This window comes from Mus caroli, unplaced genomic scaffold, assembly GCF_978045245.1.
Source record: "Mus caroli unplaced genomic scaffold, Mus_caroli_1 scaffold_8, whole genome shotgun sequence".
In the NCBI taxonomy this organism is placed as follows: Eukaryota; Metazoa; Chordata; class Mammalia; order Rodentia; family Muridae; genus Mus; species Mus caroli.
In genome coordinates, this window is record NW_028227263.1 from 103,739,837 (window position 1) to 103,811,498 (window position 71,662).

General features: G+C 43.8%; 3 protein-coding genes across 6 annotated transcripts; 1 reads left to right on the forward strand and 2 right to left on the reverse strand.

Annotated features, from left to right (window-relative positions):
• Nucleotides 1-402: 402 nt before the first annotated feature.
• On the reverse strand, nucleotides 403-12,843 carry LOC110298337 (uncharacterized). 4 transcript variants are annotated; one of them, XM_085841812.1, is made up of 4 exons: nucleotides 12,688-12,843; nucleotides 8,115-8,299; nucleotides 5,953-6,079; nucleotides 403-3,195 (listed from the first exon to the last, which is right to left on the reverse strand). In XM_085841812.1, the coding sequence occupies exons 2-4, from the start codon at nucleotides 8,250-8,252 to the stop codon at nucleotides 1,262-1,264; spliced, it is 2,199 nt and encodes a 732-aa protein (XP_085697938.1). In that variant the 5' UTR covers nucleotides 8,253-8,299; nucleotides 12,688-12,843; the 3' UTR covers nucleotides 403-1,261. The 4 variants fall into 4 exon arrangements, with proteins under 4 accessions (XP_085697938.1, XP_021023176.1, XP_085697939.1 ...); XM_021167517.2 differs by having other exon boundaries at nucleotides 8,115-8,343; XM_085841813.1 differs by having other exon boundaries at nucleotides 8,120-8,364.
• A 4,416-nt stretch (nucleotides 12,844-17,259) lies between these two features.
• Nucleotides 17,260-30,261, reverse strand: LOC110298336 (uncharacterized). The gene is made up of 6 exons (XM_029479556.2): nucleotides 30,076-30,261; nucleotides 28,496-28,589; nucleotides 27,687-27,915; nucleotides 25,120-25,246; nucleotides 24,778-24,876; nucleotides 17,260-20,110 (listed from the first exon to the last, which is right to left on the reverse strand). Exons 3-6 carry the CDS (start codon nucleotides 27,756-27,758, stop codon nucleotides 17,736-17,738), a joined length of 2,673 nt encoding a protein of 890 aa, XP_029335416.1. The 5' UTR covers nucleotides 27,759-27,915; nucleotides 28,496-28,589; nucleotides 30,076-30,261; the 3' UTR covers nucleotides 17,260-17,735.
• Nucleotides 30,262-61,133: 30,872 nt separating this feature from the next.
• Nucleotides 61,134-70,275, forward strand: LOC110299138 (myeloid cell surface antigen CD33). The gene is made up of 6 exons (XM_029479172.2): nucleotides 61,134-61,189; nucleotides 61,265-61,645; nucleotides 61,931-62,209; nucleotides 63,953-64,046; nucleotides 64,326-64,392; nucleotides 65,250-70,275. Exons 1-6 carry the CDS (start codon nucleotides 61,153-61,155, stop codon nucleotides 65,265-65,267), a joined length of 876 nt encoding a protein of 291 aa, XP_029335032.1. The 5' UTR covers nucleotides 61,134-61,152; the 3' UTR covers nucleotides 65,268-70,275.
• Nucleotides 70,276-71,662: the final 1,387 nt, after the last annotated feature.

Here is a 71,662-nt window from a genome sequence, read left to right on the forward strand (position 1 = left end):
AACCTGAGCCTATAGGGGCTCACTGAGACTCAACCACCACCAAGAGAGCATGCATGGGAAGGACCTAGGCATCCTACACATAACAGATATGCAGTTTGGTCTTCATGTGGAACCCCTATCAATAGGAGCAGGAGCTCTCTCTGAATCAGTTGCCTGCCTTTGGGCCCCTTTCCCCTAACTGGACTGCCTTGTCTAGCCTCAATAGAAGATGATGCACCTTGACCTACTGCAACTTGATAGGCCAAGGTGGGTTGATATCCATTGGAGGCCTCCCCTTTTCTAAGGAGAAAAGGAAGGAGGAGGAAAGAGGGAAACAAGGTGAGAAGAAGGGAAAGTTCTGACCAGAATGTAAAGTAAATTAATTCATTAATGAAAATAAAAATATTACTATCCAGCCAGGCATACTAGTGCACATCTTTAATCCAACCCCTTGGGAGGTAGAGGCAGGCAGAATTCTGTGAATTCAAGGCCAGTCTGGTCTATATAGTGAATTCCAGTACAGCCTGAGCTACATAGTGTGACCCTGTTTCATGTTTAAAAAAACAAAACAACAAAAAAACACATTAAACAAATAAACAAAAATCCCAATATTGATGTAGTTTTCAATAAACTTTTCTCTAAAGCCTCAAAACCTTGTAACCTTAACTTTAGAAGGTCTCAAGTAATTAGTCAACATTTCTTCAACATGCAAAGAAACACAGTCCATAAAATATCTCCTACAGTACAGGCATTTGTGCTTCTTCCTACAAGTTGATTAATTCTCAAACATATAATTATATTTATGTTTAAACAAGCAATGCATAGCTTTTTTCTTCTAAACTATGGACTATGGCTTGTATAAAGTTTGTGTATGTATTATGTGTAGACACCTGTAGCATGTTATGTGTTTGCCTGGGTCCAGAAGACAAAGATTTTACCAACTGAGTAGTGTATCTTCTTAGTCTTATTTAGATCTCTGATAAATAAAATTTCATTAAAACCAAGGGGAATATTTTTGACGAGGGAAATGGATGAGGAACTGACTCTACAATAAATTCTTTTACATGATTAGATGAGTGCCTGGTAGGAGTACTTGAGACTATTGAAACATTATTTTGAGGGACTTTCTGCATTCACAATATATGTCTCTTCCCAGTATTGCATGGACAGTGCACCTAGAGTTGATGAACAATGTCTCACAGCTTCAGGAATATGTGTGACCTTGACTATATGCCTTCAGCTGATACATATCAATGACAGATTTCCCATAGGCAGAGAATCACTATAGTTTCTCTGCATTCTGAGTTTGTTCATAGGATGTCACTTGTGAATTCTGCAGGAAACCCTTTTCACCTTTGTTACGGACGAAAGGTTTCCCCCTACTGTGAATTTTACAATGTCTGTAGAAAGAAGACTTATCACTGAAGGCCTTCCCACATTCAGCACACACATATGGTTTCTCGCCTGTGTGGATCCGTTGATGCTCTTTGAGATTGGCTTTTGAAGACATTGCTTTCCCACAGTCACTGCATATGTAAGGCTTCTCTCCAGTGTGAATTCTCTGATGTGTGCTGAGAACTGACCTATCATTGAAAGCCTTTCCACACTCAGAACACACGAAAGGTTTCTCTCCAGTGTGAATTCGATGATGCACCTTCAGGTGAGATGCTCTCCGGAATGACTTCCCACAGTCAGAACATTTGTAAGGCTTCTCCCCAGTATGAGTTTGCTGATGCATTTGTAGGTGAGAGTTTCTTCTGAATGACTTTCCACAATCATCACATTTGTAAGGTCTCTCACCTGTGTGAATGCGATGATGCACGTGTAGGTGCGACTTCACACTGTATGATTTCCCACAGTCATGGCATTTGTAAGGCTTCTCCCCTGTGTGAAATCGACAGTGCTTCTTCAGATCTGAAGCATAAAGAAACAACTTCCCACAGTCACTACATGGGTAACATTTCTCTCCACTGTGAATTCTCTGATGTGTAGTGAGGACTGACTTTTGGCTGAAGGCCATTCCACAGTCAGAACATACAAAAGATCTACGATCAGTGTGAATTTGATGGTGTACCTTCAATTGGGATATTTTCCTGAATGATTCTCCACAGTCAAAGCATTTGTAAGGTCCTTCACTGGTGTGAATTCGATGGTGTGCAAGCAGGTTAGATTTAATACTGAAAGATTTCCCACAGTCAGGGCACTCATAAGGCTTTTCCCCTGTGTGAAATCGACAATGTTTTGTTAGATCTGATGCACAAACAAACATTTTCCCACAGTCACTGCATGTGTATGGCTTTTCGCCAGTGTGAATTCTCTGATGTATGGTGAGGACTGACTTTTGGCTGAAGGCTTTTCCACAGTCAGAACATGCATAAGGTTTCTCACCAGTGTGTGTTCGAAGGTGTACCTTTAGGTGGGATGTATAACTGAATGATTTCCCACACACATGGCATTCATAAGGTTTCTCCTTTGTCTGGATTCCACGGAGCACTTGAAGGCTAGATGTACCCCTCAGTGATTTGGCACAGTCAGGACATTCATAAGGCGTCTCTTCTCTAGGAGTTTCTGAATGAGACGTCAATTTAGACTTGTGAAGAAAGGTTTTCCCACAGGTGTGACAGATAAAAGATGTCTCCATACTATTAGTTATTTGCTGTTGACAGAAAGCTGTCTCACCAGTGAAGACCTTCCCACATCCAGTATATTCAACTGGTTTGTCTTGAAAATTAATTTCATGATCCATAAGTGGTGGGTTAAGAGAAACAATGTTTCCAAACTGACTCTCGTTGTATGGTTTCTCTGTTTGATGAGGAACTGTGCACACACCATTAGAAGAGGCTTGTGTAAAAAACTGATGAGATCCGATAATATCATTAAGCTGCTTTATGGTATTGCTTTGACTGTCACTATTTGCTCTTGGAGGTACATATTGTGTAGAAATGAGGTGGGGTTCCAAAAGAGTAGATTCTTCAGTTTCTTCATAGTCCCAAGCACTGCCTATGTTCAGTATTTTCTGGTTTTGGAAAGCACCAGGACTTATGGGCAGGACCTGGCTTTGCTGATCTGTCTTTGCAGCAGTGTCACCCTCCTGCCAGAGTTTCTCTAAAACGGAGCAATATATGGAGCCATGTTTGGTGACTTCGCTGGCTGCATCACTTAGAAATGAAGCTTTCACAAAAATTTGTTGATGTTGTGTGTCAAGCTGCAATTTACCTGTAGAGAAGAGCAAGAGATGAAGGAACAGGCGGTTGGACAGGATGGAGAAGGAAGCACACAGAACTGAATCTGAACAGTGAGAATTCTAAGCCAGGTAGTAAGCAGTCATGCTCATCATATGGGTGATGATGCTAAGGAACACTACATAGCCCTTGTTATATACCAAACTCCATATACATAGCACTCATGTGTGCTAGGCAACTTTGTGGACACTGGACACATGAACTCAAAATAACCTCCCACACAGCCACATCTACTTTGCTTGTTTTATATATGAGAAATCAGGAGTTACAGCTAGTGGCCAACATCACTAAGCTGATTTCTGGGGAAGATTTGGTTTGGGCAAAGGCAAACAGTTCAACAAATAAGAGACTTATCCATACAAGTGTACTATACAGGAGGGGATCTGCCAAGGCTATACGGCATTGCTGGTGGACAGCTAAGATGTAACGAAGAGACTGCAGAAAAGACGTCAGTAGCTCTGGAGAAATGTATATTCATGTCCTTTTTCTCTCTGTTTTTGGTTAAATTTCTTTTCCTTTATTGTGGTAGTGAGGATCAAAGTAGAGCCTCACTCATGTTAAGCAAGTATTCCACCCTGAGCGATAAACTACACTCTCAAATTGTTATTCTTTGTTTAAAAAAAAAAGAAAACCACATACATGCACACACACACAGGAGGTAGGCTGGAGAGTGGTTCAGTGGCTAAGAACACTTGTTGCAAACCTAGTGCAATGGAAACTCCCTGGAATCTACAAGGGTGACCCTAGGGAAGGCCCCTAGCAACCAGGGATATGAAACCTGAACCGGCTCTTCTCTGTAACCAGGCAAGGCTTCCAGGGGTGGCTTCCACCAACAGAGCCACCAAACCTTCCACCTGAATTTGTCCTGTCTGAAAGATGTGCTGGGGTAAAGGTATGGCAGAATTTGTGGTAGTAGCCAACTAATGGTCCAACTTGAAAGCCAAACCACAAAAGGGAGACCCCAACTGACACTGCCTGGAGGGCCAGGAACCAGAGGCTGGATAGCCCTGAGGCCTAGGATAGAACCTATCTAAACCAAACCAAACCAAACCAACCCAACCAACCAACCAAATAAACAAAAAACAAAACAAAACAACAAAGGCAACAAAATGATGCTTACTGATAATTCTGCTATACTTGTAGACCAGAGTCTCGATGTAGAGACCCACAGCCAAACATTAGGCAAAGCTTGGGGAATTGTGCCGAAGAGAGAGAGGAAGGACTGAAGGAGAAAAGAGGGGTCTAGGACACCACAAGAACACAGCCTACAGAACCAACTAACAGGACTCAGAGACTGAACCAAAAATCTGGAAGCCTGTGTAGGTCTGACCTAGGTCCCCTTCAAATGTTATGGTTGTGTCAGTAGGTGTTCTTGTGTGGCTCCTAACAGTGTGAGCTGGGGCTGTTTCTCACTCTTGCCTGCTTTTAGGACCCTCATCCAGCCTTGATATGAGGGGATGTGCCTAGTCTTACTATAAAACTTGTTATGCCATGCTTGGTTGATATCCCTGGCAGACCTGTTCTTTTCTGGAGTAAAATGGTGGAGTGGATCTGGGGAAGAAGGGTAAGGTAGTTTGAATAGGTTTGGCTCGCATAGATTCACATGTTTGAATGCTTGGCCATAGAGAGTAGCACTATTAGGAAGTACGGCCTTATTGAAGGAGGTGTGGTCTTGTTGGACAAAGTGAGTAACTGTGTAGGTGGGCTTTGAGGTCTCTCTTCTGACTGTGGAATCTAGTCTTTTCCTGGCTGCCTGAGGAAGATGGCCCGTACTTGCTGTCTTCTGATCAAGATGTAGAACTCTTGGCTCCTCCAGCACCATGTCTGCCTGCATATTGTCATGCTTCCTGGCATGATGATCATGGACTAAACCTGAAACTGCAAGCCAGCCCCAAATTAAATGTTGTCCTTTAAAAGAGTTGTAGTCATGATGTCTCTTCCCAGCAATAAAACACAAACTAAGATAAACTGAGGAGGTGGGAGGAGGGGTCGGGGGAGAAGAAAAGGGGGAACTATAGTAGGGATGTAATATAGGAGAGAAGAAGAAATTAAAAAAAAAAAAAAAGACCATTTGTTGCTCTTGCTGATGACTTAGATTTGGTTCCCAGCTTCCACATGGCAGCTAAATTGTAACTACAGTTCAAAGGAATCTGATGCCCTTTTCTGGTCTCCATAGGCACTGCATACACATGGTATATGGACACGAGAAACCTTAATACACATACACCCCACATTTACTATGGATATGTGTGTGTATGTGTGTGTGTTTAAGTATATGCACTCGAATGTGTTATACATACCATGGCATGTATGTAGAAGTCAAAATAAAACTTGGGAAATCGCCAGGCAGCAGTGGCGCATGCCTTTAATCCCAGCACTTGGGAGGCAGAGGCAGGTGGATTTCTGAGTTCGAGGTCAGCCTGGTCTACAAAATGAGTTCAAGGACAGCCAGGGCTACACAGAGAAACCCTGTCTCGAAGCCCCCCACCCCCCAAAAAAAAAACCCAAACCAAAAAAACCAAAAAACTTGGAAAATCTGTCTTACAGCAACTTGAGTCAAACTCATTATTGGCAGCACAAAGCAACACATGAAAATAACCACAAAGGAATGAAACATCAAGACAAAAGAAGGAAAAAAAATTCATAAAAGACTTGATATTCCACCATGTTTGGAAACGAGAAATAAGGTAAGTAGGCCCAGATCTTAGCTCCCCAGGCCAGCCATGCTCACCCACTGACAAGAGGTGGCTGTAGATCTCCAGCATCACGTCCTGGTACAGGCGTCTCTGGGCAGAGTCCAGGTGCTGCCACTCCTCCTGGCTGAAGTCCACAGTCACATCCTCAAAGGACACCAATCTCTGTAATAACATAATCATTGTAAATTAACACTGACAAGCAGAACATGTGTTTTCAGTTACCCTCACCCCTTATATTATGCTTTAAGCTTTCTACAAAACACCTATTTCCCATTGTATTTGGGGACATAGATGGAAAGAATATATAAAAAAATAACTTGCCATCTATTAGATACTATCATCCCATACCAGGAGGCCAGAAAGGGGTCCTTTTTCATTCTCTATCCAAGATTAAACAGCATGACAGTTTATTAAGCCGCATCATTCTTGTCTATAGCCGTGCTGGGTCCCTGGGATTCAACACTATATGGGCTTTTACTCTTAAAGAAACTCAGACTTGCCAAATAGCAAATATAAAGACCCATATGGGGCTATAAAGAATATTTTTAGAAATATATACAAAGCAAGTTGCTGGGAAGAGCAAGTTAGGCACACACCTGGGAATGGCTGTCATGTTAATGAGCGTGCAGCCCCTTAGACGGGAAGTGAGGAGTTTGAACTGGGATGTGGAATAGCATACTCTAGGAGAACTAGGATGGAGGTGGACAGTAGGGAAAGCCATGGTTTTAGGGAGTGGCAGAGAGTTCTGAGTAGGAGGAGACAGTGACAGCCATGTCTACAAACTAGTTGTCATCCCAATCACAAGGAGGTACTGGCGGTAGGTGAAGGGGATGTGGAGTTTTCATCTTTGAGCTACGGACTGTCACTTAAGTAATTAATTGCAGGGACATGAAGATCTTCAAATGTAAAAGGCTGGTCTTATAGCATCCAACGTGTGCCACACAATGTGATGGCAAAAGGATCTGCCTTTAGAAGCACCTAAGACACGAATGCAGCCTTCTGAAGGGCAGTTACTACTATAGCACTTTCCTCTTTGAAAATGGCTGCTAAACTACACAGGAGAAGCACTGCCAAGTCTCCACAAGGTAGGACTTTGGGATGATGACACCTGAAGCCAGTGAGATGACCAGCATGATGTGAACTTGGCAGGATACAACAGTGCAGGCATGTCATCACTGTGAAGCATACTGCAAGAATAAAATAAAATTGGAGTACGATCATTCTCTAGAGCAGAGATCTCCAAAGCAAATACAATGGGAGCCACAAAGTCATCTCAAAATTTCTAGCAGTCATATTAATTATACTCAGATGGAACCAACTTAATAGCATATTTTATTTAGCCTAACATATCTAAATTATTACTTTAAGATACTCCGCTTAAAACTAAAGAGAGGGTTCAGTGAAGAGCACTGGCTTCCAGAGATCTGGGTTCAATTCCCAACACCCACATGGCAGTTCACAACTGGTTATTAATTCCAGTTCCAGGGGATTCGATGCCCTCTTCTGGCCTCTGTGAGAACTGTATGCACACGGTACACGGCTATACAAGCAGGCAAAACATTCTACACATAAAAAAATATATATATATTAAATTAAGATACTCAGCTTTGAGGAGCCAATGTGTATCTATGAGCTGGGTGAGAAAGCCAAAAGACTCAGGGACTTGTCCATGTGTGTGGTAAAGAGAATGCTATGTAGCTGTTACCTTGGCACTGAACCATTCCCTTTTGGAGGAAGGGAGGAGAGGTTCTAGAGGCCAATCTTTCATGTTACATAAATGTGTAAGGGGACACACAGCTGGGGAAGGCTGTCACAGGGACGGGTGATGCAGTTGCACGAGATCCCCGTGCCCCTGAGGGTTGTACTTCACAGTTGTTACGATAATTAATATATACACAAAAAGTCTCTGCTTCACTAAACTAGACTTGGATGCACCTACTTTTTTGTCCTGCCAGTCCTTTGGGCTGAATAGGAACAGGATTCCCCAGGGAGTCATAGATGGGGAGATAAACCTAAATCTAAAAAGCAGCACAATGAACGTCTCATGAAAAGATGAGGAAAGGCTGGGGTTTCAGCCCTCTGCATCTCACTCTTAGCTGGAGAATCAAGGTTGTCTTAGGAAAAGGAGTCCCCATCTTCTGCTTCCAGTGTCTACAATCTAGCGAGGAAAAGTTGAACTTGGAGCATCTCTCCTCACCTCACACAATCCATCCTGCTCCTCTACTCCCAACCGCTGGGGCAGCTGGCAGAAATTCATATCAGTCGGCATGTCCTCTGTGGTTTCTACTCTTGGTCTCTCTCTAATTTTCTCAGGATTCTGAAGATAGGTCAGCATGTGGACGATTCTTGTCGAGTTGTGGGGCAGAGGCCAACTTGGTTATGCTGAGAAAATTGGCGGTATGAAAGGCTTAGCCTCACCCAGAGGTCTGCAAAGATATCAGAAAGCCCTGGAAAGTCAATGACCATATATCACTCACTCAAAATTTATTAGCCCATGAAGAGTTGAAAGTTCTATCTGAAGATCATCCTGTAGACACTGTAGAGCAGACAAAGCCCAGAAATGTCCAACTCTCCCTTCTACCTCTTAACCGTGACAACAGGAAGGTATTAAGCAAGGTGACATAAAACAAGGATGCAGGTATTGGTCACTGGTACTGGGAATTTGATGCAGGATAAGGCTCATCAGCCCCTAGCTTCTGACTGGCAGGTCAAAAGTATGAATCAAAAAAAAAAAATTAGCTAGCTCTTAGCTTATTTTCTGGACAATTTTTTCAGCTGTATGGCAAAGGCTACTATACCTGGTGTTTTAATATGACCTAAGGTCATCAAATGGAAGAGAGAAGATCAGTATATATCTGACTTATACAAAATGACACACTGTCCCAGTTCAAGTTTTTGTTTGTTTCTAGGCACTGTTCAAACTTACTAATGTACCTCACAGCCCATCTCTTCTAACATATCTCTGTAACTCACTCACCACCGCAACCCCCTTCTTGATCAAAAAAGATAAGGTATATACACAAGGACTTCTGGTCTGTAATCCTACCCTTTCCTCCTTTTTTTTTTTTTTTTTTTTTTTTTTTTCCGAGACAGGGTTTCTCTGTGTAGCCCTGGCTGTCCTGGAACTCACTCTGTAGACCAGGCTGGCCTCAAATTCAGAAATCCACCTGCCTCTGCCTCCCAAGTGCTGGGATTAAAGGCGTGCGCCACCAACGCCCGGCTGTTTTTCAAATATATATATATATATATTACACTGTAGCTGTCTTCAGACACTCCAGAAGAGGGCGCCAGATCTCATTACAGATGGTTGTGAGCCACCATGTGGTTGCTGGGATTTGAACTCAGGACCTTAGGAAGAGCAGTCGGTGCTCTTAACCGCTGAGCCATCTCACCTGCCCTCCTTTCCTCCTTCTTATTCTGTCCATTTTATTTTGTTATTCTGTAGCACAGGCTGACAGAGAACTCATTATAAACTCCAGGATGGCCTCGAGGTCATAGTGTCATTGCTCCATTGGCCTATCAAGACAGTGTAAGGATTACAGGTATGACCATCCCTCTGGCCGACTATGCATGTCTTCCTTGTCTATAATGAGTCACCCCTCTACACTGGATGTGGTCACTCAGATCAATGATTTTCAGTGACCTCTAAAGACAATATAGGAGTGCCAGGTTACAAACTACCTCCCAGTGACTGGCACACTGCAGGATCCTGAAATTATGACTGACACAAATTTTATCTAGCGTGTTTAATTTCTTAGTTTCCACATAACCTCAAATAACTCTCAACACAAGGGTCCAAATGACAGAGTCCAGGCTGGAAGCAATATTGATGCTACTTTCCTTTTTTGAGGTAGGGTCACTTGGCCTGAAGTCTATTGTCCTGCCACATCTGCAGCTTCCTGCAAGAAGCCACTACCTGCTGAGCAGCTGAGCTTATCTTCGGGAGGAGATTGAGATCCAGGCAAAGCTATGAGATCCTGGCAAAGTGGGGGGTGGGTTCCCTCCCCCTTTAAACTCAGACTTAAGAATTACTTTGGACCTTGTTAAGAAACTTTGTCTTGGTCTCATTATTCCTCTCTCATCTGTCCTTCCCATCCATCCCCAGCTCTCCTTGCAGGTACCCACTTCTCCGTGCTATAACAACATGAGGAATTATTACTGAAGTGTCACAGCAGTAGGAAGGCTGGGAACCACTGCCTTGGAGGGAAAAGGTGCCAACAAGCCTGACAACATGAGTTTGATACCTGGGACACACATGGTAGAAAGAGAGAATAACTCTTGATAGCTGTCCTCTTGACCTATACATGTCTCTCAATCTCTCTCTTTGTTTCTCTCTCTCTCTCTGTCTCTCTCTCTCTCTCTCTCTCTCACACACACACACACACACACAGAGAGAGAGAGAGACAGACAGACAGACAAACAGGCTCAAAAAGTAAGGCAGGAGTGCTGGTGTGAAAGACGGGATGATGTCCTCTGGCTTCCACGCTCACCTGTACACACACTTCTACCCATAGCCAAATAAACCTGTATATAATGTACACACCCAAACAATAACAACAAATAATGTACACTGGTGGTACCACTAGGTAGGCAGGTTACAACACGGTGAGAAAACCTCCTTTACAGGCCTCACAGGCTCTCCAATGACATTCTTAGTTGGAAACTAATGGGTTATTTAGGCAAAATACATAGATGGATATTGACTAATTGTTGAGGAGACCAAAGTCAACTAAACTTTTGGTTTTTGGAAACTTTGGTTGCAGACCTACAATCCCGACATGCCAGAGGCAGGTGGATCACAGCCACATTTGAGGTCAGACTGGCCTACAAACTGAGTTTCAGGCTAGCCAGGGGTACATAGGAATAGCCTGTCAAAAGATAGGAAGTAAGGAGGGAAGGAGAGAAGGAGGGAGGGAGACAAGAAGAGGGAAGGAAGAAACAGTGGCTAGAGAGATGCTCAGTGGTTAAGAGCAATTGCTGCTCTTGCACATGCCTCAGGCTCAGCACCTATCTGTAAATGTGGCTCACAGCCTCCTGTGACTGATTCCAGAGGAGCAGATGGCCACTAGACACACACTTGGTGTCCCTATATACCATTGGTCAGACACTCATACACATAAAATTTAAAAGATGAAACACACACACACACATACATACACACACACACACACACACACACACACACACACACAAACGGCTGCTTTTACTAAAAAGCATTATGTATGTCTTCAGCACTTCGGCTCTGACTTAAACGCTAACCTACTTCATGCCCAGCCTGGCCTCCATAATGTAGACATCCTCCAGCCTCTGAGTGCAGAGTGCTAAGATTACAGGACAGCTGTGTGCCACCACAACCTGCAGCACTACTTTAGTACATAAAGCTTAATTTCTAAACTTAACCTCAAATCTGTGCACTAGAGACAGACATGGGGCCACTAGGTCACTTTACCAATCTGCCTGTTCAACATAACCACTGTATGGAGTCTCACCCTCTGCTTTTCTTTTTTTCCTTAACATTTTTTTAGGAGGTGGGGAATAATTGGAGAAGGCAGCTCGTCCAACATTAACGAAAAAAAAATTTTTTAAAGATTTATTCTTATTATTCAAACATTTAAAAATGATACGTGTGTGGGTGTTTTGTCTGTCTGTGTGTCTGTGCACCATTAGCTGGGAGGCCAGAAGGGATCACGGATCCCCTGGAACCGTCCCACCAGGCAGTTCCAAGGCACCAAGTGGTGTGGGTGCTGGGAACCCAACACTGCTGACCCACATCTCCACTCTCCTGCCTTTCCTCCTCACTGGTCTCTTCAGTAGGCAGACTGGATGAGACTGGCCCTTGCCTGTTTGGATGCAGGAACCCAGGCTTCTGCCTTACAATCGTTTTACAGCAGCACCTTTCTGCGTAACTGCCAATTACCAATCCTTGCCAAGTTCACAGTTCCCAGGCACAGGTCAAACCTCCGATCAGACCTCACATCAGCAAAGGACTGCAGTATTTATGTAAACTTTCAATTGTAACTGAATTGACTAGTTTTTTCTTAAATCTTTCTTCTGTCTTCAGGTGCATACGGGGAATGGAAATATCCAGACCACCTAAGGGCAGCCCCAAGGCTTATGTCCCCGCTTGGATGACTGTGCCCACATTAAATATACCTAAACACATCTCCTGGCTTCCATGCAGTGCCTTCTATTGCTAATACTGCTTAGGCTGACAGAGATGGAGGGCACTGTGTCTCCAGTTTGGGCCAAACGTAAATAAATTCATTTCCCCGTTTTCTCTTACTCTTTGGAGTTTTTCTCCTCTCGCAGGCCAGTGTTTGACCAGGAGCCAGGGCTCCAGTTATCAGCTACTCAAACCGCCCAGAAAGCGACGCGGTCGCCCTCACAAAGCACCCTACACTGGCCTCAAGCTCCATCACTGCAGGAGCAGCCCCACTCGCCTGACTCCTAAGCCAATCACTGACTGAGCGGATCACAAGCCATCTCAAGGTCCTCACCCTGAAGCTCCCGGATGCTGCAGCGCCCACTCACTGAGTCCTGCCCCGAATGCCCTCACATGGTAATTTTCACGGACGACGGTGGGAAATCCCACAGGACTGCATACTGGGAAGTGACAAAATACAGACGTGGAAAACCCGCAGGAACAGAATGAAAGCAAACCGAACGACCCTCACTTTATCCACCTCATCCCCCCCTGGGGCCGATTCAACCATCACTCAGCACAAACCGGCGCTCAGCAGCACAGCGTCCTCTGCTCCGCAGCCACTCACCTCACATTGCACCTTAGAGAAGCTCTGCACACGGCACGCCAGGGCTGCGAGACTTCCGCCCACAGACACCCACAATTCCATGGGTTCGGATTCCAAACACCCACGCTACCCTGGCAACGACAGAAGAGGCGAACTACTTTAAGATCTGAGCGGATGTGATCACTCTAGGCCACTTCCGATTTGAATAAGGGTTCTCTTAGTTCACTACCACGTAGCCCTGGGTGGCGCGCATGCGCACCACCACCGGCGGAAGTCTATCTTGCCAGTACTTATTATGGCTCATCTGGTGGTTTCTGATTTTTTTTTTTTCTTCCTAGAAAGTGCCATGGCTGAACCCACACTCCAGTGACACAGAGGCAAGCATCAAAGCGCAACAGTTCCATACAGCCAGACAAGAATGTGATAGGTGAAAGTCCAAGGCTGTCTCACATGGTTAGGGGATTTATTAACTTCTTGTATGTGTATATAATTCTAAGACACTGTAACATTACATCTTCCTAAATGTACCTTTTTTTCCTGTATTTTATTTTATTAGATTTATTTTATGTATTTTTGCCTGCATCTTGAGTTTATAGCATCCAGGACAGCTACAAGAGCAACAAGTACCTTTAATCTGTTTCTCTTTTTCTTCAACTTTCTCTTTATTTTCACCAGAATTGAAACAAATTCTTATTTTTGAGATGGCCTCACTATATTGGTCTGACTGGCTTGGAACCGGACATGAAGATCATTCTGGCCTTGGACTCTCAGACATCTCATGGCCTCTGTTTCCCGAGTGCTGGGATTAAAGATGTGTATCACCACACTGGCCTTTTCTAATTTTTCAAAAATTGAAAACTATATGGGGTTATTAGGAAACAGGAGGTAAAGTCATATGGAACATCAACGGTGAGAATCTGAGATAAGCCATCATATACTTCATACTGGGGCATCTCACGGTTCCCAGAGGATAGAAACCTGTTCTTACTTAGAAGTAAACTGTTTTCTAAATTGCATAATAGAAATAATGTAGAACTAGATGGGCAGTGGAAATAATGGTAAATGGGGACACTAGTCAAATGGGAAAAACACCTAGCACTGTAGTGAATAAATTAGTAAACCTAATGTACACTATGAGAATAAAGTATAAAATTGTGTGAGTTATCTCCATATTAAACACATTCTAGCCCTGGACAGTCTAGAACAGTGGTTTCTCAACCTGTGGGTTATGACCCCTTTGACAAATCTCTATCTCCAAAAATATTTACATTATGATTCATAACAGTAGCAAAATTACAGTTATGAAGTAGCAATGAAAAATATTAGAAAGGTTGAGAACCACTGGTCTGGAACTATGTAGACCAGGCTGGCCTTGAAGATACTCTGATCTTCTTGTTTATACCAGGGAAGTTCTAGGATTTCAACAATGTGCAATCATGCCCAGTTCACCCATGGTCTAGAGCTTCCCACTGAGAACAGACTACAGGAATAATGTAGTTTAGGAAACACAGTTTCATCATCAAAGATACACCTCAGGAGTCCCAAACGAGTGGACTCAGCCATCCATCACCACAGAGCAAAATTATAAGTTATATAAAAGCCAGTATTCTGCAAATATCATATCATTATTGTTGTTTATACCCATTTATTGGTATAAACATCCCAGGCACCAACGTGTTCTTCCGGAATTTCTCTGTTTTGTTTTGTTTTGAGACAGGGTTTCTCTGTGTAGCCTTGGCTGTCTTGGAACTCACTTTGTAGACCAGGCTGGCCTCAAACTCAGAAATCCTCCTGCCTCTGCCTTCGAAGTGCTGGGATTAAAGGCATGCGCCACCATGCCCAACCCGGAATTTCTTTCCATAGTTTTCCCTCTTTAGTCAATAAAAAATGCTCATCTATCTTGTCCTGAGCCACTGCTAGTTCATCAGAAAGATGAAGCCTTGACTCATGGAAGTGATGAGCTGATAGAGACAGTCATGTGTGTGTGTGTGTATACATACATACACACACATATATAAATATATATAATCAGAAGTTAGTATCTGTATATGAAAGGGAACTCGTTGTCATTGTCTTCATGAATTACCTCATCTCATATTTTCCAGTTGAATCAAGTTCCTTGTAAATTTCATTTTATGACTCATAAAACCCCACTGCATTTATACTATAGTTTCATTATCCATCCATCTATATTGATGGACATCTGGGCTTACTCCATTTCTTTGCTATTATGAGGAGTAGTGGTAAGCATGGATGTGTCAGTATCTCTGTAGTATGAAAGAGATTAATCCAGAAGAGGTTAGCTACATGATTCAGTAGTTTCAATTTCAGAAACTATCACTAATGTTGAATCATGAGATCTATCATCTCAAAACCAAAACAGTCAAACAAACTAAACACAAGAACAAAACCCCAGACTGATTTCATTGGAGTTGCAACAAACTACATTCCCTCAAACAGTCATCAAAGTCTCCCTTTTCTTCACATCCTCAGATTTGCTGTCCATTGATGACAGCCATTCTGAGCAGGTAAGACGTTAGCTAAGGAGGTTAAATGCTTTAAAAGAATTTGACTGTATGTCTTCTTCAGAGAGTTCTCTGCTCAGTTCCTTATCTCATGTCTTTATTGGCGTGTTTTTCTTTTTTCTTTTTTTAAAGTCTAGGTCTTTTCAAGCAATACGCCATGATTCATAGGGAATGGACTACTGCAGCTCAGGCTTGTTTCTGTCAGTCTCACAAAGTGGATTTCTTTGGGTGGCACAGGCTACTGCTTCAGCTGAACCCAGTTACTGTTTCTTTGGCTTCCTCTTTTCTGATTATTTCCCTTCACCCTTTCCAAGAAGGTTACCACAAGTCTTTTGTTGTTGTCTGGTTTTGTTGTTGTTGTTTTCTGAGACAGGGTCTTTCTTTCTCCCTCTCCCTCTCCCTCTCCCTCTCCCTCTCCCTCTCCCTCTCCCTCTCCCTCTCCCTCTCCCTCTCCCTCTCCCTCCCTCTCTCTCTCTCTCTCCCTCTCCCCCCTCCCCCTCCCTCCCTCCCTCCAGCACAGGTTGTCGGTGCAATGCATGTGTAGATCAGGCTGGCCTTAGAGATCACAGAGTTCTGCTTCTGCCTTCTGAGTGCTGGAGTTAAAAGTATGTACCACCACAACTGGCTCTGGATTATGGTATTTCAACCTCATGGGATACCATGCTACCAACAAAGGTGTGTATTTTAGGGTAGAAAAACAATACACACAGAGATGGGGTTTTAATAAAAGAAAGTAAAGAGATTCTACACAGGAATATGATTTTGAGAATAGTAATATATGTAGCACATATGGTCAAATATATTGTGAAGAGACAGATAGTAAATATTTGTAGCTTGGAGGCCATAACAACTCAGTTGTGCTAGGGTCTCTGTGACTTCAAGACCAGCCTGGTAAGCTGCAGGTCACCCAAGGTTACATATTGAGATCCTGTCTCAAAAAAACAAACAACAAAAACAAAACAAAACACCCCAAAAGACAAAAACAAACAAACAAATAACAACCCCAAAAATCAACCAACCAAAAAAAAAAAAAAAAGACCATAATAGGCACAAGCTGGCTCAATGGTTAATGGCACATGTTCAATTCCTGGGACCTGAATGTTGTTAATAAAGAACAAACTCCCATAAATAGTTCTTTGACTTCCATACATGTGCCATGGCACTCATGCACGCACGCACACACACACGTACAACTTCACTATTTATTGTCTTATATGTCAATGATTCTATAACAAGTGGTTGGGTCTGTTTATGTAGTTCACTACAAATGGAACACATGGAAAACAGGTACAATGAGTTAATATGAAAGAGAAAAGTTATAAGGAATAGTGAATGCTACAGAATTTCACTTATGGGTTTATCTCAAAAGCTACTTGTATATGATGAAAAGATTACTAATTATTGACAGTGCAGTTTCAAGATGGTGTGACTCGGGGATGGACTGTCAACACAAATTAGATTCTTTTTTTTTTTTTTTTTTTTTGGGTTTTTCGAGACAGGGTTTCTCTTTATAGCTCTGGCTGTCCTGGAGCTCACTTTGTAGACCAGGCTGGCCTCGAACTCAGAAATCCGCCTGCCTCTGCCTCGTGAGTGCTGGGATTAAAGGCGTGCGCCACCACGCCCGGCACAAATTAGATTCTTAAAAGAAGAAACTGGTCAGGAAAACCCCACTAGTCTGAGGTAGCACATAAGTAAGTACTGATGTCATATAAACAAAAGTGTGCAACCAGACATACATATTAGTCACATTTTTGACAGAGAACAGTATCTTGTTTCCTTTCTTGCATTATAGAAACATTATTATCCCACAATAAATAGGAATATCGTTGATACGAAAATCCCCCAAATTTTCCTATAGTCTGGTAACAAATGTGTCTTTTGCCATCTTCTATAGAGAAACATTTCTCAGCCCATTGCTTTAGGGTTTCCTCCTTGGATGAAAACCCGAAATCAGATTACAAATGTCTCTCACAAATAATGTGTCTATCAATAAGCAGTGTATATCTAGATATTTTAAAGTACAGAAGAAATAATGTACAATAAACTCCTTTTTTTAAAAAAAAAGATTTATTTCATGTATGTGAGTACACTGTTGCTGCCTTCAGACACACCAGAAGAGGGCATCGGATCTCATTATAGATGGTTGTGAGCCACCATGTGGTTGCAGGGAATTGAACTCAGGACCTCTGGGAGAGCAGCCAGTGCTCTTAAGCCATCTCTCCAGCCCCAATAAATTCTTTTAAAACATTCTCTTCAAGTAATTTAAAGATTATACCTCAGTTAGGAATATGCTTATAGACTATGAGGAAATGTGCTTCACACAAAAACTGAGCCTGAAAAGAACTGTGTCTGGTATGAGCTGCTTGCTATTTATTATAATCTGACATGCTGTTAAAAGCCTTTTAACACTCAGAACACAGTAGTGTCTCTCTCCATTCTAGACCCAGTGCTGCACATCCAGTTGGGATGCTCTCTGCATTTCTATGTAGAGATGATGAGGGCCCTTCAGTGGGTTGTATTATGGAACAATTTCCTATGGCATTGCTAAGGCTTCTTGCAAGTGTGAGTCCGCTGATGGCATTTCAACACAGACTTCTGGAGGAATGCCTTCCCACATTTTTGACAGACAAAAGATCTCCCCCGAGTGTGAGTCATCTGATGCCTAGGTAAAGATGACTTATTGTAGAAGCCCTTCCCACATTCAGGGCACACATAGGGCTTCTCGCCTGTGTGAATTTGCTGATGGGACATCAGTGCTGACTTCTGGATGAAGGTCTTCCCGCATTTTTGACAGACAAAAGGTCTCTCCTTAGTGTGAGTTATCTGATGTCTATGCAAAGATGACCTGCCAAAGAAACCCTTCCCACATTCAGGGCACACGTAGGGTTTCTCGCCAGTGTGAATCCGCTGATGATCTCGAAGTTGGCCCTTTGAAGCCAGGGCCTTCCCACAGTCACTGCATTTGTAAGGCTTTTCCCCAGTGTGTATTCTCTGATGTGTCCGCAGTACTGACTTCTGACTAAAGGCTTTCCCACACTCACTACATATATGGTGTTTTTCTCCAGTATGAATTTTCGTGTGTAGATTGAGGGACGATCGTCGGCTGAAGGCCTTCCCACATTCGGAACATGCATAGGGCGTCTCCCCGGTATGAATGCGGAGATGCTCTTTCAGTTGGGAGGAATTGCTGAATGACTTCACACAGTAGTCGCATTTGTAAGGTCTCTCCCCTGTGTGAATTCGATGATGGACCGTCAGCTGGGATGTGTGACTGAATGATTTCCCGCAGTAATGACACGTATAAGGCTTCTCTCCTGTGTGAGTCTGCTGATGAGATGTCAGCTGTGACCTCTGAAAGAAGGCCTTCCCACATTTATGACAGACGAAAGGTTTATCCCTAGTGTGAGTTATCTGATGTCTTAGGAAACCTGACCTACCATGGAAGCCTTTTCCACATTCGGTACACACATAGGGCTTCTCTCCTGTGTGAATTCGCTCATGCTCTTCCAGTTGGTACTTAGACGCCAAGGCTTTCCCACAGACGCTGCACTTGTGAGGCTTCTCCACCTTGTGAATTCGGCGATGCACATTCAGCGTGAATGAGTACGTAAAGGACTTCCCACAGTCCCGGCACTTGTAGGGCTTCTCCCCCGTGTGAACCCGATGGTGCATCTTCAGTTGGGATGCGTAAGTGAACGACTTCCCACAGTCGCTGCATCTGTGAGAATTCTTGCCCAGGTGAAGTCTCTGGTGAGTGCTGATCTCGGACTTCTGGTTGAACGTTTTCCCACACTCGCTGCATGCGTGGTGTGTTTGTCTGATATGGATCTTCTGGTGAACGGTGAGGCTTGACTTCCTCTTGAAGGCTTTTCCACAGTCACCGCATTCATAAGGTTTCTCCTTCATATGAATCTGGTAGTGCACTTTCAGTCGGGACGTACAGCTGAACAGTTTCCCACAAGCGGTACATTTGTAAGGCTTCTCCCCAGTGTGAATTGTCTCATGAGTGCTGAGAATTGACTTCTGCTTGAAGGCCTTCCCACATACGGGACACACGTAAGGTCTCTCCCCTGTATGTATCCGATAATGTACCTTCAGTTGGGATGTATTATTGAATGATTTGCCACAGTCCCGACACTCATAAGGTTTCTCGCCAGTGTGAATTCGATGGTGGACCTGCAGGTTGGACGTTCGACTAAATGACTTCCCGCAGTCGGGACACTCATAAGGTTTCTCTGGGTGAGTTTCTTGATGGGAGGCAAACTCTGTCTTCTGGAGGAAGGATTCCCCACACTTGTGACAGACAAAAGGTCCTTCCCCAGCCTGAGCTGCCTGGTGTTTACAGAAAGCAGACTCGTCATAGAAGACTTTTCTACATTCCGTGCTTTCATCTAGTTTCTCACGAGAATGAGCTTCTTTCTCTGTCAGTTGTTGTTTTTGGGTGGGGACTTTTCTGCACTGGTTACCTTTGCATGGATTCCATCCTTCACGACGAATTGTACAGTTAGCATTAGAAGAGTCTTGCGTGAGGAGGTGAGCAGATGTAATAATATCATTCAGCTGTTTTGTGACACTGCCTTGTTCTTCACCATTTGCTTCAAGGTTAGGATTCAAACGTTTTGCAAGTAACCTTGGAGCTCCCTTTTGTGTAGAAAAAAGGTTAGATACGAAGGGAGTGGTCTTCCCCGGCTCTTTCCATCCACAGTCTGCTCTCGCTGTTTTCTTGTTAAGGGAAGCACCAGGACTCCAGGGTGGGATCTGGTTTTGCCCATCTCTTTGTGCAGGGTCAGGATCTTGCCACAGTTCTTCTAAAATCGAGCACCACAAGCCATGCCTTGTGACTGCGCTCGCCTTACTAGTTTGGAACGCTGCCTTCTCAGACGCTTTCTGCTGAGGAGTGTAAAACTCTGATTCCACTTCTGGGAGAAGGAAAGAGATGACAAGAATATGCACAGTGAACAGGATGGGTGAGAAATCACAGAGTTAATAAACAACACGAAGAAAAAAAACCTGTGAGGTACTTATGCCAACGAGCAGAGCATGCCTAGATCCCTTATGACACGCCACACATTAGCCGTGGGACACTTAACTACCAGGCAACTTTCTTTATGATGGAAACGAACTCATTTTATCCCACAAACCATCTCATACAGCAATTACAACCGCTTTCCTTGTTTACAGATGAAGAAACAGTAATGTGAATTCTTAGATCAGTGGTAAAGATGGCTGAGATAATCTGTGGGGAAGATTGTCTGGACGAAGGCAATGAATTTGACTCACGTAGGAGACCTAGTGAGGTGAGGGGTAGGGGAAGAAAGTGCTAAGGCTGCTACAAGGTAGCCAAGAGTTGAAAGCAAACAGAGACCAACAGAGCAGAGGACTTCATCAGTTCTAGAGAACAGCATACTCATGCCTTTGGCCCATTTGTTCATCTAGTTGAGGACTCACTGTCACTGTTGTTAGGGATGGAAGTTTACTTAATCTAGAAAAGTATTCTCTATCTCTGAACCATAACCTAAGATCAGTAAATTTTCCTTTTTTTTTTAAACATCAATTTACACATATAGTGGCCTTTCCTTACTTTTCTGATCTCAACTCTATATAAGCAGTTATAAGCATCTGCTGCTTCTGTAGAAGGCTGGAGTTTAGTTTCCAGCACCCACAGCAGGAACCTGTTAACTCCAGCTCCAGAGGATCCAACATCCTCATCTGGCCTCTGTGGAAACCCTGATACATGTGGCATTAATTCACACACACACACACACACACACACACACACACACACACACAGACACAGATAAATATAAATAAGAAAAATCTACAACACTGATCACATATATCTAAGGGATATCTACAGAATATTCCATCCAACAGAAATGGAATACAATCCTCAGCAGCCCATGGAAGTTCCTCAAAAACCAAACAACAGATCGTATGCTAGGTTACAAAACAGATCTGAGCAATACAAAAAAAGCTGGAAAAATGCTCTGCATCTTACAAGACCATAATGAAACAAAACTAAAAGCCAACCAGAAAGGAAACCACAGAAACCGCACAGATACATGGACATAGAACAGTATATTCTGAATTAACAGTGAGTCACAAAGAAATCGGGGAGGAAATAAAAGCATTTCTGGAACAAAATGAAGAGGAATGCCAACTTACCATGATCTTTGGATACAGCTCAGAGAGTTCCAAGAGAAAGGTGGTATCTGAGATAGTTACATTCAAGAAATCAGAGAGAGTTCAACTTAATGATGCAAGTAAAGGTCTCAAAGAAGTAGAAGGAGAAGGAGAAGAGGAGGAAGAGAAGGAGGAGGAGGAGGAGGAGGAAGAGGAAGAGGAGGAAGAAGAAGGCAAAATCTAAAGTAGATGGAAAAAAAAAAGATCTAACAGAATACACAGAAGGAAAAAAAGGAGATTGGGGTTCAAAAGACTGCCCAGTTGTTAAGAGCACTGACTGCTCAGTTCCTAGCACCCACATGGCAGCTCACAACTCACTGAAACACCAGTCCTAGGGGATCAGATGCCCTCTTCTGGCCTCTGTGGGCACTGCACACACATGGTGTATATATGTTTATGCAGGCAAAACACCCAACCATACACACTTAAAAAAAAAAAGTGAGATCGAAAAAATTCCTAGCCCAACTGACAGGAAAAGAAGACTCAAATTAATAAAATTAGAATGGAAAAAGAGAATATTACAACAGATTCCACAGGCATACAACATACTGGGGAGTGAGTACTTAGAAATCTTACATTAAAAAACAAAAAATTAAAAAAAAATTTAAGAGTAAATGATTAAAATTGTTGTCACATATGACCTAGGAAAATTAAAACCCTGCTGGGTGTAGTGGTTTATGCCTTTAATCACAGCACTTGGGAGGCAGAGGCAGGTGGATCTCTGAGTTCAAGGCCAGCCCAGTCTACAGAGTGAGTTCCAGGATAGTTAGAGCTATATAATGAGACCACATCTTGAAAAACAATAACAAAAGAAGACAATAAAACAAAGAAAAAAACCCAAGGAAATTAAGTCAAGAAGATATAAACAAAATCGATTCATAAGAAGCAACAGTAAAGCACCTGCATGCAAAGAAAAGCCCAAGAGAAGATTCACTGGGGGATCTTCCCAAATCTTTCAGGACCCGGCAATGGCAACGGCAACACTCCTTAAACCTTTTCATAAAGGAGAAAGGGGGGAAACATTACAAGACACTGTACGAAGCTAGTGTTGGCATCTAATACCAAAACTGTAAGGACACAACACAACGACAACAACTACAGCAGCAACAACAACCACAACAGAAACTACAGAATAATTCCCTTGATAAAAATGGACACAAAACATCTTAGGAAAAAAATTTCAAAGCACATTCAAGAATTAAGAATATTAAGAAGCATCTTTAACAAATTGTGCTGGGACAACCTGTAAAAAAAATGAAGCTGAATCCCCATCTTTCTCTTTTCTTAAAAATGTTTATTTACTTTGTTTCATGTGTGTGGGTATTTGCTGATAGTGTCTGTGGGGATCAAATCCCCTAGAACTGGAACTGCAGACAGTTGTGAGCTGCCGTATGGGTACTGGGAACCAAACTTGGTGCTGTGGAGAGCAGCAAGTCTCTTAAGCCCCGATAAACAACTTAGACTGAGAATCTTAATACAATAGATAGCATTCTAGAACTGCTACCAAGAGAGAGAAGCAAAGCTTAAAGATACAGGCATGGGGGGGGGGGGGTGTGAGATGGCTCAGTGGTTAAGAGCGCTGACTGCTCTTCCAAAGGTCCTGAGTTCAAATCCCAGCAACCACATGGTGGCTCACAACCATCCGTAACGAAATCTGATGCTCTCTTCTGGAGTGTCTGAAGACAGCTACAGTGTATGTATATATATATATATATATATACATATACATATACATATATATATATATAAGATATGGGCTAGGACTTCTAGAAAATGACTGCAATACCACAGCAAAAAAATTCCATGAACTGATAAGCGGGGTTATATAAAAACCCGTACAGCAAAAGAAACAGTCACCAGAATGAAGAGGCAGCCTATATAATGGGAAAGAACATGTTATAACTATAGATTAATATATAGACTATGCAAAAATTCCCCAATCAATCAATAATCTGTTTAATGGATAATTCTCAAAAGGTATTCAAATGGCCAATACACATTTGAAAACATGTTCAATATTTTTAATCATCAGAGAAACACAGTTTCAAACTTCTCTCATATTCTAGGTCACCCTAGTCAGAATGGCTATTAAGAAAAGAACCAGGGCTAGTGGGATGGCTCAGTGGTTAGGAGCACTGACTGCTCTTCCAGAGGTCCTGAGTTCTATTCCCAGCAACCACACGGGGGCTCACAACCATCTGTAATGGGATCTGATGCCCTCTTCTGGTGTGTGTGAAGACAGCTACAGTGTACTCATGCACAGAAAACAAATTAATAAATCCTTAAAAAAAAAAAAAAAGAAAAACAAATAAGAAACACCCAAAAGGAAAGCTACCCCCCCCACCCCGTGCACTGCTCCAGGGTGTGTCAACTGCTGTAGCCACTAAAGAAGTCCTCAAAGAACTAAAAACAGGACTACCATATGACCCGGCCAGACCGACCTGCCTATATGCCGGAGGGACTCTGTATGAACATAAGCAGACATGTTTGCAGAGCCGTATTTATGCTGCACTGAGACATGGAACCAGATGTCTCTCAAGAGATGAAAGCATTAACAGAATGCAGAACATACACGCAGAACACACACCTCATGGGTTTTTAGTTAGCCATAAAGAAAAAAACCAAGATCCTGACAACTGTAGCGACATGGATGGGACTTGCTATGATGCGAGGGGAATTAAGTGGCACTCGAAGACAGGGTACCGCATTTTTTTTTAGAGGTGGACTCTAGATTTTAATTTCTGCATAGGTATGTCTGCATGTGTTGTATATAAAGAGTCGAAGTAGGAAAAGGTACTTCAAAAAAGGGGATCTTAAAGGAGGAAGAAAAAAGAAAAAGAGTAGTGGAACATATATGACATGCAGGCAGAAAGGAGACAATTTGTAGCAAGGAGAGGGACCAACAAACAGGACGGGGCTGGAGGAGGTCAACAGGGGAAAGGCCAGGAGAGGAAAACTCGTGACAGCTATCACAAGAAAAAGACAACGAAACTAACTTAAAAAAAAATCCAATGAGACTATCACCAGCTATGCTGAAAGCTTTGTATCTCACAAGTGTATCTTCTCCATGCTGACACAGCTGTCAGTCTGTCTATACTTCTGCCACACTGAGACTGAGCCCAAGGCTCTCTGCATGTCAGCCTGCCACTCCACCACTGTGATATGTGTCCTCACTCCTGGTCCGTAGTTACAAAGTATTGTAGGATTGGCTGTAGAGAGGTGGTGTCAGGGCAAGCCTGGTGCCCACAACCCTGGTCCGTACTCATAATGCACTGTAGCATTAGCTGTAAAGAGTTGGGAAGCAGACAAGCTCGGTGGCCACCACTAGGGGAGAGGATGAATGAGGAAGGCTGGTGCCGGCCCTCTAATACCATCCACCTCCATCTAGGGCCTACTCACTCACCTTGACACCAACAAGGATGTGGGAGCTTGGCCTCTCCTGTCCGTGCCTCCTTTCTTTTCTTTATCCTGAAGATGGCCCCAGGGCTAGGAACAAGGTAGCCTGTAGTTGGAAGAATATCTGCTTAGTGTGTAGCTTTAGAGGTCATCCAATAAGCTTTGTACTGGCTGATTGGAAAATTAATATCTTGTACTGGGCACAGAGTAATTAACTCGGAGTGTCAAAAAGTAATTGGGACAAAGCATGGGGGAAAACTACTTTTGATATCCCGCCATGTTCTAGCAAAAGAAGAAGGAAGTATTTTCAACGAAGCCCATCCTGGATCCCCGAGCCAGCCATGCTCACCCACTGCCAAGAGGTGGCTGTAGATCTCCAGCATCACGTCCTGGTACAGGCGTCTCTGGGCGGAGTCCAGGTGTCGCCACTCCTCCTGGCTGAAGTCCACAGTCACATCCTCAAAGGACACCAATCTCTGTAACAGAAAAGGTAACAGTCTATGAGACACAGTCCATTCTGCAGTCTATGAGTGCAGTCCATTCTGAGTTACTCTTCACCGGAGAGGTGGACAGGGCACACAGCACAGCAGCTCAGCGGTTCTTTACTATGACAGATCATTCAGCTTTCCAGAAAATATCTATTCCATATTATATGAATCATATATAATATAAATATATATTACATAATGTGTGCTATAGAAATATTTCAGAAGTCAAGAAAGTTCATAAAAATATCCATCTCTTGTACACTCAGATTTTCATCCCCAAAGCAGCCCGACATGGGTTGTCACGAATACTTCACAAAGGAATAAGCAGTTTGACACTTAAAACTAACATTATTCTAGGCTTCAGAGAAGGCAGCTCAGTGGAGTGGTGAATTATCACGATTTGTTGAGAACTAGGCGAGGGAGGAGCGCTCAAGACTGAAGAGTTTGCACAAAATCGACAGCACTGTATCATTTTAACTTGGGGAGTTCATTTTCATTTTCACTAATTCAGAAAAATCCCACATCAAAATACCTCCAGGATCTTTGGACATAAATAATCCATCCACGAGCCAGAAGACAACTCACTGAAAGATATATTACAAAATTTTTAAAAAAGCTTGAAATTGTCTCTTAAAACAATAACAGGTAGGTGTGGTGCATGCCTTTAATCCCAGTGCTCTGAAGAAAAAGGCAGGTGGACTGCTCTCAGTTCAAGGCTAATCTGGTCTAGGCTGTGAATTCTAGCCAGAGAAGGCTACACAATGAGACTCTGTCTCAAACAAACAAACAAAACAATAACAACTATTAGACAGATTAGAAAGTTAAATAAATATTCTGCCAGTAAAAGGAAAAAACAAAAAAACTTTAATATAGAGAATTAGGGTGAAGGAGATGGCTCGGCAGGTAAGGGTGCTTGGTGTCCTACCTGACCATGACTTTGATCCCCAAGATATACAGAGAGAGAGAGAGAGAGAGGGAGAGAGAGAGAGAGGGAGAGAGAGAGAGAGAACTGGAAGTTGTCCTCTGACTTCCACACAATGCTTGAGTATGCACGTACCATTCCCCTACAATGAATGAAAACAAAATCTAAACAATCAATAATTTAAAAAAATACAGTGGGGAATCAAGTTTGAACAAACGACAGGATTTCCAGAAGAGGGAGTGAAAAGGAAATAAGTTTCTGACCCACACAGCACACAGAGAGTAAGGAAGTGATTTCCAACCTATACACTGACTCTAGCCAAAGGACAGGTGCGGCTACAGAAATATTTCCAGTGCATCTCTACAATGTGTGCATGCATCTGACAAGCTATTTCATATATAAGTAATGACATGTATGGTGTACTGGAAGAATCTTGTCCAGTCGTGGAGCTGTGTGAGAAGTCTGAATGCTTGTGAGCAGACAAGACAAGATCTGTGACCTCAGTTTCTTCAAAAGCTATGGAGTTGTCCTTGGAATGGGTTTTCATGCTCCTTCCAGGTCAAGTGGATAGGAGTGAATTTACTTCCGATTACTCATTACAACTGGCTATTGTTATTTGTTTATGTGTCTCTGGAAAAACATGGTTTTGCTGTGTGTGGCTTGTCTGCCCCATAAACCTTGCCCTTGTGATTAGACACACCTTACACATGTGACTCCCCTTAAACCCTCTGAATATAAATTATCTGATGCTTGGAATAAAGTTGGTCACTGCATGAGACTTTAGTCTGCCTCTGTTATGGTTTATGTATGTTCTGCCCAGGGAGTGGCAGGCACTACTGGAAGGTGTGGCCCTATTAGAGTAGGTGTGTCACTGTGGGTGTGGGCTTTAAGAGCATCATCCTAGCTGCCTAGAAGCCAGTATTCTGCTAGCAGCCTTCAGATGAAGATCTCAGCTCTGCCTGCACCATGCCTGCCTGGGTGCCACCATGTTCCCTCCTTGAGAATAATAGACTGATTCTCTAAACATGTAAGCCAGCCCCAACTAAATGTCCTTATAAGAGTTGCCTTGGTCATGGTGTCTGCTCACAGCAGTAAAACCCTAAGACAGCCTTATTTCTTGGCTCCATTCTCTCAGGTCTCACTGCCTCCAGAGCCGTAAACAGTATGGATCTTAATTTTTGGCACGGCATCCTCAGTCACTCGTCTCTTAAGACTTACCCGCCACGCATCCATGGCAAATGAACTCCTTCAAGAGATTCACAAAACAACAGTGGCTATGAAATGGGACAAGAAGATACAGGATTGGGGATATTGTGGGGAGCACAGGTTTGAGGGCTGCATCTACCTAAGTGCCAGGAGGCAGGTCAATGAGTGACATGACAGACTAGGAGGTGCAGGAGTATTGGCCCCTGTGCTCTGCTCTTAGCCGGAGGAGCCCAGGATCTGCTACTTCCCATATCTGTCCTCCAGTTTTAGAGAACTGGGCCCTCGGCAGCTGCTGCTTACCTCACAGGACCCTTCCTGCTCCTGTGGGTGCAGTCTCTGGGCCTTCTGGGACAATTTCATGTCAGCAGGCATGTTCCCTCTCTTGCCTCTTTGCTGGCAGATGCAATTTTCTCAGGAACTGGAAGCTGGGTGAGTGGCTAGAGGTTCCCAGGAGAGCAGCTGAGCAGAGAGGCCAGCTGTGGTGAGGTAGAAAAATCCCCCAGCCTGGCTGATGTGGCCTGCCTTTGACCTAAAGAGACAGCAGAAAGCCCCAGTGAGGGAATGACCTTGTATCCTCAGCTAACATTTGCCCATGAGTTTCTAAGTGCCCAAGACATGCCCAGTGTAGACATGCTAGAACAGACAATACTCAGAAAAGCCCTGTCTGGTATTGACCAGGGTGATGACAAAGAAAACCCAAACACCATAATCTGGGGTCTGGGAAGATGGCGCAGTGGGTAAGAGAGCTTGCTGCACCAACGTAAGACCCTGAGTTCAAATCCCCAGCTATCTGAAAAAGGCAGGCTTGGCTACAAATGCCTGTAAATCCAGTGCTGTGTGGGACAAAGAGAGGAGGACCTCTGGGCTCACTGGCTATCAGCCTAGCTCCAGGTTCAGTGACAGACCCAACCTCACGGGAATAAGGCTGGAGCAGGACACTCAATAGCTTACTCTGGCCTCAGTGCAGGTGCACTTACAGACTTGACCTATGCCCACACCCACATGCATATACTACATACAACACACATGCTAAAACCCCAAACAACCCCCCTTCCCTGAATTACACGCCAAACACGATAGTTAGGAAGGATTCACTGCAGCTGCTGTACCTTTGACTTGTGAGGAGATGAGGAATTAACCTCGCTGTTGTCACAGTGAGGGCGCAGGTGTGTACCATGGGCACTGGGGATCCGCCCTCAGAACCTGCATAGAAAGACACATGAGAACGAGCAAGCTTTCAGGCTGCTCCTTTTTCTGAGCTTTCTTAAGCTGTTCACACACAGCCCTCCCCAGTCCCCAACTTTTTGAGACATAGCCTCACTGTGTTGCTGTAGCTGGCCTGCAGCTCTCTGAGTGCTGGGACTAAAGGTGTGCGCCATCGTGCCCAGCTCTCACGAGAGCTCTTTTAACCATGCCATCACATTGGTACAACCATTTCTTTCAGAAATGACAACTAAGCTTATGGGCTGTTCCAGAACGCACCCTAAGAGGAAGAGCAGGACCAGTCTCGTTCCTTCCCTACTCTAAACCACACCCAGTGGCCATGATCTCGGGCGGTCTCTGTGTGCCCAGCACCCAGAACCCTTTCTCCTTCTGCCTGCCTTCTGAGAGCAGAGATGTGGTGCAGTGTGGTGTGGTGATGGCCACTCCTGGCTCTCTGTGCCTTTCTAGACATTTTCGTTTTCATCTATGCCCACGTTGACATCCTGTTTCCCTTCCTTAAATTCAATGGCTCAATCCCTTCCCTGCCTTGGAAACCCTGCACATAAACACCAGGCCCTCCACACAAAACATTTCTCCCCTGTCCACAATGTTTTTATGGTAAACAGGACATATTCACTGTTATTCTGGACTTTAAGTAACCTCTGATAAGTGGACTTACCACAGGGTTAATTTAACCACAGGGTTAAAATGGGCATACCTAGTTCCCCAGAATGTTATTACTTTGGTAGCCAAAAAATGTTCACCAGAGATGACAATTTACTAGTTTTCAGAGAATCTTCAATAAACTCAATAGTGATACCCAAGGAACATACATCCTCCAATAAGGACACAGGGTCCTTCTGCTCAAGTGCCAATCACTGACTCTTATTGTGACCATATGGTCTCAGCAGAGGCAGCATTGACCCGCCTCGTGTCCCAGCCCTCACATAAAACGGCCCGGGGATTAGGATTTGCCTTTTAAACGTTTGTTTTGCAGCGATAGCTCCCTACAGGAGACTACATGCTGGGAACGAAAAGGTCGGGTCTTACAAGCCTTGCTGCCTGCACAAAGGCTCAACTTGCAGCATTGATGCCTGTGCCCTCTTCTGTGCATATGCAAATCCCCTGGCTTTTGTTCCATGTGTTCTTAGTATTAGTTCCGCTGGCAGAAGCCACAGGCTGACCGAGAATGGCTGGCTTTCCCAAATTAAGCCCAAACCACAAATAATCTCATTTTCCATTTGTATCTGCCTGTTCTCTTCTCGCAGGCTATTACTAGAAAGCAGCGCGATCGCCCTCAGAGACGCTAGTCCCAGGCTTGCGGTAGCTGGCTGCACTGTCTCTCTCAGCAACCCTGCTCTCCCAACTCCCATAGAATTCCCACCCCAGCTCAACCAGGGCATCCCTCCAGTAGTGGTGTCAGCTGTCACTCAACACAAATCAGCGCTCAACAGCACAGCATCCTCCCTGCGCCCCTGCCGCTCACCTCTCACAACAACGCAGAGAACTCTGCACAGGACGCGCAGTGCCCCTCCCTGCGACTTCCGCCCCCGGGCTCTCAGTGTTAGAATCCAAACTCTCGTGGAGTGCGGGCAACAATAACAGAACCGATCTGCTCGGAGATTTAAGCGGATATGACCCCTCCAGACCACTTCCGTTTACTGCGAATCACTGTTCTTTGCCACCCTTCCACACCCCCTTTTTTTCCCCTTGTGGAGGCTGGCGAAGCGCATGCGCGCTACTATTTGTGACGCTACAACTTGCCAATACTTCACATGGATCTTCCTGTAGTTTCTGTTCCTTTAGGAGCTGTCATGACCACTCCCACAATACAATGATACAGGGACCATCATCACAGTGTGCACATAACCAGGCAAAGCTTGTGGACTGTGACACAGTGAAAGTCCAAGGCTGTCTCATATTTTCAGGGGATTTTACTTCCTACCTATACGTGTATATCAGTTATTTCCAAGAGACCGGGACGCTGCATATTACTAAAAATACCATTTTTTTCTGTATATTCTCAGGGACTTAAAAAATTTCTTTTTTTCCTCTAAACTAAGAAGTAAATAAAAAATAAATTAATAAATAGAAAAAAAAGAAAAAAATTAAGTTTGTTGGGAAATGGGAATTGAAGCCATGTGGAATCTAAAGATGAAGATCTGAAATAAATGTGATACTGAGGCTTTTCATGGAGACCAGAGGTGGGGGGAATCTGTTGTCAATGTCAAGTGTTTTTATTTTAATTCTTCATTATTTATTGTGTGTTTTGCATATATAAGAAATAGTGTAGAGGTAGGTGGAGAGGGAGATAATGATAAATGGAGAGAGATCAGTTGACGACGAAAACGTGCAGTACAGTAGAGGGAATGAATCCATAGGTCAAAGTCGAATATCCGAACAAAATGAACGATTGTGTGCAGTATCTCAGGTTAGCATTCTCTAGTTCTGTGTAGACCAGAGTATAGCATTGAACATGGTATGATCCCCTGCTTCTGCTTTCCAGGGCTGGGAGTGGGGGTGGGGGAATATGCCATCATGCCTAGCTTCACATATGATTTTGATTATCTTGAGAACAAATTATAATAGTGGTGCTCTTATGACCAGGGTTTTGTGTCCAAAGATACAGCTCCGGGGGTCCCAAAAAGTAGTCTCAGCCACCCATCACCACATGCCAAATTATATTAAACCACATAAAAGTTAATGTGCAAATAACAACTTCTGATTATTTCTCTGCTACATCTCAGCATATGATTGATACCCACACCCACGTATTGCCTCCCGGGCACCACCTTGCTGCTCTTCCACATGCTTTCTCCTTATGCTTATGACCTCTCTAGTCAGTAAATGTGGTACAGTGCCCATCTGTCTTGCAGCCTGGGAGTCACAGTAGGTCCACCAGGAAGATGGAGCACTTGCCCTGTGGAGGAGATGAAGCACAAAAGAAGCTGAAACTGTATGCCTCTCCTTCTTTGTGCTCCATGAGACTGACCTAATGGGCAGCTGAGGAAGTCGCCCTGTCCATACCATAAAACCACCCCATGCATCAGGAGGCTGAACCACAGATACCCTGAAAAACATTGTAGGTCAGCCATGGTGGAACACAACCTTAATTCCAGCACTTGGGAGGCAGAGGTAAACAGATTTTTGTGAGTTCCAGACCAGCCTGGTTTATACAGTGAGTTCCAGGCCAGCTAGGGCTACACAGTGAGATGCTATATAAAAAGAAATAGCAGAAATGTATACAAAACAAACTGTCTAGGAGGGTAAATTAGGTACCTGGAAGTAGTTGCTACAGTACTCAGGGTACCGCACCTTAAATTGGACCTGAGACGTTTTAAGCATGAAGTGGAGAACAGAATTTTCCAGAAAAGAGTGGAAGTGAGGGTGGATAAATAAGGAAGTTCATGATAAATTCCTGGAGCTGCATGTGAGAGAGGAGGTCCCGTGATGGTGAGACTATAGATGTCACCCGAATCCCAAAGAAGGAGCTGAGCTGGAAAAGACTGTGAAAGAGCATAAGCAATTATTTATTTATACATAGGGTAGGGTCTTATGTGCCCCTGGTTAGCCTCAAATTTCCTGTGAAGCTGAAGATCAGCTCAAGTTCTGATCCTCCTGCCTCCACCTCCTGAGTGGTTAGATTACAGGAGTATAATGTAGGCAGTGCAGGATATCAAGCCCAGGGTTTCTCTCTGGGCAAGCATTCTGCCAACTGAGCTAAGTCCCAGCGAGGAGCCGAGTGAATGGCCACATAAGCATTTTAAGTACAAGGCTGAGATGATCATAGACATACTTCAAAAGGATTAGCTTTCCTACAGGAATCAAGGTAAGGCTAAGTGAAGATTGGATGGTGGCCAGATCTGCATTGCAGAAGGACTGGAGACAATAAGTGCAGCCTGAATGGAGGTTACAATAGTAACACTTTTCTGCTCACCAATGGTCTCTAAACCAGGAAGATGACACTGTACTGAGATCTTTGTACACTTTATAGTGTACTGAGTAATACGGCTTGGATGTAGTAATAAATTTCAATATCACCAGGGCGAGATGACCTGGTGGGATGCAATAAAGCATGCATGCTATACACACTGAATTGATTATGGAGGAAAAAGGCATCAAACTATAATCTGGCCATGTTTCTAGGCCAGAGCTCTCAAGTGGAAGTTCAAATGGAGCCGCAAATTAATTCAGAGATTCTAGTAGTCACACTGGAATAGAAACAAATGGAATCCATTTAACAGGATTTGATTTTGCCTGAAATGTCCAAATTACTATTTCTAGATGCTCAGCTTTCAATGAGTAGCTATTACATGGAAAAGTTAAAAGATTGAGGACTCTGGGACCAGAGATATGTGTGTGAAAGAATGTCGTGGGGCCCTTTTCTCAGGAAGTATATTCTCTAGTATTATAAAGGAATTATGAGGGGAGCTGAAAGGGCTGCGCCTCAAGGTTATTTAACCAGTAAACAGCGGCTGTGAGGAGACTTTGGTGATACGGGTTCCACGATACGGGTTCCACAGTTGCCCGGCATTTAAGGGGTAGGATGGTTCTGAAAGGCAGCTATTTCAGCTACCCATGCTTCTGGATCTTTAAGTAAGCCCAGTAAACGCCCTGGTTCACTAAGATGGACTTTGGTGCAATCATTTCTTTGGTCTGTACCTGTGAGCCGCCTGCCGCCACACTAACTGGGTTCCTGAGTGGGAGGCAGGAGCTGTATGCGAGAGAACGACGAGAGAAATAATGGAGGCCAAGACATGTTTCTGTTCAAGGCTCCCCAAGTTTACTAAGAGTCTGAGTCAGCATCCGGCAGATCTGCCTACAGGCTGGCAACAGGCACCAAGAATGGATTGGCGGTGGGATGGGCATCCCCCCCTTTATAAGCATAGACTCTTAGTAAACTTGGGGGCCTTGAACAGAAGCATGTCTTGGCCTCCATTATTTCTCTCGTCGTTCTCTCCCATACAGCTCCTGCCTCCCACTCAGGAACCCAGTTAGGGTGGCTGCAGGCGGCTACACTCACATGGCACACATATATACATACAGGCAAGTAAAAATATAAAAAAAATTGAAGAGTTATTTTTGTGTACTTGACAACTACCCCTTTCCACAATTTGCAATCCTGCTCCCAAGTTCTGTAAGTTCTCGATATTTTCTATTGTGAATCCAAATATTTCTCCCTCTCTCCTATTTGGTTTGTTGGTTTTGATTTTGTTCATGGAGAGTAACCCAGGCTGTCTTTGAATCACAGTCCTATTGTTCCATCTTTCTGGTTAGTAGGATCGCAGATAACCACCATGCCTCTGTGACTGAAGTGTATTTATGATAGAAAGTGTTTTTTTTTTTTTCCTGATATATTGTTGGACAATGGAATGAGGGAGTCAGGGAGGCTGGGCTGATGCACTCTCAGGTCTGTGGGTGAACTGAGGTTTGTAGGACAGTATGTAAGTGCTACTTAGAGAAGGCTTAACAGGCAAATTCATCTCCATCTTCATTTCTTCAGGGAAATCAGGGCCCCTGGTTGAGGAGCTGGTTCTGGTGGCCATGGTTGAGGCTGCTATCAAATTTCTACTTCTTGGTATCTGCTTCCTCTCCTTCAGGTGAGCCCTGCTCATAGAACAAAACAGAGGTGAGAGAAAGGCAGAGACTGATCCTAGATCCCCAGTTCTGGGCAGCTTAAGGTTTAGTATCCAGGCAGGAAGTTTGTGGTACTGATAGTTTCTCATCACACTGGAGCTATCAAAAATGTTCCCATTTGAGGAGTAGAGTTCTCTAGAGAAACAGAACACACACACACACACACACACACACACACACACACACACTGGATTTATTAAAGTAGCTTACAGTAGGTTACAGTCTATGGCCTTAGTATTCCAACAATGGCTGTCCTCTGATGAGAAGAGTGCAATGTCTGTTCAGTCCACAAGGCTGGATGTCTTTAGCATGTGCTGAAGACCTAAAGAAGTAGACTCGGATACCAGTAATTGAAGTGAGCAAGAGCAAATGCAGGCAGGCAAAGAACAAGCACTTCTCCCATGTCTTTCATATAGGCTGCCATAAGAAGGCATGGCTCAGATTTAAGATAGATCTCCCCACCTCAAGCGATCATGATTAAAGGTGGGTCTTCCAACCAACCTTAAATAATTCAGTCAAGAAAAACCCTTCACGGGACTGCCCAGCCCCTGGGCTTAATTCCAGATGTAGTCAACATGACAGCTAAGAATAGCCATTGTAGGGAAGAAGGCTGTCTTCCACAGTTGGGTCCTATGGTCTGGGTATCAATCTCTCCCTCAACCATCCTTAGGGCTCATGACCTGGGCTCACCGGAGGTAGCTGCTGCATCCGGTCTCCTACATGCCCACGGTGAATGCTCTGGTCTCACTTGGCATGAGATTCCACAGGAAGAAAGGGGAGAAGCCAGCAACACATGAACATACATGGGTTATTCAGACACTGTCATGGATTCGTCTCTTGGATAGTGATGCGGAAACCCAGCATTTAATGTCCTTCAAGACTCTTCTCTGTGGTGGATCCAGCACGGCCTGGCTTAGCATGGCCACTGATGGTCCACTACTCTCCCTCCTCTAAGCCCACAATCCCTTCCTGAATCAATGGCCCCATTGATGGACTAGCCTGACTCCATCTTAAGGTTGGAAGCCATTTTGTTATAAGGTCAGAATAAATTCATTTCTATTTTCTGCAAAACTCAAGTCTGACCGTGCTTTAACCTATTTCTGGAATTTGACATGCTCCCCACCCTATGGAATGTAACTCACAGTTTAAACATACCCTGAACTCCACTCCGATAAGATAGACTGTTCTGCCAAGGAATCTTGAGACATCTTGAGAGGTTCTGCCAAGATAATCTTATCTGTTGTCTGCTTCTGTAAATTTGCTTGCCAAATTCCTATGTAACCACATTCCTTTAAAAAATCCCCAGTTTGCACCCTTTTCCCTTTAAAAGAAGGCCTGAAAAGTTATCTCACACTGTTCTCTTGAATCCTGCTTTGGAGAGTCAGTCCTTTGCATATGCCTTAGTTAGGGCTTTACTGCTATGAACAGACACCATGGCCAAGGCAACTCTTTTCTTTTCTTTTCTTTTTCTTTCTTTCTTTCTTTCTTTTTTGGTTTTTCGAGACAGGGTTTCTCTGTATAGCCCTGGCTGTCTTGGAACTCACTCTGTAGACCTGGCTGGCCTTGAACTCAGAAATCTGCCTGCCTCTGCCTCCCAAGTGCTGGGATTAAAGGCATGCGCCACCACTGCCCAGCACAAGGCAACTCTTATAAGGACAGCATTTAATTGGGGCTAGCTTACAGATTCAGAGGTTCAATCCAGTATCATCAAGGCAGGAGCATGACAACATCCAGTCAGGCATCATGCAGGAGGAGCTGAGAGTTCTACATCTTCACCTGAAGGCTGCTAGGACAAGACTGGCTTTTAGGAAGTTTGGACGAGGGTCTTAAGACCTATGGCCCAATGACACACTTCCCCCAACAAGGCCACACCTACTCAAACAAGGCCACACCTCCTAATAGTGCCACTCACTGAATCAAGCATATTCAAACCACTCTAACATTGGTCATCCCTGGACCCAGTCTTTCCCTGATCCCTGACTCTCCCTCACCTACAGCCTCTGTTTCCCTAGCATTGCCCCCCAGGATGTACTTGTAGATAAAAATCACGACTCCCTTCCTCCACAGCCTGAGCAATCTGTCCATGGATAGAGACTGAAAAACATGACAGCTTGTTCTGGGGTCCTCTTGATGTCTGTGTTCTGAGCCCTCCCATCTTGCATGATGATCCTCCCACAAGTCTACCCCACCCTCCTGCACAAGAGACTGTGTGCTGTCCCAGCTCCTAAATACTCTTTCTCCTTTTGGGTTTGTCCTCATTCTAACCATCCTCATACTCACCCTGCTCCTCACTCCTTGTGATGCACACGGGGCTGTGCACAAGAGTGACATCACTGTGTGTGGGCCATATTGCTGACTAATACTGAATGACTACTACCAGAGACTAGCATTTTTTTGCAGGGGCAGAGATGCCTCAGTGCATGGCACCCCCATTTCTGTCAGTAAAAATTGTCAATCTAGTGATCATAACTGGCATGAGAAGAATAAATGATTAATTTGCATAAATCAGGGAGTGATGTATGTTCAGAGGGGCAGGTGTCTCTGGGGACAATATCTTAGTGTGAAGGCATAGAATGATGTTTCAGTACCCTCCAAGTCAGGAGTAAGGAGGTCTGGTGCATTTCCCAGAGAAGACTGTTGGGGGTATGAGGGCAGTGCAGTGCCTCAGGGGCAGAAACTGACTGCTTAGCCCAGTGGGTTATATTGGGATCTGTATTTGATACATCATGTCATCCACAGGAAGAGGTGGTAATTTAGAGCAGATAATGTCAAGACGCTGAACAAAAGGTCATCATGGGGAGGCAAGAATGCAGAGTCCCTGCATATTCTCCAGTGGTATTTGTTCTGAGGATGCCTCCTAATGAGTCTCTCATGGTCCCTGACACAGTCACACACAGCAGATGTCTAACACACAGATGTTTCCTCTTGCTGTTTAGCAGGAGATCTGGCGGGTTTCCTAGTGGGGAATGTCCCAGGGGGAGACAGTGCAATGACTCAGGGGCAGAAACTGACTGAGATCATATTTCTTGTGGTGATCACTCTAGAGAGTGGGCAGCTATCCTTCTAGAGAGTCAGGGACTGCTCACCTCTTACCTCTCCAGATGATGGAGGCCACTGACATGCTGGCCTCCTGCCCTGTCACTTCCCCTTACATCTGCAACCCATCTCCCTCTGCTTCTCTCGTAGGGGGACAATTGTAACTGGATGTGAGGACCATTTGTATGATGCAGGATTGTCCCTACTCTACAAGATCCTTTATGTAGTCCCTTGGTACTTGACTGGCAAAAATGAAAACAAAAACAAAAACAAAAACAAAACAAAAACATAAAAATGCTTGTGTTTTATCTTTAACACTGCAGAAACTGGGTGTTGTGTTTGATGTTTGCCATCACAGCACCTAGGAGGAAGATGTAGGATGATCGGGATATTGAAGCCATCTCTAGCTATAAAACTAGTTCAAGGTCAACTTGAACTGAATGCAATCCTGTCCTAAAGAAATCAGGAAACAAAAAGATATAGCCTGTTTTATTTCCTTCTTAAAGTGGTGGCTTCACAACAATTGAACAATAATTGCACTTAAAAATAGTCCAGGAATATGGACAGACATCTCTCCAAAGACAGAACAATGTCAATACACACATGAAAAAACACTCAACATCATTAGCGATTTGAAAGGCAAGTTAGACCCTTGACCTGGAGGCTGGGGGCTCGAGAGCTGAAAGAGTACTTGTCCATCCTGTACAGAGAGAGCCCTGGGCTTTGATCTCCAGTACCACATAAAACCAGCATGCTTGAAATCCCAGTATGTAGTGGTAAGAGGATCAGAAGCTCAAAGTCAGAGCGACTACATAGTGAGTGCAGAGCAGACTGAGAACCATAAACACAAGCATAAATACATAAATAAAATCAGCATCATTATGTTTGACCCAGGAAAGCAGACAAAACGGCCACCATCCTATTAGGTGATGTAAACCAGAGTGAGCAGTACAAATAGGAAATGTTTTTGGTTGTGTGCATAATCTAGAAAAGATACAAGAACTGAAAGTAGAAGAGAGACAAGTAGGGATATTGGGGAAAGGGGCTGGTGGAGTGGAACTGAGGGGTAAGAGAGAGCAGTCAAGGGGTGAATGTGATCAAATCACACTGCACATGCATAGAAATGTCAACGTGACCCCTCAAAATGAACATATGTCATTAATAACTTACAACCACAATCAAATACACCTCATGCCTCTTTCAACAGTAACTATTGAAAACAGGAAGTGGCAGGTGCTGAAGGGGACAGAGGAACTGGAACTCCAAGGCACTTCTGCTGAGAATGTGACAGGATGCAGCTGCTGCAGACAGCTCAGTGGTGGGAATCCAAACAGACACAGACACAAGCTGACCCAGAGGCTGCACCTCTGACTGCATCTTCTCAGGGCTGAGACCAGGGTCTAGAGGGAACTTCCATGGGCCATGGTCACATCAATGTTAGTCACTGCAGCTCACAGCAAGGAGCAACATGGGTATCCACCATAGAGCAGCATATGTCCAAGGCACACATAATAGAACCTTACTTGTCATGGGCCCAACAAGCAGAGATCTGGGCTTCATTGTTAAGTGAAGCCAGCAGTCAAATGGGACAGGAATGGTATGAGTTCACTCGCAGGAGGTGACTGGCAGAGTCATACTTAAGGAAACCAGAAAGTCACTTTTTTTCTTTTTAACATATATTTAAACTAAAAAAAAAAATGCACACATCTAACCCAGATGGAGTCCCAGCATTGAGGGGGAAGTGGACACAAACCCCATCTCTAACAAAGAAGCCATCACTAGTTGATAAGTATTAGCAAAGGAAAATGTAGTTTTATCCAAATGAGTCTCACTGGGGATACAAAACACATTTAAGGACACATCCTATGCCCAGCAGTAGATGGCCAACACAAAATAAACCCAATGACATTTTCGGAATATTTTTTTTGTCTTATAATATGTTGTCTGAGGTTTTTTTTTTTTTTTAACCTGTCTTTTGTTTATGGTTTACAGTGAGTTTTTGTTGGTTTTATGTTAGTATGAATGCTTTATTCTTTTTTATTGGATCTTATTTTATTTTATTAAGATCCAATAAATAATTTTATTTATTATTTATTTTTAAATGCCTGTTTGTTTATTAATGAGAGAAAGGAGGGGGTTGGGATTTGAGTGGGCAGGGAAAATCTGGGAGGAGTTAAGGGAAGAGAAACTGTAATCAGAATAAATGGTATTTAAAAACTCAGTAAAAAAGGAGAATACTTTATGTGTAAGGGTTCTCTTCTCTTCTCTTCTCTTCTCTTCTCTTCTCTTCTCTTCTCTTCTCTTCTCTTCTCTTCTCTTCTCCTCTCCTCTCCTCTCCTCTCCTCTCCTCTCCTCTCCTCTCCTCTCCTCTCCTCTCCTCTTTCCTTTTTTCTTTTTGCCTTATATATGTATGTGTACACCAGAAGATGGAGTTGAGTGCCTGGAACTGAGAATCTTGATGGTTATGAGCCACCATGTGGGGTTCTGGGAACAAAACCCAACTTATTGGGCCCTCTGAGTGGAGATTCTAGGTTTTGTATGTTCAGAAGTTTGTTCAAATGGTTGGCTGGGCATTTGTTAAGAGATGGCCTACTGGTAGGGAGCTGGGGATGCCTGGTATCCCTTGCTTTAGTGTTGGTAAAGGAATTTTTAAGGCTCAGAGAAATTGCAATTCTAGAGAGGGTACATTATGTAAAACCGAATCCTCCACAATAGACAGGCTTTTCACTAATCCTGTAAGATGCAAAATGGTGAGGAGGGAATCAGTCCATGTGAAGAGCGAGCCCCTTTCCTTGTGCCAGATCTCAGCGTTGAACAAGCTATTCAAGTTGGATGAATTAAACACAGTGGGTTTAACTGGGCCCTGGAGGTAGCAGAGGCCAGTTAGCAGCACTAGATTGCCAAAGACCGGGTGATTATAGTTATCATAATAGGCAGCACAGACAAGGCAATGCTCACTATGGCCTAACCCATAATGGTCAGCACAGGCAAAGTGAACTTTATAGTGGCAAGACTTGTATGGTCCTGGTACTGGCTAATCAATCATTGTGGTTCCAAGAATGAAACTGATAAAAGCATACATAAATTTTGTTTGATGCATGAGAAAATTCTCAGATGAAAGAAAGGGTACATTAGCTCATGGCAAAAGGGAATCTCTCACTGTCCACACTTGAAGACCCAGAACTCCTCGAATGAAGGGCAGGCCAGGTTTCCTTGAGGAAGGACCTTGATAAAACTCCTAAAAGCTTTTTGTTAGCCTTTCCCCAGTCCTTCAAATAGATCCCTACTGCTTTTTACAAAGTAACTGTACACTGGAGAAAAGAAATCAGACTTCCCATGGTCTATTGGATTCTGGCTCTGAATTGGCGCTGATTTCAGGAGATCCCCAGAACCATCATGGCCTTCCAGTTAAAATAAGAGCTATGAAGGTCAGGTGGTTGCGTTTTGGCTAGAGTCCTACTTATAGTACACAGGTCCAGTGGGTGCCTGAACTCATCCTGTGGTTATTTCCCTAGTCTCAGAATGTATAACTACGATAGATAAGCCAGGCAGTGGAGGCACACGCTTCTAATCCTAGCACTTGGGAGGCAGAGGCAGGCAGATTTCTGAGTTCAAGGCCAGCCTGGTCTACAGAATGAGTTCCAGGACAGCCAGGACTATATAGAGAAACCCTGTCTCGAAAATATTGGTTCTCTGAACTGTGAAATAATGGCTGTTAAGGTTGAGAACACTGTTTGGTTATAGATTTGCCCCTGGCAAGGAAAATACTGAATCAAAAACAGTATAACATCTCTGGAGGAACTGCAGAAATTGGTGCCACCATCCAGGACTTGAAAGGCACAGAGCTGGTGGTTCTCACCACAACTCCTTTTAATTCACTGTGGTGGTTTGAATAGAAATGGTCCCTATAGGTCCATAGGAAGTGGCACTATGAGGAGGTTTAGCTTGTTGGAGTAGGTGTGGCCGTTTTGCAGGATGTGGCATTACCGTGGAGACAGGCTTTGAGGTCTTGTATGCTCAAGCTAGGCCTACTATGGCAGTCTCCTTCGCTATCTTTGGATCAAGATGTAGACATCTCAGCTTCTTCTCCAGCACCATGTTTGCCTGCATGCTCCCATGTTTCCTACCATGATGATAGTGGACTAAATGTCTGTAAGCCAGCCCTCAATTAAATATTTTCCTTTGTAAGAATTGCCATGATCATAGTGTCTCTTCACAGCAATAGAAACTCAAACTAAGACACTAACCTGTCTGGCCAGTGCAGAAGGCAGGCAGTGACTCCAATTGTGGCTGCTATGACATATGTGATGTTCTTACATCCTGGTACACGATATGCAGCTGTTGATCTAGAAAGTGCCCCTCTCCTCAGTACCTGTTCACAGCAACCATCAGAAGCAAATTGCTTTTACTTGAGAAGCCCAGCAGTATACCTTGCAAGCCTTGTGTCATTACTTAGTTAGAAGGGGCCTTGATCATCTGTCTCTTCCACAAAATATCACATTGGTTCACTATCTTGATGACATTATGCTGAGGCCAAGTGAACAGAAGGTAGCAATCACTTGAAACATTGGTAACATATATGTGCATCAGAGGACGGGAGATAAATCCAACCAAAATTTGAAGCTCTTCTACCTCATTGAAATTGGTGGGGGCATGCAGAGATATCCCTTCTAAGATGGATAAGCTGTTGTATCTGTCTCCTAACACCACCAAGAAAGAATCACAACACTTATTAGGCCTACTTAGGTTCTGGAGGCAGCCCATTTTCACATGGGTTTGTCACTCTGACCCATATACCAAGTGACTTGGAAAGCTGCTAGCTTTGTTGGGACTTGGAGAGGAGAGGGCTATTCCCAGGGTCCAGGCTGCTATGCAGGCTGCTCTACAACTTTGCCCATATGATCCAGCAAACCCAGTGGTACTTGAGGTGTCAGTGTCAGATAAAGGGACTTTGGCAGGCCCCTATAGCAAAGCTCTACTATCCTCTGGAGAAAACTATTCTCCCTTTGAAAGATAGCTCTTGGCTTGCTACTGGGCCTTAGTGGAAACTGAATATTTGACAATGGGCCACTAAATTACCATGCAATCCTCCCATCATGAGCTTCTCATCATGATCTGGGTGTTATCTGATCTGCCAAGTCATAAAGTAGGACATGCACAGCAATTATTATCAATGGAAGTGATATATATATATATATATATATATATATATATATATATATATATATATACACACACACATGATTGAGCCTGAGCAGGTCCTGAAGGCACAAGAAAGTTATATGAAGATGTTGCTCAAATGTCTATGGTTTCTATTCCCTTTTCAATGCCATCTGCTGCCAAGCATGCTCCTGTAGCCTTATGGGGTGTTACCAATGATGGATTGACTAAGGAAGAGAAGCCTGGGACCTGGTTTACTAATGGTTCTGCACATTATGCAGGACCACCCAGAAGTGAACAGCTACTGCATTATAACCCCTTTCTGGGACAAGCCTGAAAGATATTGCTGAAGGAACATCTTTACGGTGGGTAGAACTTCAGGCACTACACATGGTCATATGTTTTGTTTGGAAGGAGAAATGTCCAGGTGTACAATTGTTCACTGATTAATGAGATGTAGCCAATGGATTGGCTGGATGGTCAGGGACTTGGAAAGAGCAGGATTGGAAAATTGATGAGGAAGACATCTGGGGAAGAATTATGTGGACAGACCTCACCAAATGGGCTAAAAAATGAAGATACTGTGTCCCATGTAAATGTTCATCAAAAGGTGACTTCAGCTGAGGAGGAGTTCAGTATTCAAGTAGATAGGATAGCCTGTTTGTGGACAGTCTCTTTCCCCAGCCATTCTTTTCATTGTATAATGGGCCCATGAACAAAATGGCCAAGGTGGCAGAGATGGGGGTTATGCATGGTCTCAACACATGGGCTTCCACTCAGAAACGCTAACCTGGCTACAGCTACTGCTAATTGCCACATCTCCTAACAGAAGAGACCAATGCTGAGCTCCAAATATGGCACCATTCCTGTGGGTGATGGTCCAATGCATTCAGCAGCCAGAGTCCTGCTGGCTGGCTGAATGCACTGGACCATTTCCTCCGTGGAAAGGGCAACACTTTGTCCTTACTGGAGTAGATACGCCCTCTGATTATGGATGCTCCTTTCCTGTATGTAATTCTTCTGCCATGGACTTACAAAATGCCATATCCACTGTCATGATATTCTATACAGTATTACTTCTGACCATGGAACTCCCTTCAAAGCCAGTGTCTGTAGCTGCCTGCTGCCACACTAATGGAATTCCTGAGTGGGAGGCCAGAGCTGTAAAGGAAAAAATGGCGAGAGAAGTAAAGAGACCAAGACAAATTTGCTGATCATGGCCCAAAGTTTACTACAAATCTGTGCTTATATATAGGGAAAGCCCATCTCCCACAGATCCATTCTTGATGCCCTTTGTCAGCCTGTAAGCCATCTGTCTGACAGCACCGATTTGGCAAGAAGGTGTCAATCACTCGGTTGCTTGCTGTCTCTGGAATCTCTCAGCAGGTAGCAGTGTCTCAGAGAAGAACAGCTCTGGTGACAGAACAATAGAACCATCTAGGTGGGAAGGCTCCACCCCAGGTGGTTTCATTCTCAGTGGCAGCAAGGTCTGAGCCAGCTTACTCAGAGCTGGGAGAGGCTACAAGTGTCTAATGGCTCACAGGCAGAAGCTGGCTTAGAGTTTGGAGCTCCCAGAAGAACTGAGATTTAGAGCAGAGGGAGGGCAGTGGCAGATGCTGACAGAGTGTGGTAAGAACCAAAGCTTTTGAGAGAAGCAGAGCTGTGGTTGGATTTTCATGTTAACAGGAAGCCAAGGCTCCGAACAGGCCACAATGGGTCCTGGAAGATTTGTAAGATGAGCATCTCTGTCACTGTCACCAAATGCTTGAGGAAAACGATTCACAAGGAGTAAAGATTTCTTTTGGTTCATGATTTCATAGGTTGCATGGTCATTTGCCACTGCCATGGGGCTGTGGTGACACAGGACACCATGGAATTAACATGTGGTGGAGGCCTGCTCACCCCATGAAAGGTAGGAGAGGTGGAGCAGACACACAGAGAGGAACAAGACAGGGCTCCAAGAGCCATTTCAGGTGCACATGCCCAGTGACCTACCTCACTATTCCACTTCATCCTTCCCCCTACACATTCCATTGCACTCAGATCAACACCAGCTGGGGGTCCATCATTAACATACAAGTCCTAGGGGTCATTAGATCAAAGCTGTGTATACCGAAGGGGAAGAGCTACTTGGCCTCCTGGAGGAGGTGCAGTGGCAGGCACCTGGCAAATCGCATGGGGATGTGCTCTGCATTGGGTGGGAACTCAGATAAACAGGGGTCTATGGGCTTTTGATAGAAAAGAACTGGAGCCCTGTTAAGATGCTTCTTGAGAACCAGGGATGGGGGTGGGGGTGGGGGGTGGGGGAGGTCCCTGTTCCTGCAAGGGGTTGATGAGAAGGGAAAGTGTTAATGCTAAGGGATGTCTGCTGTGTACATGGTGATGTCAGGCAGGCCTGAATACAAGCCTGCAGAGGGAGGAGAGGATCAGATGCAGCTTGTCAATGCCTTGCTGGGAAAAGTGACCCCCACGGGGGCAGGAGCAGTGAGAACAGAAAGCAAGTGAGAAACACAGTTGTTCCTGAGTACCTTAGCAACAACAGATGTTTGCTTATTATTTGTGATAATTTATTTGAGTTGTTCTTGTATATTTTATAAGGCATTTTCGGCTTACAAAAGTAAATGTAAAAACTATTAGAGAGAGAGAGATTTGTCTCAGAGTTTAAAAAGTCACTTAGTGCTCTCGCAGAGTACCTAGGTTTGGGTCCTGGCACCTGCATAGCCTTTCGTAAAGGTTTCCAGGCCCTTTTTTTCAGGGCCTCTCAGGCACCAGGCACACACATGATCAAAGGCACCAGGCACAGTCAGTCAAAGCATAAATTTATTGATACATAGGCAAAATTTTAAAATGAAAAGTTAGCATCCTAGGGTAGAATGTGCTTTTGTGCTTTTCATGGATATTCACCTCTTCCCTCCATCACCATCTTCGTTAAATTACTGACAAATCGAAGTTGGGCTTATTTGTAGTGAACAGTGTGACTCTGAAGCACATGTTCCCTGAGATGCTGAAGCTAAGCGTGTGACAGATGCGACCGCACACCTTCATCCACAAATGCCTTGACACCTGTGACACACACTCCTGTGATCATGTGGAGATTGATTGGTTCCTGGTCTTGCTTGTTGTTCTTTGCTTTGTCATCAGAAAATCTGAAATTTAATCTGAGCAATTTTGAACTATGCAGCTGAAGTGTGGTCACCTCGTGGTGAGGATGATGTCCAGCGCTTAGTTCTGCTCTTAAACGGCCACTTGCAGTTTCACCAATGCTTTGATTGATAGTGCTTTCTGTGAGCTGGGACTTTTCTGATTGCACATACATTGCCACAGTGGGAATTGTGCATAAATTACCACAACGGAGTAACCACCTTTCTATGCCTGGCTTGTGCAATATCCTCCAAATTCATCTGTTTTTGCAAATGGTGAAATTTTCTGCTTTTTAAGTCTCCTCCTATTCCTCCTCCTCCCCTTTCCCTTCTCTTCTCCTCTTTTTTCTCTCCTCCTCCTCCCCTTCTTATTCCTCCCCTTCTCTCCATCCATTTATCTTTTCCAATCCCCCACTGGATATTCAGTTTGGTTCCATTTCTTGGCTTCAGTGGCATGGTGCAGCTGTCTCCTTGAGGCACTGGCTCCATTTCCTTTAGCTATCAGTATTTCTAAGGACAGGTCTGCATTGAGACCATTGCATTTTAATATTTTTGCAGACTCTCCATATGAATTAGCACAATGGCTGTGCTAAATTACGTCTCTACAGTAGTGTGGAAAGATTTTCTTTTTCCCACACCCTTGAAAGACTCATCTTTTTTTAAAAATTAATTTATATTTATTTTATGTATATGGATGCTTTTCCCACATCCAAGCAGTATTCACAGAAGTCAGAAGAAAGCAATATATATGCATATGTATATATATGTGTGTGTGTGTCTATGTATTGCATGTATATGTTTATCAAGAGTGACGCTTGTTTCTTTTAAGATTTTATTTTGGGGTGTGTGTGTGTGTGTGTGACATGAGTGCTGGTGCTCACAAGCCATAAGGTTTCTGATCTCCGGGGGCTGGAGGTATAAGTGGTTGGGAGCTGTCTGACATGGGCTCTGGGAACTGGACTCAGGTGGGTTTTGTTTGTTTGTTTTGTTTTTGTTTTTGTTTTTGTTTTTGCAAGAGTAGCGAGTGCTCTTAACCCCTGAGTCAACTCTCTGGCACCCAGGATTTGATGTGAATGTAGGACTTCAATATGCTAGATATGGGAAGTACCCTTCCACACCTCCAGGCCTATGTAACTTTTATTTTGAGATATAGCCTCATTAAGTTGGCCACTTTGACCTGGAGGATACTCCATAGTCCAAGCTACAGTTTGACCTTGATGATACTCTACAGTCCAGGCAGGCCTGGCATGTGTGATTCTCCTGCTCCAGTTGCTGAAGTTGCTGGGATTAGGAATCTACCAAGGCTATATAAGTTTAGTTTTTAAAATGCAATACTGTTCATCTATTTGGGTTTGTTTCCTGTGGTTTTTATAATACCCCCAAGTGTATTATTTCATAGACCAGTGTCACAGGGGCCGGTGATGCTTCATCAGCACTTTTTACAGCCTTAGGTCCTGCGTTTAGATTTTCATCTACTTTGAGCCACTTTGGTATGTGGTGTTGGTTCCCTGACAGTAGTTATTTTGAAGAAGGAGGATGATGGAAAGAGGAAGTTTAGGAGATGGATGAGGCAGTGCATAGGAACTGAAATGTCTGGTTGCAACACAGGAGGAGAAGTGGCTTCAGCTCTCTTTTTTCACTGTTAGTTAATTTATTTATTCACATTGCATCCCAATTGCTGCTCCCCCCACCTCTCACACAATCCTTCATCCCTTCCCTTCTCTTCTGAGAGGGTGGAGCCCCCCTCCCCATTTCCCTCCTGCCCTGGTACATCAAGAGTCTGCAGGGTTAGGCACATCTTCTCCCACTGAGGCCAGACAAGGCAAGCCCAGTTAGTGGAACGAGATCCACAGACAACAACAGATTTAGGGACAGCACCTGCTCCAGTTGTTTCGGAACTCACATGAAGACTGAGCTGAGCATCTGCTACCTGCTACATATGTGCCAGGGGTGGGGTAAGGTCCAGCCCATGCATGCTTTTTGGTTGGTGATTCAGCCTCCAAGAGTTCCCAAAGGTCCAGGTTAGTTGACTCTGTTAGTCTTCCTCGGAATTTCTATTCACTCCGGGTCCCTCAATCTCTGCTTTCTTATTTCTCTGAGAACTACTTGACAACTCTGTCCCCAAGAACCTCTGATGGCACCTGCCACAGTTAAATATAGTGGTCAACAGACCAGAGAACTCCTAAACCTGATAAACAGCTTCAATGAAGTAGCTGGATATAAAATTAACTCAAACAAGTCAATGGCCTTTCTGTTCACAAAGGATAAACAGGCTGAGAAAGAAATTAGGGAAACAAAACTCTTCTCAATAGTCACAAATAATATAAAATACCTTGGCGTGACTCTAACTAAGGAAGTGAAAGATCTGTATGATAAGAACTTCAAGTCTCTGAAGAAAGAAATTAAAGAAGATCTCAGAAGATGGAAAGATCTCCCATGCTCATGGATTGGCAAGATCAATATAGTAAAAATGGCTATCTTGCCAAAAGCAATCTACAGATTCAATGCAATCCCCATCAAAATTCCAACTCAATTCTTCAAGGAATTAGAAAGGGCAATTGGCAGATTCATCTGGAATAACAAAAAACCTAGGATAGCAAAAACTCTTCTCAAGGATAAAAGAACCTCTGGTGGAATCACCATGCCTGACCTAAAGCTTTACTACAGAGCAATTGTGATAAAAAACTGCATGGTACCAGTATAGCGACAGATAAGTAGACCAATGGAATAGAATTGAAGACCCAGAAATGAACCCACACACCTATGGTCACTTGATCTTCGACAAGGGAGCTAAAACCATCCAGTGGAAAAAAGACAGCATTTTCAACAAATGGTGCTGGCACAACTGGCTGTTATCATGTAGAAGAATGCGAATTGATCCATTTCTATCTCTTTGTACTTAGGTCAAATCTAAGTGGATTAAGGAACTCCACATAAAACCAGAGACACTGAAACTTATAGAGGAGAAAGTAGGGAAAAGCCTCGAAGATATGGGTACAGGGGAAAATTCCTGAATAGAACAGCAATGGCTTGACTGTAAGATCGAGAATCGATAAATGGGACCTCATAAAATTGCAAAGCTTCTGCAAGGCAAAAGACACCATCAATAAGACAAAAAGACCACCAACAGATTGGGAAAGGATCTTTACCTATCCCAAATCGGATAGGGGACTAATATCCAATATATATAAAGAACTCAAGAAGGTGGACTCCAGAAAATCAAATAACCCCATTAAAAATGGGGCTCAGAGCTGAACAATGAATTCTCACCTAAATGGCAGAGAAGCACCTGAAAAAATGTTCAACATCCTTAATCATCAGGGAAATGCAAATCAAAACAACCCTGAGATTCCACCTCACACCAGTCAGAATGGCTAAGATCAAAAATTCAGGTGACAGCAGATGCTGGTGAGGATGTGGAGAAAGAGGAACACTCCTCCATTGTTGGTGGGATTACAAGCTTGTACAACCACTCTGGAAATCAGTCTGGCGGTTCCTCAGAAAATTGGACATAGTACTACCGGAGGATCCAGCAATACCTCTCCTGGGCATATATCCAGAAGATGTCCCAACCGGTAAGGACACATGCTCCACTATGTTCATAGCAGCCTTATTTATAATAGCCAGAAGCTGGAAAGAACCCAGATGTCCCTCAACAGAGGAATGGATACAGAAAATGTGGTACATTTACACAATGGAGTACTACTCAGCTATTAAAAAGAATGAATTTATGAAATTCCTAGGCAAATGGATGGACCTGGAGGGCATCATCCTGAGTGAGGTAACCCAATCACAAAGGAACTCACACAATATGTACTCACTGATAAGTGGATATTAGCCCAGAAACTTAGGATACCCAAGATATAAGATACAATTTGCTAAACGCATGAAACTCAAGAAGAACAAAGACCAAAGTGTGGACACTTAGCCCCTTCTTAGAAATGGGAATAAAACACCCATGGAAGGAGTTACAGAGACAAAATTTGGAGCTGTGATGAAAGGATGGACCATCTAGTGATTGCCATATCCAGGGATCCATCCCATAATCAGCTTCCAAACGTTGACACCACTGCATATACTAGCAAGATTTTGCTGAAAGGACCCAAATATAGCTGTCTCTTGTGAGACGAGGCCGGGGCCTAGCAAACACAGAAGTGGACACTCACAGTCAGCTATTGGATGTATCAGAGGGCCCTCAATGGAGGAGCTAGAGAAAGTATCCAAGGAGCTAAAGGGATCTGCAACCCTATAGGTGGAACAACAATATGAACTAACCAGTACCCCAGAACTCTTGTCTCTAGCTGCATATGTATCAAAAGATGGCCTAGTCGGCCATCACTGGAAAGAGAGGCCCATTGGACTTGCAAACTTTATATGCCCCAGTACAGGGGAACACCAGGGTCAAAAAGGGGGAGTGGGGGGTGGGTGTGGGGGACTTTTGGGATAGCATTGGAAATGTAAATGAGGAAAATACCTAATAAAAAAATTAAAAAAAAAAAAGAAACAGACATTTCTATGTCATGGATCAGGAACAAGGAAACCTGAAATCAGATTCCCTGTGCTTATCTGTGTATCACATGGCTAGTCCTCTAGAGAGTGGATCCCCTCTCTTTCCCACTCCCACCTCTGCCTTTGTGGTCATGAGGCCTCACCTTGAATGTGCGTCCATTTCCCTCCACTTCTTCTTAGGATGCTTGTGATTATTCCAACTGGATAGTGCAGGCTGTCACACTGCACAAGGTCCTTAGTCACATCTGCTTCTGCTAAGACTTTTTTATAGAAGGGAAAAGTAACATTTACAGGTCCCAGGAAGCAGGGCTTGGGTTCTCATGGGTTCTGTGTAGCCAGCTGAACTGCCCTGCATCTATCTGCTCCTGGAGCATCCTGTATCCATCTGCCCCAGGGGCATCCCTATATCCATCAGCTCCTGGAACTTCCCTGTATCCATCTGTCCCTTGAGCATCTCTCTACCCATGTTCCCTACGATATCCATCTTCCCCTGGGGCATTCCTGCATACTCCAGACCGGGCCCCCTTGACCATCTTTGCTCTGCTCTTCATCCCTTACACACTAGTGGACTCCTCATGTGACACACACTTGAGACCAACAGTCTGCTGTTCTGAAAGGGACTGTAAAAGGGTGAGAAGAGACTCACAGGAGAAAATATCTAAGACTAGGTGTCTGTAGCCACAGTAATTGAATGATTCCTAAAAAGCAGACAGCCAGACGACATTCCAGTTTTAATTAAAAAAAAAAAAATAGCTATTCTACATCAAGGAAACAAGTACACATGATAACATGTGAAAGTCAAACAAAAGAAAACAAAATCGAAAATGAAGCCATCTGAATGAGCTACTGCTGTCCAGAGGCTGTTTGTGTTTGGCTCCTGAGTTTCTACAGTGGCATTCTTTAATACATCTGTTTCAGGAGATGGTATAGAAGGCGTTGCCACAATCTAAGTGTGTAGAGGTCAGAGAACAGTTTGCAGGAGGAAGTTCCCTCTTGCCAGCATGTGGGATCTTGAGATTGTACTTGGGTCCTTGGGTTTAGGGGCGGCACCTTTACCTGCTGAGCCATCTTGCTTCTTTAACAATTCCTTACATATTTGTAATATAGTGTAATCATATTATCTCATGATATTCACCTCTATTACCTACCCACTCCTTTCTCCCTGCTCCCTCCGAATCTCAAAGTGCTCCCTGCCTTCCTTCTTGTTATAAGTGGCTGTTCTCTGAGCCTACAAACTTCCATCTAGTGGAGTTCAGCTATACCCCCTTGTGAAACATCGCTGTGGCTGAACCGCATAGAAGGGTAGAATAGGTTCATATCACCTAGCAACACTGCACATTCTCTGGGAGGAGGGCTAGATTATATAGAGTCTGGGGGAGACCAGAGAAAGAGCTCCATGTGCAGCTATGGGGAAGCCCTCACTGGTGTTAGTTATTTATGGCAACTTGAAGGGCAGGCCAACAGGGAAATGACTGTCTGTGTTTTATAGCAGCTAGCTTTCTCTAGCTCAGTGTCATAAATATTAATGATGGCTGCACAGGTGTAGACAGAGACTAGTGATGGCCATACAGGTAAGACATCATAGACCTGTGGCCACACCAACTAACTTCAAAAGTTGAATGAGTTGTCAGTGACTGAAGTACATTTTAGAAGACTCACTCTCACTCCTGCTCCTACAAGGAACCTGTGAGATCCAAGCAGAGATGAACATTGTTTGCTCCAATCTGGAGCTAGGGGAAGACAGTTTGAAGATCATAGACACTGAGACCTGAGGAATAAAATCACAAAGAAAAGACAAGTCTACAGACATCACGCTGGGCTCCTCATCACTCAGAGTCAGGGAAATAAGGTGGAAGAAGCAAGAAAGCTGAGGGAAACCACTGAACAGAGCCACCTATGAAGAGAGTGCAGAGCTGGGTCCTGTGGTCATAAGCCATGTGGGGATCAAGGGAGGGGCTGGCTGTCAGTCTCAGATGCTGCAGGTTCAGGAAGCAAGGGTGGGGGTTGAGAATGGCTCTGGGATTCAACTGAGTGGCTCAAGTGGGTCTAAGAGCATGGAGGGAAGACATCTCTGGTGAGTGATGAAAGTTGAAGTGAGAGGGTATGTGTGTGTGTGTGAGAGAGAGAGAGGGGGGGGTGAGCATGGTAGCTGCTAAAAACACTTTAGGGAAATTTTACAGTTAATCAGAGCAAAAAATAGACCAGTTTCAGGAGGTGGCCCTATTCTGTAATCACGGGCCACATCCTGTAACATTAGGATGCTGCATGCACCTGTCTGTGAAGGGTATCTCATGCCCAATGCAAATGCCACTGTCATGACCTCATGTCTTATGCTACTGGCACTGCCATGTCATCTCTACCGCATGGAAACCCACAAGAACTCATGGGATAAGATGGCATTCTATCTCTTTCTAGCTCACTTGAATGCCCCTCTTTATTTAGCAATCTGTCTTTATCCTTCTAGCACCTGATCCATCTTTGCATTGCTGCCCTCCTGCAGATCCAGTGCCCTGAACACAGTGTTTCAAAGAGATCTACAGGAGAGGGAGTGGTCATGAGCAACAGATGGCTGGCCTTATAAAGGACCCACTGCTCCTCATGGCTTAATTTCCCTGTGTATAGAACAGGCCAAGTATCTTGTGATTGTTTTGTTTAATAGATCTTCCAAGAAGCAAATAAATGCTATCCATAGTGAATAATGGTCTAAGTGATGCTGTGTTGGCTAGTTTTATGTCAACTTTACACAAACAGAAGTCATCAGAAAGGATGAAGTCTCCAATGAGAAAATGCCTCCATAAAACAGTGCAAGCCTTAGGGCGTTTTCTTAACCAGTGGTTGTTAGGGAGGCCCAGCCCAGTGTGAGCAGTGTCACTACTGGTTTGGTGCTCATGGGTTCTCTAAGAAAACAGGCTGAACAATCCATAAGGAGCAAGCCAGTAAACAGCACCATAGCCTTTGCATCAACTCCTGCCTCCAGGATTTTGCCTTATTTGAATTCTTGTCCTGACTTCTTTCAATGATGAACAGAAATTTGGAAGTGTAACCCAAATAAACCCTTTCCTGCTTTGATCATGGTGTTTCATCCCAGCAATAGTAACCCTAACTAAGGTAGATGACATCAGAAATTGTTCACTGATGAGTGAATTCACTTCACAGACCCTGTCTACTGTTACTGGATACCCTACTCCATGTCCCACTGTGACTCTCCTTTTTCCTCTTCTTGCAGGGCCTACAGAAGGATTCTAAGCTACATAGCTCTGCTGAGCCCTCATGCTCTGTTTCCAAGACAGATCAGAGCATATGTTACATGCTCCCCCACCGTAGTGGTCAGAGATCCAGACACACTGAAGAGATGTCAGGAGCATCATTCTCATCTGAACATCTTTGTTCTCTATGAATGCCCATGCTCAGAGATTTCACATCCCCATAGGCAGTGGTTACAGACTGCTGTATGTAAATATCACACTGGGTGGAAATTATTCAACATTGAAGTCAAAGACATAGGGTCAAGTGTGTGCCCTTTCATTTTTCTAACAATGTGACATCAGGAAAGACATTGTTCCCTCTATGTCTTGTTTCCCTCCTCTGTACAGTGAATGTCAAGATTCCTACATCTCAATGATTCAATGCAAGTCAATGGGGACACTGTAGGAATCCTGATGAAGGGAGAGGGTGGGTATGCTGATTCTTCCTACTTGGAGACCTTGGTCCACAGGTTCAGTGCCATCTCCATATATATGGCACCACCCCCACCTGAGCCTCACTCCCTGCTTGAAACCCTATAGAAAACCCCTTCCTGTCCTGACTTGCATCCAGCATCCTCTCTCTTCACTCAGACTTACCTTCTTGCACTCCCACTTTTACTCTATGTGCATTTCCTGATTGCTCTATGCCCTGCTTTAGGTAAAATGACATATAGGAATGAGAGGAGTTTGTACACCTGAGAGCTTGACCACAGGGAAAATACCTCTCCAACCCGCACCCCAAAACAATACTTGAAAACCGTTTCAACTTTTCCATCTAGGTAAGAAATCAAAAGCTCATCTGTTTTTTAACAAGGTCCAGATGGTGAATGTGTCAGGCTTTGAAACCCTCATGGTCAGTGCTGCAGCTACTGCTGAGGTACCTGACCAAGTAACACACTCCCCTTAAACACCCTCCTTCTCACACTCCTTCTCTTCCTCTTTCTCCTATTCTTCCTCTTCTCCCTCCTCTTCCTTCCTCCCTCTCTCATCTTCCCTTCTGGAAGCCTACTTTTTTCCCTACTCAACTTCCCTCCCTCAGTAACGTTTTGCACTTCCAGAATCATGTATTAATATTTCTACAATATTCTGAACCCCAGACTTGATGACAGTCAAGCTATTTTCTAATTACCCAGTCCCACAGATTCATGTAAAAAGTTTTCACCATGACTTTCTAGGTGAAAAGTCTATTTTGTAGTGGGTCAGATGATAAACATTTCATGTTCTGCCCCCACATGGATGCTGTGGCAAATGCCCAACTCTCCTATTTAAACCTAATAGGAGCCATGAACCTTCTATCAGTGAGCACACATGGCTGTGTCCAGTAGAACATTATTTACAAACAGGCACCCCTGGGCTCCAGTATATCAAGCTATGCTCTAGACTATTTTTATATGGTTTCTCCTCCTCTACAGCTATTGAAGCTCCTAAGCCTTCAATCCTGAGACACTATGTCCATGCCCATTATGGGGCATCCCTTCCTGCCCCTGTCTGTGTGTCCATGCCTCTTGCCTTTGAAGGCCCATGGCTCCCCCCCCCCCGGATGTTGGAACTTTATATTATTTGAAATGAGTTCAAAAAGGCAGGAGAAGGAGCTTATGATCTTCCACATGAACAGCAAACAGGCAGTAAAAACAAACAAAAAAGTTGCAGTATAAACAGCTGAAATTCCCATAATAACCTCACCAACTGTGGATTAAAGCACTATACCAACATCAATGATGTGCTCTAAGAAATCAAATGGAAGTTCCCAGGAAAAGCACCTGTTGGTCACACCTTCTCTTTTCTCAGAAGGGACAATGGAATCTGCTTTAGTTTAAGGAATGGGATATTTCATAAGGACAGAGTTGCACCTTGAAACATTGAAGGGCAACTTTAGAGTTCTTATCCAAAGAAGATGGCATTGACTCAGTTTCCCTTCCTTTCAGTCTAACATAACTTTAAACCTTGGCAATGGTGCTAGAGACAGCCAAGGAGAACTTGAGAAAGTGGTGACAAGATGACTAATGTGATAGGAGTGCACAAATTGAGGAATAAGACAGAGACAAACTACCTTCCCCCACCCCTCATCACCACACACACTAAGGAAGGAGCCACAAACACACCCATAACCCATGGTGCAAGGCAGCCTGTGACCTTATGATCTCTGATCTCTAGGTGGAGGAGGAGCCCTATAGTACCAAGTCACCAGATAGGGCTGACATGGTAGAACAGTCTTTTGACTATAGCAGGAATAAATGGCTATAAAATATTGTTCGTGTGTGTGTGTGTGTGTGTGTGTGTGCACGCGCGCATGCACATGTGACTCTCCCCTGATGCCCAGAGTGTACCCTAGCCACACTCTGATATTTGGGACTTAGTTTTTTCTTTGACAGCTTGTATGATGCTTGTGTGAAGCAAAGTCCTCGAAGGAGCAGTAGAGACTCGTACATAGTCAGAGGCTTTGGCAAGCACAATTCCTTTTCTGTAGTTCACTGAATGGGACAAGATAGATTATCTCATCAATGGGTTCACTGATTTACAAGAGGACAAGATTTTGGCACATAAGTGTACAGATTTGATCATTAACCAAGACAATGGTTAGATACCCTGTTGTATTAATTGACTGTGGCTGAGGGGTGACAGACAATTTGACTAAGAGTGACAGACTAACCTGGTGCCTGAGAGGGTCCCATTTGATCAAGTGACTGGTATGATGACAATCTGGCCAGAAACCTGAGGATTAATTAGATGACTAGGTAAGTGAGAGGTGACAACATGACCTGTGACTGGGGAATGTCAAAATAAACATGAGTGACATGTGTACAGGTGATTGACATGGTGACAGATTGGCCAGGTGACTGAGAGGTAACAAGATGAACAGTTAATAAGCTGAACATATGACCCTTGGGGCTAATGATGACCTGGTGGTACACAGTTTCCAGCTAGACATCCTAACTGACTGAACCAACCTTCCTTATTGCCCAAGGATGCCCAATGAGCTATGCCCCTGACTCAGGGAGGAGCCCCACAATAGAGCTGGCCTTGGTGTTGTGAGTTCAAGTAAGCTCTCCCCCTCCCCCAAGGATTTAAGTATGGGAAAGATGGCCTCATCCCCTAGCCTGGGCAGTATGAGAGAGTTAGCCCTGAGGGTATGAAAGTAGGTAAGCTTGCCCCGACCCTCACCTTGCCTAGGCACCACTGTAGAGCTGACCCTGGTGAGGGTGTGGGGGAGAGCTAGCCCTGAGGATGTAATAATGGGTGAGCTTGTTCTGTTCCTTGCCTGGGTAGTGCTGAAGAGATGGCCCAAGTGGCATGGGTGCAGTGTGGGAGAGGTGGCCCTGCTGGTATGAACATGGGAGAGCTGTCAGACTACCACATCAAGGGCTTTGAGTTGGCCCATACCCACATCTCCATCATCTATTAACTGCTGGAGTGTGTGAAGAGGCTGGTCCTCCAGAACCAAGGCTTCAAGATCTCCATGACACAAGGCAACAACAGGATATCTAAGAGGAGTCCCATTGAGGATCTGCTACTAGTATAGTAGAAGCCAGAGGTCTCCTTGAACAGACCAATGACTCACTGAAATGTTTGTTTTCAAGAGAAGCTGTTTGGGCAAGAGAGTATATACTGTATGGCACAATGTGACATACCAGAGCTTCATGGTGATATGTTTTGTCTTCTTTTGGGGGCAGGTTGAGAGGACACAGGGTAGATATGGAAGGATGGGGAGATGAATGAGATTAGGGTGCAGATGTGAAATAAACAATGAATCAATAAAAAGGTTTTTTAATAAGATCCTTGATTGCCTTGGACTTGAGTTTTGTGCCACATGATAAATATGGATCTATTTGCCTTCTACACGCAGACATTCAGTTAGACCAGCACCATTTGTTGATGTTGCTTTCTTTTTTTCCATTATATGGTTTTGGCTTCTTTGTCAAAAATCAAGTGTCCATAGGAGTATAGGTTTCTTTATGGGTCTTTGTGATACCTCCAGAAGTTCTCTTAGTGTTTAGGATTGGTTTTGCTATCCTGGAATATTTTTTTTTCCATATGAAGTTGCTCTTTCAAGGTCTGTGAAAAATGTGTTGTAATTTTGATGGGGATTGCATTGAATCTGTAGATAGCTTTTGGTAAAATGGGCAATCCTACCGATGTTAATCCTACCTATCTATGAGCATGGGGGAATCTTTCCATCTTCTAATATCTTCTTCAATTTCTTTCTTCAGGGACTTGAAGCTCTTATCATACAGGTCTCTCACTTGCTTGGTTAGAGTTATACCAAGATTCTACTTCCTGTAGCCAGGCAGGACGTCCAGTGGAAGGATAAGGACACCAACTCACAAAATATTCAATCCAAAATTTGTCCTGTCTAAAAGAAATGGGGGGACAAGATGGAGCAGACTGAAGGAATTTCCAACCAATAACTGGCCTAACTCAAGACCCATCCTATGGACAAGCACCAATCCATGGCATTACTAACAATAACTCTGTTATACTGGCAGACAGGAGCCTAGCATAATGGTCCTCTGAGAAGCTCTACCCAGCAGCTGACAAACAGATACAGATACCTACAGCAAAACATTCGATGGAAGTCAGAGAACCTTATGGAAGAGTTGAGGGAAGGATTGTAGGCCTTGAAGGGGACAGGAACACCACAGGAAGACCAACAGAGTCAACTAACCTGACCCCTGGGAGCTCTCAGAGATTGAGCCACCATCCAAAGAGCATACATGGGCTGAACCGAGCCCCTTGGCATATATGTAGCAGATGTGTAGCTCAATTTCCATGTGGGTCCCCTAACAACTGGAGCAGAGGCTCTCCCCTAAAGCTGTAGCCTGCCTGTGACATTTTTTTCCTTAACTAAGCTGTCTTGTCTGGCCTCAGTGGGAGAGAATGTGTCTATTCATGCAGAGAGTTTATGCCCCAGGATTGGTGGATATAGGGGTGGGGGTGCACTATCTCAAAGGAAATGGGGAGGGGAAGGAGGAGAGACTCTGTGAGGGGCAGACAGGGAGAGGGCAGCCTTTGGTATGTAAAAATAACAAAAAAGTTCAAAATAGAAAAGAGAAGATAACAATTAGGAGATACAAGCTAGTAAACAGCATTACTCCATGGCTCCTGCATCAGTTCCTGCCCTGACTTCCCTGGATGATGGACTACAAGCTTAAAGATGAACTAAAATATTTCCTCTCCAGGTTGCTTTTGGTCATGATGTTTTATCACAGCCATAGAAACCCTAAGACAAAAATTGATACCAAATCTTTTTTTCTGCTGCCCACTGATACAGATATAGAATTTGTGGCTCCTTTTCCAGTATCCATGCCTACCTGTGGGCTGCTGTGTTTTACTCCACGACAATAGACTAAACTTCTGAACTATATGCCAGCCAAAAGGCTTAATGGACCACACTAGCAGGAGCATGGAAGACAGTGGTGCTGAGGGTGATTTGAACTGTGGAGGTCAGGCTTATATTTGGCAAGGAATGTCGATACTTTTTGCCCTAATCTGAAAACTCTGTCTGATGCTAACTTGAAGAGTTTTAGGTTGATTGCATTGGCAGAAGAGATTTCCAAATAGCCTAGTGTCGACTGTGCCCTTTAGTTATTAGTAGCCAGTTTTATGCAAATCTATAATAAAAAGGAGCAAAATGAAAAAAATGCAAAATATGTAGTTTGAAGCAGAATACACTTTCTGGGATACCAGGAAGTGTAAACAGATTAAAGAAAAGCCTGATACTAAGTGGACTAAAGGGAGTGGTGACCTCAGAGCAAAACCCCACCTAGCCAAGATTCTAACTTATGAAGAAGAATTTTTAAAAAGTGAAAAGTAATTTTTAAAAAAGCTTAGGAGTGGGTGGGTTGTTGTACACCTTTAATCCCAGGACTCAGAAGGCATAAGTTGGCCTGTCTCTGAGTTCAAGGCCAACCAAGCTTGGGCAGTTAAGGAAACCACTGAAAACATAAATCTGGCAAAAAATGTATTTCAATAAGGGCTCCATGTTCCAACACCAGCAAGCAGCAGCCACATTCTTCTTCAAAATATCACAAGAACAGTCTTTAGGCCAGTTAATAATGTTTTTCTCCTCTGAAACCTCTTGAGCAAGGCCATCATAATTTACATTGCTCTCAGTACCACTCTAGTCCCTGCTGCTACCAGTATGGCCCACTAAACCCCACTTAAACTGTTCAACTGCCTTTCTAGTAACATCCTGAAGTCCACATTCCACCAACAAGCAGTATGGTCAGACCTGTCGCACCACTACCTGATTCTTAGTACCAACTTTTGTCCTAGCCAGTGTTCTATTGCTGTGAAGAGACGCCATGACCATGGCAACTCTTATAAAAGAAAGCATTTAATTGGGACGTTCTTACCATTTCAAAGGTTTAGTCCTTTTTTTTTTTTAATCATAGTGTGAAGCATGCAAGTAGACATGGCACTGGAGAAGTATGATGGACTACAAGCTTAAAGATGAACTAAAACATTTCCTTTCCAGGTTGCTTTTGGTCATGATGGTTGAGAGTTCTACATCCAGATCCACAGTCAGTAGGAAGAGAGAGTGACCCTAGGCCTGGCTTGAGCTTTTGAAACCTCAAAGTCCACCTCCAGTGACACAGTTCCTCCAACAAGGCCCTTTTGAAACCTCAAAGTCCACCTCCAGTGACACAGTTCCTCCAACAAGGCCACACCTCCTAATCCCTCTCAACTAGTGCCATCTCCTGATGGCCAAGTATTCAAATATATGAGACTATACAGTGGGGGAGCATTCTTATTCAAACAACCACACTTATGGTATTTTACCACAGAGGCAGAAACCATAAAACAGGGACTATAATCTCTCTGCTTAATGGTGAGCCACAGAAGGAACACAGACAAGGACATCTGCCTCTGAAACCCTTGATATTCTCTCCAGTGTCTTCTGGATGTTTTCTCCACTTGCTGGTCTGTATAACCCGCTCTGTGTGGTCCACACCAGGGACAACTGAGGAACGGGAGTAAGTACATTAGGAAGGTCAAGCTGGGGGGCCACATTTTACAAAGCCAACGGAATTTGGTCCTCCCATTCTATCCACTTATTCCTGAAAACCCACTTGCTATATACACAGGGTAGTCAAAGTTCCAACCAGTTCCTTTATCCCTCCCTAGGGCAGCTAGAGTCTTAGTTCACTCCATATAGAACTTCTTAGTCTTTCCTTTCAGTTTTCCAGCAAAGAGGAGCTTCTCATGATGTGCTTCTGCCACATACTCATTCATTTATTCACTCCTTCATTCATTTATTCATTCCCTCATACTTTGCCCTACAGGATTTCACCCCCTCTCATTTCTTTGTAGGGTCCTTGGATCAGGAGCCAGGATTCCAGCTGGTGGTGCCCAAGTCGGTGACAGTTGAGGAAGGCCTGTGTGTCCATGTGCCCTGAAGTAGCTTGTTCCTTATTCCTCAAGGTTCCTCTGTTAACCCCTTGAACCCTGCCTCTGCCAGACTGACTTTTGAGAACATTCAGAAGCTGTGGGTTTTCAGACAGCATCTAATTTTCTGATGGTGACAGTGGAATGGAAGAAGCCACAAAGAAGAGATGGGAGCCGGAGGTGGGTTCTTCTCAATGAGTGTAGCCCAACATGTGGAAAGTGGAAGTGTTTAATCTTCAAGTTCTGTGGCAGCTCCAATAGCATATGTGTGGAAAGTTCCTTCTCTGTGGTCAGTTACTCTCTGCCTGACTTTATTTCTGGGGTTCCAGTGAGATTTCTTCTCAGTCCTGTGACACCATAGTCTTCGACTTTCACCCATGACAGGAAGCATCAACCACCCAACCTTCCTTCCCTTTTTACTTGTAGGAACTTAGGACCGTCCACTGTGCTATGCTGTGGCCACTGCTGCTGCTCTTGCTGTGTGCAGGTAAGTGTTGCGGGGGTGGGGGTCTTGAATAGGGGCTGGTGGGACAGAACCAAGATACCTCTCATTTCTTTGCAGGCTCCCTGGCTCAGGATTTAGAATTCCAGCTGGTGGCGCCCGAGTCAGTGACAGTTGAGGAGGGCCTATGTGTCCATGTGCCCTGCAGTGTTTTCTACCCCTCCATTAAGCTCACTTTAGGACCTGTCACCGGCTCCTGGCTCCGGAAAGGGGTCAGTCTCCATGAAGACTCTCCAGTGGCCACAAGTGACCCCAGACAACTAGTGCAGAAGGCAACACAGGGCCGATTCCAACTCCTTGGGGACCCACAGAAACATGACTGTTCCCTGCTCATCAGAGATGCACAGAAAAATGACACAGGAATGTACTTCTTCAGAGTGGTCAGAGAACCTTTTGTGAGATATTCTTACAAAAAAAGCCAGCTGTCACTGCATGTGACCTGTAAGCAATGAAGTCACCTGAAGTCATCTTAAGAGGCCACAAGGCCCAGTGTGTGTGTGTGTGTGTGTGTGTGTGTGTGTGTGTGTGTGTGTGTGTGTGTGTGTTGGAAGACTTGTACCTCATCCTTGGTAGATCCCTCACACAGATGCTGGTCTGTGTGAAGGAAGATGATTGCCTTGAGGGAGAGTCTGCTGTTCAGGGAGTTTTTGAGTATCTATAATGGCTTATATCTCTACCTTTCTGTCTTTGTGTCTGTGTGTCTGTCTCTTTCCCTCCTTCCCTCAGCTCTATCACGGACTCCTGACATCATAATCCCGGGGACCCTGGAGGCTGGCTATCCTAGCAATCTCACCTGCTCTGTGCCCTGGGCTTGTGAGCAGGGGACACCCCCTACTTTCTCCTGGATGTCAACTGCCCTCACCTCCTTGAGTTCTAGAACCGCAAACTCCTCAGTGCTGACGTTCACGCCTCAGCCTCAGGACCATGGTACCAAACTCACCTGTCTGGTGACCTTCTCCGGAGCAGGTGTCACTGTGGAAAGGACCATCCAGCTCAATGTTACCCGTGAGTGTTGAGTCAGGAAACAAGGCTCTGAGTTTAAGGCAGGGGGTCCATGGTAGCTGTGTCTTGATGGCCTGACTATTTGCGAGTCCTGGAAACACACAGGCCCCGTCTTTCTGACTATGATGTTTTGACTAGTTATGGGAACTCCTATCTTGCCTTGTCCTCAGCTCAACTCAACACACAAACCTTTTCTCTAAAAGATCTGTACAGAATCCCTAGTTTCATGTCCCACCAAAGCTGTCACAGGTGGGGAGAGTTGTCATGGACTGGGAGAGCAGGGACTCTTGAGCTTAGCCCACAGACCACCTCTCCTCACACCGGAGACACTCCTTGCTACAGAGTCAGTGATCCCCTCCCCATTCACAGCCTACACATTAACACCTGAGCCCACAAACTCCTCAATCCTTTGGACCTTTTCTGGACATGGACCTTTGGCTACTGCTCAAATACAGCTGGGTCCCATATCTGAATCTGACAGTTAATGAGAAACAAGGTCTTAAGGAAAGTGTGGAGAAAGGTGCCTTTCTCATGGATAGGGATGAAGTGGTCAGTCCTCACCTATGCAGTTCAGGGCAAAACCTTTATATCTTGTTTGGGTTTTGGTGCTAGAAACTGATCCTGGGATGAGCCCTAAGCCACACTCCAGCTCTGAGAAGTGCCGTGGAGTTCTGCTGTCAGGGGGACTTAGGAATTGCATGGTTGTTTTTACACCTATAATTTTACTTTACATAAATTCATTCAGTATTAAGTTCATCAGTATATAATCTATACAGTATTAATTTAAGCTCATTAGTAGATTAATCTATACAGTGTTATCATCACTAACAACTGCCATATAATAAGGAGCACACTATGGGACCTTTGCATGTCCCCAGATAGAAACTCTGATCTACGACAGTCACTTCCTGTGCTCCTCTGGCAAACACTGGCCTGCTGTGGTCTATGCGCATTTGCCTCATCTGTACTTTTTACAAAACTGGAACCCATGGAAATGTGTCCTTCTGCATCTGACTTGCTGTTCACCAGCATCCTGTACTCGGGTCTCATCTCTGAGGTACACAACAGTATTGCATTCCTCGAGGACCCAAACTGCACCCCAGTGTTGCATAGACCACACTTGCTCATCAGCCTGCCAGAAGAGACTCTGGAGTCATTTCGGCTCTGCATTATTGGGTACCAGGCTTCAGGAACATGTGTTTGTGTCTGAGAGTATGTCCCCTCTCCTGGGCACACAGTAGAAGGGAGATTACCACCAGGGAGAAGGTAATTCTGCTTTTCATTCTAAATGTGCAAAGGTTTCCACAGTGAATGTTTACCACGCTCTCTAACAGCACACAAAAGCTCCACACACCCCACATTCCCACCAGTGGGGTCACTTCCCTTCCTTAGAAAACACACCCTGTCACTGTGCACAGAAGTGTCCCACTGTGGTTTTCATTTATGAAAGAGACGGTGTTCTGTTCTCGGTGGTCATTTCCCCATATTCTGAGAAGTTCTATCTTGCAATGGTGCTGCTGTTTATGGATTGCTTTGTTCCCTGTGATGTGGGCAGCGAGAGACTGTTCTGTCTGCTGGGGAGTTGACTCATCACACCTATGTCATCAAGGAAGTTTGTTACTCAATGTGTTTTGTTTTTAAACTCTTATGACTGTCAGTCAAGATACCAAATACCCTATCCAAGAGAGGAAGGATTTGGGCCGTGGTTTTCCAGATGAACCCAGCCCAGTGCTTGTGTTTCTGCAGGGAAATCAGGCCAGATGAGAGAGCTGGTCCTGGTGGTTGTGGGGGAGGCAACGGTCAAGCTCCTGATTCTTGGGTTCTGTCTTGCGTTTCTCATGTGAGTACTGCTCCTGGGTTATAATGGAGGCCTGAGGATGACAGGAATGGGGGATGTGAAGGAATCTGCACAGAGAAAATGAAGCAGGGGTGTGTGGGTAGGGGACTGCACATGGGCTAGATGTCTGTGCTCAGCTCTGGTGCATGTAGTGACCGAGTCACTTCAACAATGAAGTGGTATGGCTGGCTATGTTTATCTTGTCTTTGGCCAGAGCATAGTAGAGGGCAGTGTTTTACACAGCTCCTCAAGTGCCCACACTTCAATCCTTGGTTTCCTCAGTGTGATGTTCTGCAGAAGAAAGACAACAAAGCTGTCAGTGCACATGGGCTGTGAAAATCCTATCAAGGTTAGTCACATGGGACCCATGCATTCCACGTCTCTTTCATGCCCTCCACGAGATAGCTGTATTGGGACCTGGCTCAGCTACCCAGAGCTACTCAGAGCTCACCTTCCTGCTGGTACCATCTCTGTGTAGAGCCCAGTGTGGATTTCTCTTGTTCTTTCCACGCCTCCCTCCATGAAACATCACCTAGCCACTCTTCTGCAGGCTTCAGTCCACCTTTACTCACTTCTCCACACTGACCTTTGTTCTCTTTCTCTCCTCCCCTCGTTCTATGGCGTATGCTTTATTCTCCTCTCCTGGTAAACATCATCAGAGGCAGGAAGCGATCACATTCTATAATCACTGCCTATCTCCAACTGCATCTGATGCTGTGACTCCAGGATGTTCCATACACATGTTTGTGACAGGCACCTCATGCCTGTGTTAACAGTACTGCCATGGCACCTCCACCACATGGAGACCCACAGTAGAAAGTGGGCCTTGGGGAAACTGCTGTTCTTTAGTCTCTCGCTGGTTCACCTCCATGGCAGCTATGCTATCAGTCACGTTTTGTTTTCCCAATCTGCCTTCATCTCTTTACCATCTGAGCCAGAGTCTCATGGCTACGGTGCTGCCTTCCTGTGGATCCAGTGCTCAGTGTACATGGTGTGACTCAGGCACATCTGGGGTGGAGTAGAGAGCACGAGATGGGTGAGCTTGGGAAGGACCTCACCCTTACCAGTGAATGACTAGTGATACTTCAGGACCATTTGTGGATCAAGGGCCTTATTATAATGAATGCTCTGCACAGACCCTCTCTATCTCCCTGAACCTACTCCCTGTGCCCTGCCGTGTGACCCTTTTCTTTCCTCTCCACACAGGCTCATCAGCAATCCTGAGAATACAAGACCCTTACAGAAGGACTCACCTTAGGAACAGAGCAGTATCCACACTAAGACTTCCTTGGATTTCATGGGAGGGAAGCCTCAGGAGTACTCAGAGATCTAAATGCACCAAGCTTTGCTCTCCTGTGAAGAACCTGTGTCCTCTATGGCTCCCTGTGGATAATTCCTGGATCCCTCTGATCCAAGAGTGAGTTATGCTGCTGTGTGTGAGTCTTACACTCAGTTGACATCATCTGACTTTGCAATAAGAGACCCGGGACAGAGTCTGTGCTCCTTCATTTATATCCCCAGAAGGTGTTTCCTCTATTTTTGGTTTTTGTACACAGTATAATGGTCCCCTACCGTCTCCTCCTGCCTCACCTCTTTCTCCTTCTCTCTTTCCACATCTCTTATATGGATGAATATACACATGTGTGTGCCAAGGCCCTTGCCCATGAGTAAGTACATGTATGAAGGCTAGAGGTCAAAGTTCAGTGCCTTCCTCTTTTTTTCTCATCATTATCACTTTTCATCATCACTATCATTATAATTATTATTATTCTGACACAGGGTATGGTGGTTGAATAAAAATGGCCCCCATAGGACACAATTAGGAGGTATGGCCTTGTTGGAATAGGTGTGGCCTAGTTGGAGAAAGTGTGTCACTGGGGCTGGGCTTTGGGATTTTAAATGCTCAAGCCAGGCCCAGTGTCACTTTATTTCCTGATGTCTGCCAATCCAGATATAGAACTCTCAGCTACCTATCTATCTAGCACCATGTCTGTCTGCATGTTGCTGTGCTTCCCGCTATGAAGATAAAGGACTAAACCATCTCCAATTAAACGTTTTCCTTTATAAGAGTTGCTGCTGTCACTGTGTATCTACACAGCAATTGAACCCTAACTAAAGCACAAGCTCTCCCTGAACCTGGAGCTTGCTGCTTAGGCAAGACTGGCTGGACAGTGAGCTTCTGGGGTCACCCTCTTCTGACTTCCAATATTTTGATGAGAGTTACAGACTCTCATATGTAGCTTTATGCGAGTGCTTTATTGCTAGGGCTCCTTTCTCTCTTGCTCAGGAACCTCACCTTTCACTGGCCAGGTAAGAGGGAGACTTGGAGTAATAACACTTTTATTGAACCAGGAGAAGAGAGTCACACTAACAATAGAAAAATCTTTTACCCAAGCAAATATGCACAAACACACATACATTTATACACACATTCATACCTGCACATCATTCATTATCTCATAGTTATTTGTTGGGTCTAGCAATCTGTCTCATCAACTTACATACTTACACACACTCAAATAGTTACACACACACACACACACACACAGAGAGAGAGAGAGAGAGAGAGAGAGAGAGAGAGAGAGAGAAACAGGGGTGGGGGGCAAAGGCCTCCATGAGCAGGAGCAGGTTTTATTGAGCTAGTGCAAAAAGAGCTCACTCATTCTGGATGAAAAATAAGCTCCAACCTTTATTGCTCAGAGAAAGGAAAAAACCACTTCTACTCTTTTATTGCTAAATAAGTTAAATTAAATGTCTCATTGTAAGAAAAGCCTGCCTGCTGATTTCTGCTCTCCCTGCAGCTTCTTCTCTTCTTAGTCTCAGCTTTTTCCTCCTCAGCCCCTGTTGTATTCTGCTGCTCCCATATTGCTTCCACTCTGCGCTTCTCTTCTATTTTCTCGCTACGTCTACTTAATTCTGCTCTCTCTGTTGTCTCTTCTTGTCTGCTCAGCTCCTCATCCCTGTAAAGTTTCTAGTTTGCTTCTACTCTCTTTCTCTCCATTCTTCTTCTGCCCTCTACCATCTGCCTTGGTTTCTAATTCTCTTTTTGTATTCTGTGTTCTGTGTACTTAGCGTCATCATTCCTAGTTTTGAACTTTCCCAGGATACATGATCTCATGGCATTCCAGTAATCAAAAGTTCACCACAAATTTAAAAATAAATTTAAGTCATAAATTGAAGAAGAAGTTTACAACAGAGATGTGTACATGTGTCCCATTAAGACTAGTTATCTAGTTAGACACTCATTATCTGTCACTTGTTCTACAGGTTCATGGAGAGTCTAAAACTATATAATTCTTTTTTTTTTAAATGAATGCCCCGGGGTGGCTACATTTTTATTTTTTTTTAAGATTTCCTTATTTATTATGTGAGTACACTGTTACTGTCAGAGACACACCAGAAGAGAGCATCAGATCTCATTACAGATGGTTGTGAAACACCATGTGGTTGCTGGAATTTGAACTCATGACCTTCGGAAGCACAGTCAATGCTCTTAACCGCTGAGCCATTTCTCCAGCCCCCAAACTATATAATTCTTATGTCTAAGTTAACACTGAAGTTTTATATTAATAAACCCAGTCAATATTTTATCTTCTGTCCTTGCACCTACAATAAATCATTTGTTATTTTACAACCTTTAGTTCATTATTATTATTATTATTTGCCTAAGGGACTGTATTCCTAAATAGTAAATCTGTATGCCTGTTTTCCATCTTGTGCAATTAGCTCATGACATGAGAAGAATTTCAGAGTCCCAGTTGCAGCTATCATATTACAGAGGACTCTAATTGCAGTCCTTATTGTAAGGGCTTAATAATTACTAGTATAATCTTTGGAATTATTATAGAATCATTGTTAGAAATGAAGAAATCATCTATTTTTCTGTATAGCTACACTACAAGGCAAGTACTATTTGATAATCTACAGAAAACCTGCCCAATAGGTAGGCTAATGTGCAGAGATTGTTAGATTAACTTAATAATGGCAGGAAAGGTGTATTGATAGCAGGAATCAAATCCTGAGACTTGTCCCTCTGGCCTTGCCTCCAAGGGCTCATCATCTCAGCTCCACAGTAAACCATTTCTAGAAGATCACCTGCTAGCCTTTATCCTCTCCTAGATGGCTCCTGACAAATGTCTCACTCTGAAGCCCAGACCAATGTAGAACTCATGGCAATCCTCCTGCCTCAGTCACCCACATGCTACTATTACAAGTTTGAGTCACCATGCCCACTCCCCTGCCTGGCTTTCTTCATTGTGCTGTTTTTCATTTATTTTTCATTCATATTTCTCAAGATTTATTTTCTTTTCTTTGTGTGTATGAGTGCCTGCATCTAGGCCTGCACACCATGTGCATGAAGTGCCCACAGAGGTCAGAAGAGGGTGTCAGCTTCCCTGGGACTAGATTTACGGACAGTTGTGACCTACCATGTGGGTACTGGAAATCAAACCCGAGTCCTCTAGGAGAGCAGCCAGTGAATTTAGCTACTAAGCTATTTCTCCGGCCTCTCCCTTCATGCTTTTCTTAGCTGCTTTCTCTAATCTTAGGTGCCATTAAATTTGGTTTAAAAAGAAAATACAATCTGTGGAATACTGCTTATTCAGGAATAGAAAGAATAGGAGGGTTTTAAATTGAGATTTTACATTCTTGTCTTACATCATACAGCTAAAAATGCTTCCTAACTCTACAATCATTTAAAACTTACTATTTTTTAAACATTAAAATTAAATGAGAGAGTTTTCTTCTTAACATCCCACATGGCTCACTGGTTAAGAGCATGTGATGTTTTTGTAGAATATCCAAGTTGGTTTCTGTTACCCGCATGAATTGGCCTAAAATACCATGCAAACTCCAGCTTCAGAAGGTCTGACGCCATCTTGTGGTTTCTCCAGGCACTTGGGCTCACACTGCACATGCATGCACATACAAGCACGAATGCACACACACACATACACACACACACACACACACACACACACACATACACACACACTATATATATATATATATATATGTGTATATATATATATACTTTTAAATTTAAAACATGTAGTGTACTTTCCATTTTATTGTATGCTCCTATTAATAACTCGATAAAACAAACTCATTGATTCACAAAATTGGGCATTGGTGCAATTGTTGCTTAGATCTGTTGTGGACTTTCTTTCTGGGGTGGGTATAAGTTTGTGTAGCATCTTCCCAGGAAAAGTCTGTAACGTAATGGCTCTCAGTACTCCGACAGCTCACAACCATCTCTAACTCAATTTTCAAGTGATCTAATGCCCAGTTCTGGACTCCAGAACTGCACCTGCACACATATGACATTCACAGATATTTGAAATAACAATGATAATAAATAGTTTTAAACAGAATATAAAGTTGAGTATGTATTTTTGAGGTTGGTAAAGAATTGTGGTGAAATGTTGGTGAAAATCACATTGAATCTATAGATTGTTTTTGGTAAGGTGTCCATTTTTACTGTGTTAATTTTACTGATCCATGAGTATGGAAGATCTTTCCATCTTCTGATATCTTCTTCACTTTCTTCCTTCAATGACTCGATGTTTTTGAAATACTTGTTTACAGTTACACCAAGATATTTTGAATTATTTGTAAGTATTCTAAAGGATGTTGTTTTTCCCTAATTTCTTTCTTGGCCCATCTATCATTTGTATGTAGGAGAGCTACTGTTTTTGTTTTGTTGTTAATTTTGTATCCAGTCACTTTGCTGAAGGTGTTTAATCACTTAAAATATTCCAGGAGTTTCCTGGAAGAATTTCTGGGACCACTTATGTACATCATCATATCATCAGTGAATAGTGATACTTTGATTTCTTCCTTTCCATTTTATATCCCCTTTATCTCCTCTAGGTGTCTTACTGCTCTAGCTAGAACTTCAAGTACTATATTGAATAGGTATGGGGAGACTGGGCAGTCTTGCCTTTTCCCTGATTTTATTGTAATTGCTTTTAGTTTCTCTCCATCTAGTTTGATGTTGGCTATCAAATTGCTGTGTTTTGCTTTATTATGTTTAGGTATGTGCTCTGTATGCCTGATCTCTCCAAGACTTTTATTATGAAGAGACTTTGTCAAAAGTTTTTTCAGCATCAAATGAGATGATTGTATGGTTATTTTCTTCTTTCAGTTTGTTTATATGATGGATTACATTAATAATTTTTCATATGTTTAACCATCCTTGAGTTTCTGGAATAAAGACTACTTGATTACAGTGGATGATATTATTGAGGTGTTTTTGTATTCGGTTTGTATGCATTTTATTGAATTATTTTGCATCAATGTTCATGAGAAATTGGTCTGAAGTTTTCTGTTTTGTTGAGTCTTTGTGTAGGTTAGGTATTAGGGTGACCATAACTTCATAGAACGAGTTTCACAATGTCCTTCTATTTCTATTTTCTAGAACAATTTGAGAAATATTATTATAAGCTCTTCTTGGAAAGTCTGGCAGAATTCCACACTAAAACCATCTACTTTTGCTTTTTTGTTGCTATTGTTGGTAGACTTTTAGTGACTGCTTCTATTTCCTTAGGAGTTATAGGTCTATTTAGATTGTTTATTTGATCTTGATTTACTTTGGGACCTCATGAAGCTGAAAAGCTTCTGTAAGACAAAGGACACTGTCAAAAGGGCAGAATGGTGCCTTAAAGAATGAGAAAAGGTCTTCAACCCCACATCTGACAGAGTGCTGATATTGAAAATTTATGAGTAATTTAAGAAACTAGACATTAACAAACTAAATACCCCAATTAAAAAACGGGATACAGATCTAAACAGATAATTCTCAGCAAAGGAATTTCTAATGGCACAGAAGCACTTTTTAAAATGTTTAACATCTGATCTGCAGAGAAATACAAATCAAATCAACTCTGAGATTTCATCTAACATGCATCAAAATAGCCAGATTGAAAAAACTTAAGGAGCAGCTCATGCGGGTAAGGATGTGGAGCAAGGGAAACACTCCTCCATTCCTGGTGGGAGGACAAAATTGTACAGCCACTTTGGAAATCAATTTGGCAGTTTTTCAGAAAATTGGGTATAGTTCTATCTCAAGACCCAGCTATACCTATTATATTCATAATAACCAGAAACTGGAAACAACCTAGATGGCCATCAACCAAAGAATGGTTAAAGTAAATATGGTACATTTACACAATGGAGTATTAATCTGCTATTAAAAACAAATACATCATGAAGTTTTCAGGCAAATGGAGGGAACTAGAAAAGATCACTCCTGAGATTCCCTCCCTGCAACCATCTTCTCTGGCCACTGAGTTCTCCGGGGCACCTCTATCTGTGCTGAGCTGCCTGCTATTCCTAGAGGACCTTCATCATTCTGCCACCTCTCGACCCACATTCATCAAATCCACTGATGCAGAACTACACAGGTTAGATTCTCTTCCAAAAACCCATCTTCTCTGCCTGCCGAGTCCCCTGGGGACACCTCCAGCTGCTCTGAGAGACCTGTTATTTCCACTGGACCTCATTTTCCCACCACCTCTCTCAGTCTTCCTTCTTCAGACCTGTTGACCCAGAACCATACATCCAAGTCTGCCACATCAGGATCAGTGAGGTTAAGTCCCCTCCCAATACTTACTACAACT

Bases quoted from the DNA above. Each gene is read 5' to 3' on its own strand.
- LOC110298336 (XM_029479556.2), bottom strand. From the start codon at position 27,758: ATGCCTGCTGACATGAAATTGTCCCAGAAGGCCCAGAGACTGCACCCA. The intron at 25,247-27,686 runs GTAAGCAGCAGC...TTTCTGTTACAG, and splicing joins AGCAGGAAGGGTCCTGTGAG to AGATTGGTGTCCTTTGAGGA. The intron at 20,111-24,777 runs GTGAGTGAGTAG...TCCTTCTCCCAG, and splicing joins ACATCCTTGTTGGTGTCAAG to AAGTGGAATCAGAGTTTTAC.
- LOC110298337 (XM_085841812.1), bottom strand. From the start codon at position 8,252: ATGCTGACCTATCTTCAGAATCCTGAGAAAATTAGAGAGAGACCAAGA. The intron at 6,080-8,114 runs GTGAGGAGAGAT...ATGTTATTACAG, and splicing joins AGCAGGATGGATTGTGTGAG to AGATTGGTGTCCTTTGAGGA. The intron at 3,196-5,952 runs GTGAGCATGGCT...TCTTCTCTACAG, and splicing joins CAGCCACCTCTTGTCAGTGG to GTAAATTGCAGCTTGACACA.
- LOC110299138 (XM_029479172.2), top strand. From the start codon at position 61,153: ATGCTGTGGCCACTGCTGCTGCTCTTGCTGTGTGCAG. The intron at 61,646-61,930 runs GTAAGCAATGAA...TCCTTCCCTCAG, and splicing joins GCTGTCACTGCATGTGACCT to CTCTATCACGGACTCCTGAC. The intron at 64,047-64,325 runs GTGAGTACTGCT...TGGTTTCCTCAG, and splicing joins TTCTGTCTTGCGTTTCTCAT to TGTGATGTTCTGCAGAAGAA.